This window comes from Lissotriton helveticus, chromosome 11 (assembly GCF_964261635.1).
Source record: "Lissotriton helveticus chromosome 11, aLisHel1.1, whole genome shotgun sequence".
Classification (NCBI taxonomy): Eukaryota; Metazoa; Chordata; class Amphibia; order Caudata; family Salamandridae; genus Lissotriton; species Lissotriton helveticus.
Genome location: NC_136072.1, coordinates 985,082,264 through 985,154,352, shown reverse-complemented (window position 1 = coordinate 985,154,352; position 72,089 = coordinate 985,082,264).

The following is a 72,089-nucleotide window of genomic DNA, read 5'->3' as shown; positions in this document are numbered from 1 at the left end:
GAGAAAAATGTGTAATCTCGGGAGGCAGGATGGATAAAGCGCCAACCATCGAATAGCCCCATCTCCTCCACCAACTGCTGCGATGAAGCAGAAAACAGCCCAGTATCTGTCCTATGAGCCCCAGAGCTATCCAGTATCTTGTCCCACACCAAGTTAAAGTCCCCCAGAAGGAACAGATGCCCTTCAACAAAGCCGCCCACCTTCTGCAACATGCTCTGTAGGAATTTGTTTTGGCCAGCATTAGGGAGATACACCACCACAAAGGTACAGAGGCGCCCCTGAACGAGCCCCTTCACCATCAGCCAGCGGCCATCCTTATCGCTGCGCACGTCAACAGGCTGGAAGTGCAGCGCAGCGCGGAACAGGAGCGCAACCCCCCTGTGTTTTGTGGACGCAGAAGATCTGTATATAAGGGGATACGCCCTATGCTTGAGACGCAGCTCGTCCTTGCGCGCTAAGTGGGTCTCCTGGAGCCCCACCACATCCAACTGGTGATCAGTCACATATTTCCATACTTTCTGTCGCTTTTGCGGTGAATTCAGGCCCTTAAAATTCCAAGTCCCTATACTAACAGGCATATTGGAGTAACAGAGCAGAACGCACTACAGTCTCCCCAGGAATCCCCCAACCCACATGCAATAACCCATCAGACAAACGCATCGCGAACAGGCACCCCAAACCTCTCCCCCGGCCACCATTCACCTGGCAAGTGGCCGTCAGTGACCGCGGCATCAGACCTACCCACAGCACACACTCCACACTCACCCCCATCCATCCCAGCCACACAAACCAAAGAGCACCCATGTCGCCACCCTCGAACCCCCAAGCAGCCCCCCCAAGCCCCTCCACCCCCGAACCCTCCCCCCAAACAAAAGAACAATAGGAAAGAGCCCAAGGCAATACAACCCAGCGAACTTATCAAGAAGCAAAAACCCAAAACATTAAAGATAAGGATAATACTCATCAGGTCCAGTAGTCCAAAGTTCGTGAAAGTTCTTCCAGACTGGAGGGGGGGTAGGGGAACCAACTTGATGTCCCCCACGGCCACGGTCCGGGGTGTCTCCTCTAAAAATACAACCATACCCCAGGACCGAGGAGCCGACGCCCCTCCAGCGCCGAACTGCCTTTAGAACCGGTGTCATGCTGCTCCGGAGCTTATTTGGGAATCTGCCAGAGTAGCCGAAGCCACCGAAGCCACCGCGGCACCCCTTTCCTGCAAGCTGGTATGGTCATCCGGTCGCCGCCGGTCCGGGGATGCGCCAATCCTGTGCCACGATGAAGAGCGATGGCGCCTCCGCGACGGGGATGTGTTCGCTCCCTGGGAAGGCGCAACGTCGTTCAAACCCAAAAGGTCCTTTGCCACCTGGAGAGATCGAATCCGTGCCAGCCGATTCTGCCAGCGGAAGATGATCCTGAATGGGTGACCCCAGGAGTAGGCGATGTTGCGTTCCCGCAGGAAGGAAGTCACTGGACGGAACTCCCTTCTCTTCTGCAGCGTAGAGGCTGCCAGGTCCTGATAAAGCTGAGGGTGGTGGTCCCTGAATCGCAGTGAGGTGATGGCCCTGGCCTTGCGGAGGATGCGCTCTTTCACCTGGAAATCATGTACGCAGACGAGGATGTCCGGGGGGGGGCCTCCTCCTCGCCTGGGCAACCCCACTCGATGTACTCTGTCCATTCTAATTTCCCGCACATCCTCTTTGTCCAGAATCTGCAAAAACAACTCCTGTACGTAGCCACACAAGTCGCCCGCCTCACCATCCCACGGCACTGCTCGAATGCGGATGTTGTTTCTTCGGGACCGGTTTTCCAAGTCCTCCGTGTGGGCCTGCAAGTCCAAATTCTGTTCCGTGAGACGGATGATATCTTGCTGCAGCTGGTGTACATCATTGGCCACACTCAAATCATGGTCCTCCAAGGTCGCCACCCTTTCGCCAAGTCCATCCACATCTCTCCGCACTTCCCGGAGGTCAGACGCCAACTGCGCACGGAGCTCAGAAATATCTTCCTTGATGGAGGCAAAAAGCTCAGACATAAAGGCCTTCGTTACAGGGGCTTCATCGTCCGAGTGCTTTGACGAGCCACTGGCCCCTGGGGATGCTGGCTGCTGTGAGGATCTAGATGCCCCATCTTTCCCTGGACGCCCCTTGTGTAGCGCATTGGACATTGTGGCGGGCAGCCCCCAGCCCGGATGATCCTCCCTCCTCAAACACTCAAGGCAGGATGCTATGGTATAGGGGACCACTGGGGCCGCAGGTATGGCAACTGTCCCCGCCGATCCTCCCCTCTCTGTCCAGGATGCCCTCACAGCCGCCCCGTTCGCCAAGGCACCAGGCGGCAGACCTTTAGCGAGTATTCCACAGTCAAGGGTCAAGGGGCACCCGACCCCCGATGGCTGTACCCCGGAAGGTAGAGCGTGGAAAGGCAAGGTAGCTTCCTTCAATCCAGGCGCAAGTGATAGCCAGACAAAATGGCCCGCGATGTCCTCTGCCTGGGTGCGCTCCCAGGGTAGTCGGTGCAGGGCTCCAGTGACAGCAGCCTACTCCATCTCCGACCCTAAGTCGAGGTCCGTGCTCCCAGTGCCCCTTCCTCGCACCCTCCAGACCGCAGTCCGTGCTGCGAGGCGTCCCGGTCCGCTCACGCGGCCCACAGGGCCGTACAGGCTTCCACGCGCGTCACGCTTCCCACCGGCCGGGGCAGGTAGCACCCCGAAGATCCATAAGCTGAGGCCGGGCGGCCAAGTCGCCGTAGCTATCCCCAGGCCGCGTCCTCAATGCGGGCCGTCAGCGCTCCGCGCAGTCCACCGGCCGGGCCCTTCCCGCCGGCCCAGGCTCCACTCGCCTCCTCCCGTGTCCAATGCGGTCCCGCTAGTTGAGCCAACTCACCCCCGCAGCCGTCGTGAGCGCCGCCACCGCCAGCACTCAGGCGCCTCTGGCCGTCCCCCGGGCGGGCGCTGCGGCGTTTCTGTGCTCCGTCGCCTCTGGGCCTCCTCTCACACCTCAGGCCAGTATCTCCCCCAGAGCCCACTGGCGACCAGGTCCGGCCCACCACCGGCAAGGAGCGCTCCTCCTCTGTCGGCCGGCGCAGGGGAAAATCGTGGGCGAGTCGCGGGCGGGTCCTTCCTCCTCCACAGCGGGCGCCGCGACCTACCTAGCCGGCCTCCGATCTACGCGAGGCCGGGGCTTCGTAGGCCTCAAAGCGCTGCTGCTCCTGCGGCCGCCACAAACGCCGCTCAGCCCCGCCGATGGCACCGGACCGCTCCGCTAGACCTCGGCAACCTCTGCCAACCTTTTGGAGCCAGGCAGCTCCCCCAGCACCGTGCTATTAGAAGCTGTGTGGAATCGGCGCCGGAGAGGCTCGGAAAGGCGACCTACTTCGACGCCATCTTGGCCACGCCCCCATCCAACGTTATTTTAACCATACCAGGTGTACCTACGAATAAACCCTTTAGGTTTACCTCAAGGTATTTTTAGATTTTCCAAGCTTTATTCAGTTAAGCTTTATCAAGAACTCCGTCTCAGTGAGGTTGCGTCTGCTCTAGTGGTAGCATCCCAGTAGGGTTTGATGACCTAGCCAATGATGAAGAAGCGTGCCACAAAATGTGGGTGAGGTTTCCTTATCAAATGAGAATGGCGTTATAGCATTGCCTAGGGTTAGGTAAAATGACAAAATAGATCATTTTCCATATCTCCACTGCATCTTCAGTGTTCATGTTATAGTTGGGAGGGTGTACGGCAGTGCTTAATTTGAGCCAGTCGTTTCTGGTGCTTGGCACTAGCACTTAATTGTCAACAACAGCATTTATGACAGTCTTTCACATGGTGGTGCTGTCTGTTTAAATTTGAGATGAGGACAACAACAGTTTATTCATTCAATATACATTAAAAATAACTAATACCTGCCGCCCAAGCCAATCTTATTACTTTGGGTCTTGGAATATGCTGAATCGTCACACTTGTAGGAGTGTGATGGTTAGTCATTGTGTTTGTGGTATCATTGGTAGCACTGGCAGAGGCAATGGAAGGCGCAAGCTGCAGTGGCCTCCTGAAGAGGGCATTGGCACTTATATTTTTACAAATTAAGCACTGTATAACAGTGGTTATAATTCTTTATCTCTATTTGTGTAATGGATACTAAATGAAAAGTAACATGTTGCCTATCGCATGCTGCCATTCCCAACAGCTCAATAGGGATTTTCCCTTGAAAGTACTGGTTAAAAGCAATTTTTTTTTTAAAATATTTTTTATTGCAGATCTTCATGTACAGATATACATCGGTCATTAGCTGTACCATCACCATATGTAACGGCTAGTTCGTATTATTCCGATTACACAGCCATTGAGCCCACAACCCTGAGGTCGGGCGGCAAATATCAATTCCGTTACGTGCATATATATCGTGCATTGCTAACCATGACCAGTTAATGAAACGGTCTGTATCTGCTTTTCTTTTATAACCTGTATCCCAACCAACCCCAAATAACTGCCCCTGAGGTCCACCAGCAAGCCCTCAATCTCAGGGCTTATAAAAGTTTTAACGAACCTTGAAAGTTCCCCCCTCCCCTCCTCTCCTCCCCCCCTTCCGCCATCAGTGCATCGTATTAGAACAGACAGTATGAAGCAGGAGTCTAGCAGTCAGCAGTTGGAGAAACATGTAGTGTACCTGTTGTGCTACGGGGGTATAATCGGACCGCTGTCTTCGACGTCCATGTCACTATGCGTGTCGTGGTCGCGTAGAGCCTGTACCAAAGCCTCCCATGCCTGTGCAGATTCTAGTGCCTTCTCATTATGCTGTCGCCGCGCTAGCTGGTATCTCAAGGTACTTTCCCCCACAGCCCATTTAAGGAACTCGCTGCGCCATCTAGCACCCATTGGACCCACTCGTGCCTTCCAGTGCCGCGTGATTTCCCGTTTCGCTAGGAGTAATCCCATGTCTATAAATTTGCTGGTGATTTTCGTTTTAGGGGTGTGCGGGAACCAATGAAGGATCCCCACCGCCGTGTCGTACTGCAGTGTTCGGTCCGTCACCTCATTAAGAGTATCTCCCACCATTCTCCAGTAAGAGGTCAGGCCAGGGCAGAACCACAGCATGTGGCCCAGTTCCGCACCTCTTTCCTGACATCTAGAGCAGGCCGCGGCATCTGAAGCAAAATATTTCAGTATTTTACCTGGGGTCAGATACGCCCGGTGTAGGATGTAGAAATGGACCAATTGTAACCGCGCATTGCGGGTGCTCTTCCAAACCCGGCGCATCAGCTGAGCCCATGTGGTCTCCGGTATCTCCTTCTCTATGTCCGCCTCCCATTTGGCCCTGAGCGCCTCCAGCGGAGGTAGCTTCTCATTAATCATCCTAGAATATAGGCATGTCACCGCCTTGACCGTTCCCGCGGTCATCATGACATATTGGCATGCCGCTGAAGTCTGCGGTTCCTCAAGTCCCCTCTTCCAGTGCACCTGTATTGCCCTCGTGATCGCCGCGTGTAGCAAAAAGTCCCCACTGGGTATGTTGAAACGGTCCGAGATTGCCTGGAAAGGCAGCAATGCCCCATCCTCGTACAGATCGCCTATGATTTGTATCCCTGCTTCCTCCCAATTTTGCAATTGGAACCAAGCCCCACCGTGTGGCAATGCTGTGAGCATTCCCAGCGGTATCTCAGGGGCATAGGGGTGTTGTACTCCTGCTTTACGCTGTGTGCGGTTCCAACACAACCGTATTGTACGCTCCTCTTGTGTGAGGTCGCGCAGGGCCAGTCTCTGTTGCATTGCGATATAGGAGAGTACGTGTCTAGGTATTCCCAATCCTCGCCCTTCCTCAGGTCCCCGAAATTCCCGTGCTATCTCCTGTGTATAGACCTGCAGTTGGACTGCCAGGTAGTACACTTCAAAGTCAGGTACAGCCAGCCCCCCCTCCGCCTTAGGTCTCATCAGAGTCGTAAGCGCCACTCTGCGGCGGCCCGCTCCCCATAGGAAAGACACGATCAGTGATTTCAAGTTCCGGAATACAGCGGAAGGGATCCAAATCGGAAGCGTCCTGAAATAGTACAGGAGCCTGGGGAGCACCACCATCTTAAGTAGCGCAATCCGTCCCGCCACCGACAGTGGGAGGGTGGCCCAAAAGGACATGCTGCCCTTCAGCGCTCTGACACTACGGGAGATATTCCCTTTCAGGACATCAGTTGGGTTGTGATAGATGTAGACCCCCAGGTATTTCAAGCAATTGAGTTCCCACCTAATCACTCTGGGTGTGGTGGGTTGGGGTTCCCCCTTACGGACTGGGAATAGGCACGTTTTGGACCAGTTCACCCTAAGGCCAGATATTTCCCCAAAGGTAGTCAATATGGCATCAGCACCGGCCAGGGCCCCATCAGCATCCTCAAGGAAGAGTAACAAGTCATCGGCGTATAGGGAAATAAATTGTTGTCCCGTTAGGGTCCTCAGCCCTCTATAGTGGGCCCCTGTGCGGATTGACAGCGCGAGGGGCTCAACCGCCAGCACAAAGAGCAATGGTGACAGCGAGCAACCCTGTCTCGTCCCTCTCTCGACCGGATAGTGTGGGGAGATTAGCGCTTCCGACCTCACTCTCGCCTTCGCTGAAGCGTATAGTACTGCAGTCCATCGCAGATAGCCCTCCCCTACCCCATAACAACTGAGCGCCTTACGGAGGTACTCCCATTCTAGACTATCAAACGCTTTCTCCAGGTCGATTGATAATATCATGGGGTTAGGGACCTCCTCGTGGTCCTCCTCTAACAGGCGAACTAGGCGGCGTATATTCATGGTGGTGTTACGTTTGGGTATGAAACCCGCTTGATCCTTATGCACTAGAGTGCCCGTGTGTTCCAGTAGTCTGGACGCCATGACACTACTCAAGATTTTATAATCTACTGTGAGCATCGATAACGGTCTGTACGATGCCGGGTCACCGCTCTACCCACCCGGTTTAAGCAGGGGGACCACCAACGCCTCGCGCATCATGCTCAGGAGATACCCCAGCCGTTTCGCCTCTTTATACACTACCAGTAGTCGTGGGGCCAACGAGTCTATAAAAGCAGTGTAGAATTCAACGGGTAGTCCATCTAGCCCTGGGGTTTTGTTGCGCGCCATGTATTTTATGGCCCTACGGATTTCCCCTACTTCTATGTCTTTGCCCAGGTTCTGCGCCTGTTCAGGTCCTAGTTTCGGGAGGGGTAGCTCTTCTAAAAACTCATCTATGGGGGTGGTATCCACAATCAGCCTGCTCTGATAGAGAATTTCATAATAAGAAGTGAAACTGTGGAGAATTTCAGGTTGGGTATAGACCTCCACACCCTCAGCGTTGCGCATGGAGACTGTGGGGGAGCTGCACCGCATGGGGTTGGCAAGCCAAGCCAGCAACGCTCCTGACTTATCCCCCTCCACAAGAGACCGCATTATATAAGCCTTATGGTCGAAACTACGCAGTCTCTCTACTTCCGCCGCCACCGCTTCCTTCGCCGCAGCGGTCTGCTGTTGCAGCTCCGGGCGACCGGGCCACAAAACCTCCAGTTCGCGGAGTTTACGATCCGCTCTATCGAGGTCATCTAGCAGTACCCTGCGCACCCCCACCTTCTTAGCTATGCAAAATCCTCTTACTACTACCTTAAAGGCGTCCCATTCTGTTGCCCTCTCTCCTGTCGTGCCTTCATTTTCAGTGAAATAGTTAGTGATCCTTTCCCCCAGTTCCCTGCGGAAATTTGGGTCGTCTAGCATTTCGGGGCGCAGTCTCCAAGTTGGAACACAGGAAACGCCTGGGAACCACCCGAGGTCGGTCAGTAGTGGGTTGTGGTCAGAGATCGTCCTCGCCAGATATTCGGTTCTCGCTACCGCGGGTGCCATTTCCGCGGAGCACAAGATCACATCCAACCTCACGTGTAATTCATGCATGCCCGAGAAATTAGAGTAATCTCGGGTGTGCGGGTGGTGGGCTCGCCAGATGTCTGTCAATCCCCATTTTGTTTGCCATTCCAGTCTACCCTTAGCTATACAACATGTTGGGGAATCTGCTAGTGGAGGATGCAACCTATCTAAGGCTATATCCACCGCCGAGTTGAAATCACCTCCCATCAGTAGTGGTCCCACTAGATAGTGGGCCAGGGAACCCGACAATGTCGCGAGGAAGGCCAATTGGTCCACATTGGGTGCGTAAATACTGCAGATATTTACGTCCCTACCTCCCAGTTTACCCGCTATGGCCACAAACCACCCTTCTGGATCAATCGTGTGTTTCATCACCTGGAGAGAGACTCCAGCTCTTATCCATATTAGCGCGCCTCTAGCATAAGCCGAGTATGTAGTGTTGTATAGTTGTCCCCTCCATCTACGCTGCAATGCCAACCCCTCTGCTTTTGTGAGGTGTGTTTCTTGTAATAACGCTATTTGCACTCCCCTGCGCACTAAGTAAGCATGCACCTTGTATCGCCTTGTCATAGTATGAGGCCCGCGCACATTCCAGGTAATACATTTTAAATTTGACAGTTCAACCATTGTCCCACAATGCTCTGCTTCGTCTCCTCCGCCCGAGTTGTATTCGGGCCAAACACAGTAGTTGCCCTGCACCGATGGCGTACCCTCCCCCCAACAAAATAACATTCCCAATTCCCCCCTCCTTCCCCCCCCCCAGAACAGGACTCAAAGACCACAATCTAGTTCCCATCCAAACTATCCCCAAAGAAAAGTAGAATATTCTGTCGGTAGTCACCGCAGGCTTGCCTTAAGGGCAATGAGGGGGTCGAGCACCGGCAGGAAGCCGCCTTCTGCTCAAGCTCCCTATATGCGATCGAGCCCAATTAACACAGGGCTAATTTAGGGCATACCCCTCAACTCGTCTGTCGGTAGGCTATCAATCTCCCCCCTGTTAAACACTGTCCTCACTCCCAATGTCCGTTCCTTTGTGGAATCAGCTCACCCGGTGTTATCCCTGCCCGTCCAGCAGACCTTCCGCCGTCTCCGGGGTGATCGTTGGCAGGGGTACACTGTCAGTCTCAGAGTCCTCCGTGTCCGTACGGCCTTCCCCTCCGCCAGGCTCCGTGTCCTCCGTGATGTGCACCTCCTGTGAGCTCGACATACTGGACACCACTTCCAAAACCACCTCTCGCTCCGCTGTTGTCTCTAGGGCCGAAGGCCACCCAAGCCTACCACGACCATTCCGGATCCTCCTAGATCTCCGCCACAGTCCCTCCTCTGGCACTGTTGGAAAAGGTGAACCAGGGCCATCTTTACCGGCTCTATACAGTTCCAGCCAGCTGCATGCTTCGTCAGGGGTGTCAAAAAATGTAGTCGCATCGTCCAGTATTATTCAGAGCCTCGCCGGGAACAGTAAGGAGTACTGTATGCTCTCGCTTCTCAGCTCTCGCTTTACCGCTAGGAATGAAGCTCTCTTACGTTGGGTTTCATAGGTATAATCCGGGAAGATGTTGACCCTACTGTTCTCCACTTGGAAAGGGCCGTTCAGCCAGGCATTGTTAATTAATAAGTCTCTGTCCCGGTAGTGTAACAAACGTGCAACCACCGGGCGTGGGGGGCGGCCCTGCTGCGGCGGCCTGTATGGAACTCTATGCGCCTGCTCCAGGGTATAGAATGTGGATAATCCCTCAGGCGCCACCGCCGTCCGGAGCCATTCTTCCAAATAGCCAACCATGTCCCCACCTTCAATTTTTTCTGGCATCCCCACTATGCGGATGTTGTTCCGTCTATTGCGTCCTTCAGCGTCCTCTGCTCTCTTCTCCAGTGCGTCAATCATGCCCAAGACATCTTTCATGGCGGCGGACAGAGATTTTTGTGCTGGCTCCAGAGTGCCAATCGAGCACTCCACTTCCTTAACCCTGTCCGAGAGCTTACCATGGTCGGCCCTGAGTAGTCCCAAGCTAGTCGCAACTTGTGCTATGGCCTGTTGGAGCGCCGACCTTGTGTCCGTTATCGCCGTCAGACTCTTGTCTAATTGGTGCTGAAGGTGCGGGTCCCGTGGGGACTCTGGGTCCAGTTGGTCTCCTTTGTCCGGCAACTCCGCGTCAGATGTAGCCTGAGCATTGCCGTTGGCTCCCTTCGGTTTCCCCATGGTATCAGTGGTGGTGAATGCTGATCCAGGCCAGCGATGGGCAATCCAGAGAACAGCGACCAAGTCTTGAGAAGCCCCACTTCAGTTCGTCAAGAGCCTCACCTCGGGCAGCACTCCCCTCGACCCCTCCCCAAGCAGATCTCGGTAAAGCGGCGCAGGGGGGCTCCGCTCCCAGGTCACACCACTCGCGCCTCAGAGACGGCAGGCCAGGATAATACCAACCGAAGCCACTCCGCCTCCAGCCACCTCTGGCCTTCACAGCTCATTCACCGGATCCCCCGGGGGTCGCAGACCGACTAGCGGCGGAAAACCTCTGTGGAGCGTTCCAAAGGCGGACTGCGCCGCCGGGAGTCCAGGCGCAGGGTGTCCTCAGCCCTTCATGGGCCAGATTCAGGCTGTCTCTCCGATCCGTTCAGTTGCCAACCCACTGGTTCGGGCCCAAAAGTCAAGCAGCACGTTCACAGTGGCCCCAACGCACCTCCCGGGTCACATCGTTAATGGGGCCGCCGGCAAATGCAACACTCAAAGGAAAAAGAGGCACATTCTTTGTATCCAATGCTGTGTACAGTTTTCAAACTCAAGCTCCTGTTCATGGAAAGGCTGCCAGCAAATGCTCATGTGCTGTTACGGGCTAGGTTCGTAGCCGGGGTCCCAGCGCCAACTCCGCCACTCGGGCACCTCAGTAAACGTCCCCCCAGGGGACCACAAAAAGAGTCCTCCGGTCTCCGACCGTCCCGCAACGCCAGGCGGGGCAGGACAACTCAACCAGCTCTCAGGTCGGCCAAAGCCGGGGTCCCCAGGGGCTCAGCGGGGCTCCGGTCAGCCCCCCCGCCTCTGTCTCAGCAGCGCGATGACCAGCGCTCCAAGGGCCGGGCCGAGCAGAATCCCCGACCGGTGCCGTGCGGCCGGTGTGCTCCGGAGCCGCCGCGCGGGAAAGCCGCGGACGTTGTCGGCCCATCCGGCCGTTGATAACTCCCGCGCCCCACAATGAGGAGGGGGTGGGGGGATATACCCCAGTCCTCAACGTCACAAGTCCGCAGGGCGCCTCCGATCAGTCAGCGCGTAGCGGGCGCCATTCTGTCTCCGGTGTTAAGCGAGCCGTCGAAGATCGCTCAGCTCCGCTCGTCGCACCCAGGCTCCGCCGGGAACCGCCGATGCCGACTCGCAGATCAGTGCCCCTTCCCACACAGTAGCTCGTGGGTTGGGGAGCCTCTAGTGCCCGGTTTGCAGGATAAAAGGCAGCTCGATTACTGGTTAAAAGCAATATAATAAAAAAGGCTACTAAGGAATTGAAAACCTTTTGGATGAATGTTCATGTGCCTTCATTTGTTTTCAATGGATTATCTTCCGGCTTCTAGGCATTGTACTGGGGCAGCAGAGCTGTAGTTGGATCTTCACATTCAGGTTCGAATGAAAGAGGTGGAAGCAGCAAAGGGGAACTGACAAGATAGATGTGGCTAAGGCAAACTGGAATTAAGAATTCAATGTTTCAGAAGAGCAGAATCGCTAATACTCCTTCCTGGTGTGCATAATCAAAGTAAAGGAAACATTTGCTAGGAAAACACAGGCAGCACAGCAGCCACTATTGGTTGTAATCCAGGGCAATATTATTCACTCACAAAGTAATTGTGTAATGAATGAAGCATTCTCCAGGTTAACATGGGTGTCTACTTTTGTTAAAAGGTTAGGGGTCTATTTACAAACTGCATTTTGTAGCACATTTAATAGCCTCTCCTTTTTTTCTGTACGGGGATTTGTGCCTGAGTGCTAAGTCTCCACACACGTACACATAAGTTGTAATGTGCGGGGACTAGGGGAGTAACTGGAAAATGTGGAATACTTACTGTAAAATGGAATATATTTAAGTAGCAATGAGGAGGGGTTAAGGAAGTGGTTAGGGAGGGACTAACAACCACCCACAAAAGAGTACAACAGTTGCTGTTGGCAGACTGCACTTCTAATGTTGCTACCAAAAAGCCAAAAAGGACCATAACAGTTGTAAATGTCCTCAAACTTGTACCTGGTGTAAGGCCAGCACCACACATGACTAACCACAGGCACTGCAACACCCTACCATAGAAAGTAATGGAGGCTAAGATTTAAAATAGTACCCCATGGGAAATAGTGTTAAAATTAATTAATTTGGGGAGGAGCTACGCAAGCGTCCGTGATGGCCGCGTGAGCACAGAGCTCCCCGGACCCTCGCCACTCTTCGCATTTTATCCTGACGAAATCCTGAATTTTTGGACGGCTTAGTGCAAATGAACCTTAGCTGATGCCATAACTCTCTTCAAATTTTGATTTGGACTTTGGGAACCGAAACTACGTCGTTTTGAACTTTTGAGGCCCACCCGTCGGTGAGCCGGGGTCTTGGTGGATTGTAACGCCGGGACGGAGTTGAACAACATTGGCGGAGGGGTTTTCTCCCAGTAGCCCTACCTCAACTTTCAGTTTCGCTTTCGATTTCTGGCATTGTCAAACTGCGGGGCAGTTCCCATCCGTGTCCAGCCGGCTCAGTTGAAGTGTGCCTCTGCCCCTTATGCAGTCGGATTGGGCCGTGACCCTGCCTCGGCCACGCAAGCCTGTTTTTGTGGACTGTTGTTGCTTTGCCCACTAGCGGCCATTTTTACCAGGTACCACGGGTCCCTCCGGGGCGCATTTTCCGGCATGGCTGCTAGGATCGATGCAGAGAAACGGAAGACTAAGACGCCTCTCCGAGGGGGCCCGGTCCAATCCAATGTTATGGACCGGTACACCCTAACTAAAGGATCTCCTGGTGGCGCTAGCCAACCCCCGGGGGACCCCAAGGACGATTCCACCGCCTCTGCGGATCTCTCTCTTCAGGACATCATGGGCGCCATTGCCAGTATGAAGGAGACCATAGGTCTACAGCATGAGGCTCTTGCCAGTAAAATCGACACTGCGGCAATCGATGTCACCCTGATCAGAGCCGACCTAGCTAAAACCAACGAGAAAGTGAAGTCGTTGGACCTGAAGACTTCTAGCCTCACGGCCGATGTGTCTGAGCTTCAGACCGAGACTGGCACTCTGAAATCGGCTAATGATCTTCTGTCTCAACGGTTGGAGGATTTTGAAAGCAGGGCAAGGCGCAATAACATTCGCGTCATAGGTGTTCCGGAGACTTCCAGGGATCTCCCGACGGATCTCCTGGTTGAGGATCTTGTCCTGAACCATCTTGCCCCTTCTGGACTGAGCAAGTTTTTTGCAGTGGAGCGCGCCCATCGAGTTCCGGGTGGTAAGCCTAAACTGGGCGCCCCTCCGAGGCCTATCATCGCAAAGCTTTTTCACTTCAGAGACCGTGATGCTATCCTACAGGCTTCGAGGGTGAGCGGCCCGGTGAAATTCGAGAACTCTACAGTCAACTTTTACCCGGACTTTACTCAGCTCGTCCAGAGGCAAAGGATGGGTTTTCAGGGGGTAAAGCGACGTCTGCGAGACCTGGGCCTGAAATACGCAATGATTTTCCCTACTAGGCTTCGTGTGGAGTATGAGGAACGGACACTTTTCTTTGATCGACCGGAACCTGTGAGTGACTGGCAGGACTCTCTGCCTGCCCGGAGCGATCGCATTGAGCACCCTGGTGGTGCCGAGGGTGGTGAGCCTCGCTAAAACTGATGACTCGGCCCCTATTTCCCTATACGTGACATTGGTCAGCTGGATTCTGAGCTTTTTCTATGTATGTTTTTTGTTGCTGTTCTTTCTAGGGTGGCGGGGGAGATGGGCCTCTTTCCTCCTCTGGGGTCTTTCTGTAGATTGGGATTGTTAGGGTGACAGGCACACTGCATGTTGGGGTGGCTATTTAGTCTTCTGCAGGGGTGCAGGGAGGGGGAGTTGGTTGGGGGGTGGGAAGGGGTGTTTGTAAGTTTGTTTTTCTTTCTCAAGGCAACGTATTGGTTTCTTTCAAGCTTCGAATGTTCTGCTCTTTGTGGGGTGACTCCTGCATTATCTGTTGGGATGGGGGTAGTGGGTTGAGGCTAATGTCTTGGAATGTTAATGGATTGGGCGACCGCATAAAACGGGGTGTGGTGCTGCAATATCTGCGTCGCTTGTCTCCTGACGTGGTACTTTTGCAGGAGACGCATTTGGTGGGAAATATGTGTCATGCAATGAATAGGTGGGGTTATGGACTGGTTGTACACTCCGGGTTTACCTCTGGTTCTAGAGGGGTGGGTATTTTGATTCGGTCTTCTCTCCCTTTCGAGATTGACGATGTAATCCTCGACGGCAGAGGGCGCTACGCCGCCCTCACCGGTAGGTTGGAGGGTAGGTCCCTTACTTTGCCTACTGTGTACGTTCCACCAGGTCTCCAGACTTCTACCTTCTCACATATTGGTCGTCTGTTACTGGAGCTCCCTGAAGGTATCCTCCTCATGGGTGGGGACTTTAATGCGGTACTTTCTGGCACTTTGGATCGTCACCCCCCCAGGGATATTCCCAACCCTCAGTCATGGCTACGTGGGTTCCTGGACACTTTTGGTCTGGTGGACTGCTGGAGACTGATGCACCCGACTCAGAGTCAGTACACCTTTCACTCTGGGGCCCATGGGAGTCTTTCCAGACTTGATTACATTCTCATGGCCGCTGTCCAATCCTCTTCTGTTAGGGAAATTAGACACTTGGCTCGGGGCATTTCCGATCACTCCCCATTGTGGTTCTGTATGGATACTGGGGCGAATGTTGGGGGACGGGTTGCCCCTATCAACCCTTGGCACTTGCGTAATCCCAAAACCCGTCACAGTTTGGTAAAGTCCCTGGACCACTATTTCCTGGAGAATGAGGGGTCTGTTTCTTCCTCTGTTTCACTATGGGAGGCCTTTAAGACTGTTATCCGTGGGCAGGCCCTATCCTTAATTGCGGAAAGCAAGAAAGTTAGGAATCAGGAGGTGGTGAGTCTTGAGGATGAAATATTGGATATGGAGGCTGACCTAGAGTCTGGTGTCACCCAGGATAGACTCCACGCCCTTGCTCTGAAGCAACTAGATTATAAATCTCTTGTTACTGATGCTGCCAAGTCGATGTATAGGGAGCAGCAGGGTAAACTGTATGATGTCGGGGAAAAGGCGGGTAAACTGATTGCATGGCTTGACAAGAGGGAGAGAGCGAGGCGTGTGGTTCCTGTGATTTAGACTTTAGATGGTGTGAGTGTGACTGACCCGAGTGAGATAGTGGAGTGTTTTGCGGATTATTTTCGTGGTGTATACTCCCCGGTGTCCGAAAGGGATGAAGACGACTCCCATTCATTGTTGCACAACATCGCGTTGCCTTGCCTTTCTTAGGAAGATCGGAAGTGTATGGATGCCCCGCTGTCCGTGGATGAGATTGCGAGCGCGATTCGTTCTCTCCGTTCAGGCAAGGCTATGGGCCCGAACGGCTTGCCTATCGAGCTGTACAAACTGCGACCTGATAGAGTCGCTCCATATCTCCGTGATATGTTTCTGGAGTCACGTGACCTGGGAACTCTCCCTTGTGACCAGCGTCTGGCAACGATCGTAGTCATTCCCAAGGAGGGTAAACCTCGGGACCTTTGCGCATCATACAGGCCCATCTCCCTGTTGAACGCGGAGCCTAAGGTTCGTGCTAAGGTTCTCGCTAATCGTTTGCTTTCTGTTATCTGTGACCTGATCCATCCGGATCAATCCGGTTATATACCGCATTGTAACACTGCTCTCAATCTGAGGCGGCTGCATGGTGTTCTCGCGAGAGCAGGGTCTCTTTCGGAGCCGGCCATCTTGGCCTCCTTGGACGCCACGATGGCCTTTGATACGATTGCATGGCCTTATCTTTGGACCGCCCTTGCAAAATTTGGTTTTGGTTCGGAATTTGTCAGGTGGGTGCAGCTTTTATACAAGGAACCGTTGGCGCAGGTCGTTGTCAACGGTCATGTGTCCGCGCCCTTCGTTCTCGGGAGGGGTACCAGACAGGGGTGCCCGCTGTCCCCCCTTCTCTTTGCTCTGGCTTTAGAACCGCTTGCGGCCTGGCTCCGATGGGAGCCGTCGATAAAGGGCATCCGGTGGGCCCCCGATTTCGAAGACCGAGTTTCGTTGTATGAAGACGATATTCTTCTGTCTCTTACCTCTCCTCGTAAGTCTCTTAACATCCTGTTTGATGTCCTTTCTTCGTTTGGCAAGAATTCCGGATTGATTATAAATTGGTAGAAATCCAGTGTATACGCCATCTCGGGTGGCCATCCCTCGTTGCCAAGTAGATTTCCCATTAAAATTTCTCGTTCCGGTTTCAGGTACTTAGGAATTTTTATATCGCTGGATCCGGCTGCCCGCTATGAACATAATCTCCTTCCTCCTCTCCGTCGGCTGAGACTAGACGTGGCCTGGTGGCGTAGACTGCCGTTGTCGCCACTCGGCCGCGTCGCACTTTTTAAAATTATGTCTCTGCCTCGCTTTCTGTATGCACTCCAGAATTCGTTCGACGTCATTCCAGCGAGCTATTTTCAGGAGGTGGAGGGCTTACAGAGACGGCTCGTTTGGGACGGCCGTGCGCGAATTGCTCTCGTAAAACTGACTCTCCCCTGGTATGATGGGGGCATAGCGCTCCCGGATATCAGGCGGTATTATTGGGCCTCCTAGCTGTCTGCCATCAATCACGCATTGTATGCCCCCAGTCCGAATCCGGCTTTCGAAATGGACAGGCATCAATTGCCAGGCGTTGACTACAATAGGGCAATCTACTCTCGGGCAGCAGGGAGTGATTTGACTGGACTGACTAGGATTGCGGTGCGTGTGTGGAAGGATGCGAGTGCGGCCATGGGATGGTCCGATCGATTGACACGAGCTACCCCTTTGTATGCGTCCGAAAGACTGGGAAGCCTCTGGACATCCAAAGGTTTTGAGAAGTGGGACATGATAGGTATAAGCAGAGTGGGTGACCTCTGGGTGAAGGGCGCGGTTAAGTCCTTCAGAACGAGTATGAGTTGAGTGATAGGGAGTTTTTCCGGTATGCACAGATCCGCCATGCCCTGACGTCGGTCTTCTCCGCCGGCACTGATGTTCCCGAGTCCTCCCCGCTTGAGGACCGTATACTCGATGGTCACCTGCCCGATAGTATGATATCGCTAATATATAAGAAATTGATCAACGTTCGGGCTGATCTTCTTGTGCGTCTCAGGGTGGCCTGGACTGGGGACGGGCTGGAGTTGGATGACGAAGACTGGCAGTCGGCAGTGTCTTCCCATAAGGAGGTCGCCATTCCCGCCCGTCTCCGTCTCGTCCAACTTAAAATTCTTCATCGGGTGTATGTTACTGGTCCTCGATTGGTTGCCATGGGCTTTTCCTCGGATGGGTTGTGTAAAAGCGAGTGTGGTTTGAGTGCCACTTTCCTTCATATCCTTTGGGAGTGCAGGGATGTGGCTGCATATTGGACCCGTGTGCATGCAGTGATGGAGTGTGTTACCGGGGTTGCTCTGCTGCCTGAGGCTCGGCGATGTTTGTTGAATGTGTGGGAGCCTAATGATTACAGCGTCGCTAAGACCCGGTGGCCGGCACTCGGGAACATGATTGCGAAGAGAGACATTGCCCAGCGGTGGGGTTCCCGACGGGCCCCCACCGTGTCAGTATGGAAGGAGAGTATGGACTGGTGTATGTTTCGCGAAAAGACCGTGTATTTGGCTAGGGGCACGCCTAAGGCGTGGAATAGAATCTGGAGTCATTGGAATGCTTATCGAGGAAACATTTGCACACCCCCACTGGATGACATTCTGGATATTTCTCCGTCCCCCTGATCCGACATTCCTGGATGAATCTATTCCTCTTCTGATTCTCCAACCTCCCCACTGACCCTACCCCCCCGGCGGTTTCCGTCGATCTCCTGGTCGTTTATCCTTATTATGGGTCCCCCCCCGTTGGAGCAGGTTTCGTTTACAATGGTTTCCGCCTTGAGCTTTGTTTGTTTGTTTGTTTTCTTTTGTATTTGTCCAAAAAACAAAATCTTGATATCCTTAGTTCATCCTGTGGTTCAGAGCCTTTAATCCTGTGTGTAGCCAGGCCTCTGGGCCATCGACCGATACTTTCTGCTGTTCTAACATGTTTATGATACTCTAGCGGTCGGCCCCTGTGGTTGTAGGCCCATACTTGTAACCGTACTTGCATTGTACAATAAAGTTTTTCAAAAAAAATAAATTTATTAATTTATTCTACTTTATAAAAAAATCGACATTTATTTCAATGTTAGAAAATATGAAAACATTGTTTTTAAAATATTTAATAACACTGTTAATTTAAACATAAATGTAACTTAAAATGTACATTATTTTAACTTAATTCTATAAATAACTTTAAGTAACATTTACTTCATGATAAATTAATATAAACATTTTACTTTAGGTGGGTATTTTTAAAATGAATATTGAAAAAGTGTAAATTATTGCAATATATTTAAACTAAAACAATAGTTAATAAAAACATATCTCAATAGTTCTGTAGCTTTTCTATTTTGTGTTACATGTAAAATGAATATATATAACATTAATTTACTGTACTATGTAACAGAAACATTATTTTACATTATTTAACAAAATTCAACAAACTTTTTAAAAATGTCCCTATAATTTACCCAATAGAGAACTATGCCCCAAGGCCGAGACCATGCCCACCTCTGCCTATGGGTGAAAAGTCAGTAGTAGTAACTTTACACTTGTAAATTAGACACTATCCCTCAAATCTACAGTTTGCACTTGAAAATGGTGAATAGCTAAAAGTAGTAAAGTTACTACAAAGTGTAAAAGTAAATTTACAAGTTTAGATTTACTCAGTAGTAAAATTTGCTTTGTGAACAGGCCCCTTAGTGTTACTTTGAATATGTATATTGCACATTCATTCCGCTTGAGAGTTTTGTTATCTGTTGCTTCTGTTTTGTAGGTTTGCAGTGTCCCAATTCCATGTTAGTCCATGTTTTTGTCCCCTTTGAGTACATTCACATGTCTTACTGTTTCCTTTTATTTTAAACTGCTATGTAAGTATGTAACTACTAATTTGACATATGTTCAGAGCGTGTTGATCATTTTAACCAACATAGTGCATGTGTGCTACATTTTACAGTTCTGTTAACAAAACAATAATATACTCCAGTTTATTCTATGTAGAATTATGAGTAACATGTTTTTATATCCACAATATTTGGAAGTAGATCACCGGGTGAATCTGTTTTTTAAACCATCCCTACTGGACCCATAGGAAAAAAAAGTGGGTGGTTGTACTTTACCATGGGCAGGGCTTGACTGGACTGGAAACCACAGCAGCCCTTACCAAAAATGTTCAATCCAACCTTGCACCTGCTTTTTTTTGTTTCTCTGTCTCTCGCTTTATGTCTCTTGCTCTCCTCCTCTATCTTTCTCGTTACCTCTTTATGTACCTGCTGTGTCTGCTGTAAAAATAAACCACAGTGGTGTCCCTAGATGTGATTTTCTGGGGGGCACAGTTAAAACTGGCATGGGGGCACCTGCAACAGGCAGTCATGAAGATTGTGCACACACCCCCGAATGGTCTAAATGCTGAGACCAACTCTGATTGATTGATAAGTAGCCAATTGGACTTGCTGAAGCTACCTGTTGTTTAAGCAAATCTGTCTGCCTTACAATGATTACAAATTGGTCTGTGATTTTAGACCATTCTGATTAGCTGTTTGACAGTGATCTGTGATGTATAGGTAAGACAAAGACAGACAACTTTTCCTGTTTGAGTATTTAAAGTCTGCCTGCAGAGCAGATTTTGGTAGCTATCCCAAACAGAAAATGCTCCTCAATGAACTCAATGTTTTAAACTGAGAGATAAAAACCTCAGCCCTCAACAGACCATGATAATAGCAGTACAGCCACAAAAGACCTGATTTAAGTGAGGGTTTGGTTTAAATTCTAGGTATCGTATCTGTTTGGTTGTTTGAAATGCAGCACTTCCTTTTCTCTGTAACATTTGGATAAGTGAGGCTTAGATTCAGCAGGTGTTTAGCTTTGTACAAATGTACATCCAAATTATGAAAAGAATGTTCACTGAAATCTTGATGCCACATGCTGTGCTGATGAATGGAAAAACCGAAACCCAATGAGTTAAACTTGTGCATTGAGATAAAATTGGAGTATAAGCATGTTCCCCCATCGTTGTGTAAGTGTTTTTTGCATCAAATAGTGTAGCTGTGTCAGTGTTAAGTGTCATGTATTTCTTCAATCAGCAAGGATAATCAGCATTACACTAGGAGTTCCACCCAGTGTATGATCACATATAGATCTCACTACACAAAAATGTCCACGGGTCTAGAGAAAAACAACAAATCTACCTCAAAGATACACTAATCAAAAACCTAAAAGATTCTGTGCATATGTGAAAACGAAGAATCTCCTCGGGAATAAAGATACCCATCAGTCACCACTCGGTGCCGCCCTTAGTCATCATCTGGGCCTCCTCTTGGCACTTCCATTGTGAAACATAAATGGTGAACTGAGGGATCTGATTGTTATGTCCCACACCAAATTATGAGTCACTGGATAGCCCCTAGATGTCAACTAGCAAAGATTTGTTATGGGAGAGAAATTAATATTGCAGTTATAGAAGCCCAGCAACCAGGAGCATACAATTAGATCAGCAATTTGTCATCATCCATATGGCATTGTTTTCGTGAACAAAATATTTGATTGATTTATTTATTGGGAAAGTCTGTAGAAAGCCTTTCGTCTTCCACCTCTTTTGTAATAATTTATGTTTACCCATTCTGCCTACTCGGTTTTGCAAAGGTGAGATAATGTACCTACCACAGAGCACCTTTTAATTTTTTTGTGTGCGTAGATTTGTTTTTTCTAAATGTGTTTGATGCTTTTTTCTTTAAGCTTCAGTTGTATGTCAAAATCTCAAGCTCAAAAATATCGACAGCTATATTATAAATATATTGGTAAACATGGATTTGCTATTTTTAACTCCTCTATCTAGTGTGTGTGTGCGTGTGTGTATTGAGTTGATATTCTGGTTCTACACCTCAAATTTATATGGGATTTATATTGATAATTTCCCTTCCACTTCTTCTCGTGCAAGGTAATGCAGGCCGCCTCTTGACTTATTGAAGTATGTATTTGCCAATTTATCCGTGCTCACCTAAAACGAATGTCGACAGCCCAAGCATCTTAATTAACTTTGAAAACTACAGCGAAACCTTAGCGAAACCGTAGCCATTATTTTTTTGCTGAATCCTCTTTTTCTTTCTGACGCCCGAGTTTACCCTTGACGGAAGATATGTATATTTCAAGATGTTGCAACCAAAGCACGTCTATCGTTAAACTTGTAGGAAGCCTAATCACAGTTTGGAGTAAAGGGTGCGATGAACCAGCAGTGTCATCTCATCTTCGGAGGTCCAATCTCCGATCGAAAACCATGTATTGCATTACAATAGCAGTCTCCAGCTCCGTAATTAAAACTATGAAAAAGATATTGGACCCGATTCACAAAGGTACACTGAGAAAAAAGTCTAACTTTACAACTTTTGGTATTCACAGAAGACATTTACGAGCAGTAAAGTTAGACTTTTATATCAGTTAAATGTAAGTTTTGGTCTTAAGTTTAACTTTTTGGTCATAGTTAAATTTAAGACCCAAACTTAAGCTTAAACTGAGACAAAAGTCTACCTCGTAAATGCCCTTTGTGAATACCAAAAGTTGTAAAGTTAGACTTTCATCTCAGTTTACCTTTGTGAATCAGGCCCATTATCTCGTCACCACAGCTAAAAAATATAAAGTCCCTACTTTCCAGATCAGTTAGAAGAAAAGGGTGGCCACAGTAAACAAAATGAGAGAAACCTCTAGAGTTGCTGCTTATTTAGTGGCTAATTCAGTTATGGGTGAAAAGGCGAGGCTCAAATAGACATAAACCACTGCTTTTTTGTCTCATTACATTATTAGCGCTTTTAATAGAATGTCAACGTCTTTCTCTCTGTACTTGGATACGGTCAATACAGCAATTAAGTACAATGACAGACACTGGATTCAGGCCAACATTGCCGTGATAAGTCCTGAAGCAAAAGGGCAAATACTTTAAGACACTGTGGGCCTGATTTGTATCGTGGCAGATGGGATACTCCATCACAAACCTGCCATATTATAAGTTCGTTGCTATTTGTCTAACTGTATAAAACCTTTTGCGTGACATTGTACCTACACCGTTAAGTTCCATAATTATATACTTAACGACAAAAAATTGAAAGTAGCTTCACAAGTAACACCTTTGAAGTTTTTCATAACTACCAGGAAAGTTGAAACATGCAGCAAATGACTGACAGAAAACTTAGGATGCTTCCCATTCAGTTGAAAAAATTAGAAACCTAATTAAAGCTTTTGCAAAGACAAAGGCACAGTAATAATTTATGGGTTGTCAATAAGAACGCCAAGCATCACAGCACACAATTTGACATTGTAATGTGTTTGAAATATGATTCTTGATCTTAGAGGTCACCTCCTGGCTTCATTTCCACCATACTCATAATAAGGAGTTCCTTTGCACTGTCTGGCGTCTCAGTTTCTCTTTAGCTTGCTTTATCTACAATGCAGTACGTGACTGGATCAACATATGCAGCGGACATTTACTGGATGTAATATTCATCCCTCAAGGTCTTACCAGGATAACAAGACTCATCCATTCCAACATCAGTTTCACAGTCAAAACAAAAACATCAACAGGGATGGCACAAAACAGAACGTTTTGCTACATACATGTAAACACTAGACCACAAAGATTGGGTTCACACCTGAAAAGAACACACCCAACAAACAACTAATTGAAATAGCCTAGTTCCTCAGCTGGATTTTCCAATGGCCTGGATGGACAGATACCAGTTTAAAACGTCCAAAGAGAGCAAATACAAGAAAAGGCCCACATGTATTACCAAACAAATTAAGAAACTGAAGATATGGCTTAGAATACTATAATAAAAATAGGGAAAGTCCATCAAGAAATATAAGACTCTCCTTTTTGGTTACAACAGAGATTAAAAAACAGAAATTGTATCTGCAAAGAGAGTATATTATTTGTCATGCATACGCAATGACGAATGATCCTCAAAAGAATGACAAAGGATTCTTGTGGAATTCGGAAATCCAGGACACTCCTTATCCTTTTTAAAAAAAATAATTCTTTATTGATAAATTTTCTTTTTTCTCCCCTTGCTGGTTTTAAATAAAAATCCATATAAAGCAATAAAATCTATTGCATATACATACCCGACCAACCCCCCCCCCCCCCAAGCTTGAGCATATACATATGAAAAACCAGTAATTGAAGAAAATAAAACATGGTAAATGATAAATAACATTTTTGTGCCTGAGTGATAACAATGAACATAAAGTGCGTTTTCTCTCACTACAATTGCAAACAAAATAAGTTATATAATTGAATAATTATCAGACTGGATTCTGTATCCAATGTGTTAGTGGGTCCCATATTTTTAACCCAGTATTTTGACTTTTCTACCTTTTTTTTCGTATATAGCTTTTTCCAAATTATATGTTGCCAGGAGTCTGGCTCGCCATTGTTCAAAAGCTGGAGGATTATGGTCTAGCCAGGCTGTAGCCAAACACAATCTGAATACAGCCGTAGCAATAAATATAAGCCCTTGAATTTCATTTGGCCGCTTGTCTCCATCTAGACCAAGTATTAGTTCTGCCGTCGTGATTTCAATTTGTATTTTAAAGATGTTAGATAAAAAAGTGGAGATTTTCCTACGGATTGTACCCAATGTGACACATGTTGCAAATATGTGTACGATGTCTGCCTCATACTGATTACATCGAGGGCATTCTGTACCTCTGCCTGACCCCCATTTGGCAATTTTGTTCGGGGTATAGTATAACTGGAAGAAAGTTTTATAGTATTGGGCTTGAAGGTTGGCAGACATTAAGCATAGTTGGGATGCCTTAAGTGATTTCTCACAGGTATCCTCCACCACATCTAGTTTTTCCTTCCAGTTTGTTATAAATTTAGCGATATCATCTGGTAGGGCAGATAACAAGTTATTGTATATACAGCCAATTTTTACCCTGGCGGTAAGAATTATTGTATCGATCAGATGAATTTTCCCAAATTTCGCAGGGCCTCCCCCTTTCTTCATTAAGAAATCTCTAATTTGTAAGAATTTAAAAAAATCTGATTGGTTTAATCGAAATTCTGATTTAAGTTCCGTAAATGTTTTGAATCCTATATTGGAATAGAGATTACCACACCGAGTAATCCCTGCCCTGTGCCACCTTTTCATGCATGCGTCGTTAAATGTTTCTGGGAAGTTGGTATTTCCCACTAGACACTCCTTATCCACCATACCCCACTCAAAGACTATCACAGGGGGAGCTGGCATGAGCAAGTCCTCATGCCAGCTCCCTCTCTTACAATTCTCCTGTCCAGCTTGCCTGCAGCCTGCTACCCTTTGCTGCCTGTCTATCTGCTGCCCTCTGTTTGTGCCTCCTCTGCACATTTCTTGTTGTTTTGCCTTTTCGCCACTTTTTTCTGTCCTCGGTTTTTCCTTTTTACTGCTTGTTTTCTGTTCTCTGTGTTGCCTTTCTGCTCGTTTTTCTGCCCTCTGTTTTGCCCTCTTCTGCTCTGTGTTTCTTTTTCTGCTAGTTTTTCTGCCCTCTGTTTTGCCCTCTTCTGCTCTGTGTTGCTTTTTCTGCTAGTTTTTTTGCCCTCTTCTGCTCTGTTTATCCTTTTCTGCTCGTTTTTCTGCCTCCTCTTCTGCCTTTTTTGCTAGTTTTTCTGCTCTGTTTTGTCTTTTCTGCTTGTTTCTACCCTTTCCTTGTCATTTACCTCCTTGCCATTTTCCTCCTCCCACGCAGCCGCGGCCCTTGGAGGGAGTTCCTTGGGGCAGAAGGGCAGGGCGGGGGAGGGGCAGGGTGGGGGGTGCTAAACATCGGAATATGGATAATGTGAGGTAAGTAAACAATTTAATAAATAAAACGAATTTCGTAGCGCGCCCTACATCTCAAAATGCGATGCAGGGTGGGCTACGAAATTCGTTTTATTTATTAAATTGTTTACTTACCTCACATTATCCATATTCCGGTGTTTAACACCACCCACCCCACCTTTCTGCCCCACGGAATCCCTCCACGGGCCACGGCTGCTCCCACCTCCCAGGCCTTGCCCTCCCCCCAGGAACTACTAAATGGAGAATGCAGCACGTCCCCAGGTACTTGTACCAGCTCCCTCTGCGACAGTTCTCATGTCCAGCTTGCCCACAATTCACTACCCTCCACTGCCTGTCTACCTGCTACCCTCTGTTTGTGCCTCTTCTCCTTTTTTCTTGATGTTTTGCCTTTTCTGCTAGTTTTTCTGCCCTTTGTCATTACTTTATCTGCTTGTTTTTCTGCCCTCTGTTTTGCCTATTCTGCTGGTTTTTCCTCTCTCCGTTTTGCCTTTACTGCTCAGTTTTTTGCTCCCTCCGCCCTCTTCTGCTCTGTTTTTCCTACGCAATGCAGAATGATCCTTTAATGAATTTGAAATGGATTCTTGTGGAACTGTGCAATCCAGAACACTCCTCCTCCACCATACCCCACTCAAAGACTTTTGCAGGGGGAGTTGGCATGAGCAGGTCCTCATTCCAGCTCCCCTTCTGACAGTTCTCCTGTCCAGTTTGCCTACAGTCCACTATCCTCTGCTTGTGCCTCCTCTGTTCATTTCTTGTTGTCTTGCCTTTTCGGCTTGTTTTTCTGCCTTCTGTTTTGCCTTTTCTGCTAAATTTTCTGCCCTCCATTTTGCCTTTTCTGCCTTGCCCTCTTCTGCTTTTTCGCCATTTCTGCTTGTTTTTCTGCCCCTGTGTTGCTTTTTTCTGCTAGTTTTTCTGAACTTTGTTTGGCCTTGTCTACTCATTTTTCTGTCCTCTGTTCTGCCCTCTTCTGCTCTGTTTTTCCTTTTCTGCTCATCTTTCTGTCCTCTGTTTTGCCTGTCGTGCTTGTTTGTTTTTCTGCTCTCTGTTTTACCTTTTTCTGCTTGTTTCTTCTCTCTGCCCACCCTTTCCTCAAGACCTGACTTTTCGACAAAAACCTCACACTCTAGCGTCCAGATACCCCAGGGATGACAGTGCCCCACTCAACAAACATTGATTGATTGATTCTGTGACCCGGTTTCAAAGAGCTTGTATAAAAAAAAAAATTTATATCTACTCAGGAGTGAAACCTCCCTGGGCCAGGAACGACAGACTTGCATTGGATAACAATCAGCATCATCTTATTTCCTTCAAAAAACTGTACTCCAACACTGGACACAGAAATCTTATCCAAGCAGCTTAATCGGATCTCTAGCAGATCCAGCTCTAGCTAAAATCTTCAAAACTAAACCAGAAGTGAATTCATCATCATCACAAGCTTGTAAACAACTCCCTAAATACAGGATCTTCCCCTCAGGAACTACAAGTTTTCTACATCTGCCCAATCTAAAAGTGAAACTCAGTCCATCAAGCACAGTTAACCATAACCCAATTTCCAATGGTTCATGTTAGACATGGCATCCGTGATAAGGTTCTTCCCTCCTGTTTTGCTGACTTCGTTTTGGTGGCTTTAGGACTCTGCGCACTTTACCACTGCTAATCAGTGCTAACGTGCTTGTGCTCGCTCCTTAGAACATGGTAGAATTAACTGACACCCAATTGTCCTACTTAATTTACTTGTAAGTCCCTAATAATGTTGGACTACCTGTGTCCAAGACCTGTAAATTAAATGTTACTAGTGGGCTAGTAGCACCGATTGAGCCACCCACTTAAGTAGCTCTTTAAGCATGTCTCAGGCTTGCTACAGAAGCCTATGGGTGAAGTTTTTAAACAGCCATTTTGATCTTGAAAAATAAACTTTTTGCAAGTCCCAAACCTTCATTCTTAATACATTATGTCACCCCATGGTTAGGCCTGAACAGCTCGAGGCCGGGGTGCCATGTATTTAAAATGTTGGACATGTACCTTTAAGTTTTACATGTCCTGGTATTGGAAAGCTCCTAAATGTGTTTTTCACTACTGCAAGGCCGATCCCTCCCTTAGGATAACATTGGAATTATCTTATTACATTTATTAAGCTGTAACTTCCCATTGGGAGCAGGTAGACAGTTCAAGTTTGGTGTCTAAAGAATTGTAAATGAAAGTAAAGTTAGATTTTTTATCACAAGTTTATGGTACTGTGTTCAGTGGGCCTAAGTGGGTCCCTGTAACCAGCACACACTCCACCCAAGCCAGTGTTAACTTGTGACTTTGTCCCAGTCCGGCGCAACCGGATAACCATAGTTGGTGCTTTCTGCTTTTTGTTGTTATTTTCACTGGAATCTTCTAAATTGTCTTTACTACAGTTTTACTGATTGGACTTTGTCATGTTGTCTTGATTTACTTATTAAAATGCACTTTATTTTCCTAAATGGATGTGGATATTTGCCTGTTAAGTTTTCCTTTTTCTTACTGTTTGAAGTGCTGCATAAATACTTTACTCATTGCCTCTAACATAAGCATGCGTGATCTGGGCCAAGCTACCAGAGGGTTGAGAAGAGATTAATTTGGGGTTTGCTTGTGACTTTACCCTGACAAGGATTATGGTTGTTGCTTGAGAAGGGGTTCACCCCTCTTTACCAATAACCCACTTTCTTACAGTCCATTTCTGGGACAGCTGTTACAAAGAATATTTTTTTCCCAACTCTCCACTTTTTTTTAAAGAGAATAATCTACCCTCGGACCACCAGATAAGGTTCATTCTAGGCAGACCAGGCAGAGGCAGAGATATCACACTGATACCCATCTGGCATGATCTGAAACTAATGGTGCCCAAAAATGCACTGCTATGTAGACTTGAAGAGAAGTGCATATAGGTATACAGGCTACACTGGATCTGATCCTGTCTCAAAGATAGTCAAAGCTCAATCATTTCTCTACTCCTGTTCTTATTTTGACCTCACCCTCTTACACAACTTAATCAATACTTTCAATCGCATGTGTTACCACTATGGTAATGATAGTTAAAGCATGGTAAAATTGGACAACCACTGGATGTTACTACACCTGGACACCACAAGCGCCTCTCTGCCATCAGCGAATGGCTGTTGATCAAACATCTTAAGCTGACCACTCAAAAACTGAGATCATAACTTGTGGACAATGGCTGGCTTTTAGTCCACTGCAATATTCTCTAGAGAAAGGGAAGCTCCAGCAGCAACATCAAGGGAAGGAAGAAACTGTGAAGTTTTTTATGGACTCTATTCTATCCCCGATCTCACATGTTAATGAAGTTCCAAGCAGCAATTTGTACACAATGCAGACTCTAAGACACATCCATGCCCAATTGAAGTACCAGTAAACATTACAGGCCATAATCACCCTTGTTATTTCACTTGTAACTATAGAAATGGATGTACCTAGATGCCCCCTGCTTTCTTCTCTAGAAATTGCAAAGGATCAAAAATTCCACAGCAAGACCACTATTCAACCTCTGCCCAAGGAAACAAATGCACCCAGTACTCCAAACACTACACTTGTTACCGTCAGCCAGACCTGCTGCTTTCAAGACACTCTGTATTGTTTTCAGAGCCTTCTATGGGGGAGGCTAGCAATATCTACAGATGAATCCCCGGCTATACACCCACAATTGGCCACTTTGTTCAAGATTTGCACCCTGACTCATTTTTGCCTTCTTACAAGAAAAATCTACTGGTGGAACATCCATCTCAGTGCTGTCCTGTGAATTCTAATAAAAATCCTCTAATATGACTGGCTACTATGTTAGCTGCCATAGAATATTACTTGTATTATAATTATCACACCAGATAAAGACAATCACCTAATGACAGCCAGCTAGAGAACCAAATAAAGTGTTACATGATCTGTCATATTAAGTGAGCATGCTGGAGGACTCTAGTGCATCTAAACCAAGAGGTGAAAACATTTGGCCCATAACACTAACATCTCAAGGAACATGAAGATAGTCCATTCCTCTAGGGCCCACTTCCAATATAGTGAGTTAAAAATTACCATCTTATGCTTTTGCATGCATATGTGGATGAATGTAAAACAGACCAACCTGTAGGATCTCGCTCCTCTCGCTATCCTTTTTACATGTCTCTACTTCTGTTAGGATCCTTCGATCCTGCAATCAGGTGGCGCTTCTTGAAGGCCTTTTGTGAGACTGCTTCTGTCCTGAAAACTTGTTTGGAACCTGTGCTACACGCTAATGGTCATTTACAGTCATTAGAAGCCCTCTTGGAAATCAAATCCTCTACAGATTTCATTCCAGGGTTTACTTATCAACTACCAATGCATTATGCTACATGTATGCTTTACCTGAGCATGAGAGCTGTAGAGGAGCCTTTGGTGTATCTGATTTTACTTGGAACTTTGTCTTACTGTTTTCAACATGGCTATATGCTCCCTTGCATGATTTTCTGCCATGTTCACAAACAAGATACCATTTATGCTCCACTCCAGATTTTCATTCTGTCCACTGGTTACTTCCTGGAACTTCTGTGCACTCCATCAGGCAGAGAGCTGGAGGATGGACTTTAACTGCTGTCATCTGCACTGTGCTGTATCTAGTTCACACCTGTTCTGAGTTCCAATCACCCTGTGTGAATGTGAGCTGGAGGAGGTATTTAGGACTAGCTTCTGCATTCAGAATTCATGCTTCAACTTCTGATAATGGGAGTTTTTGCTTTGTTCTCCAGTTGCCTGCACTGCTGAATCCTTAAAATCCTGAGAGAGGTTTTGATTCCTCCTACTGCTTTTTGCTGTGTCCTGCTTTCTAATGGCTGCCCTGTGCAGCATTGTGCGTTATGTGTTTTCCTTACCTCACAGTCCCACCTTTCTTTCTGCCTATCATTTTTAACCTACACCGATTTCTGTGTTTTCCTTGTTGGGCTTCTGACCATGTATTCACTGAGTTAGCAGTGGTTCCCTTTGTTTCCTTGTTCCGATTTACTGTTCTGACCTTGTTCTGAATTCCTGTGTTTATTCTATGCATCAGCAGGGCATTACTTGTTCCCATGCCTCTTGGGTACTTTCTTGAATTCCTTGGCCAGAGTCCTAGTTCCAGCTTCAATCAACCAGAAGGGCATTACTTGTCCCAATACCTTGTTGGTACATCCTGCTCTTGATTCTTTATTCCTGTTTTTGATTTCCAAAGCCCTCTTCAAAAATCCATGCCTTGGCTTTAACTTTGTCTTCTTGCTACTTGTCTGTCCTATATTGTGGTTATTTATCCCACTCTGGTATTCTGTTCCAATTCAAATTTGGTTCACTGTATGTTGCTATCCTTATCCATCTATAGTGTGGCTAGGTCTCTGTTCATTCAGGTAAGAGACAGACTTCTGTTGTTACGCCCAGGTCCTTTGGAGGTTTACCCGTCTCAGTGTTGTTGTTATTCTCGGTCCACCTTGCACTGAGAACAACAGTTTCTATTACAGCAAGCCCAACTATGATTTTGGTGTAGGACGGTTGTTAAGATCAATCTACTCCAAAGGGAGTTTCCTAGGCTACTAAGAAACCTCTTGTAATATATGTAGGGAGTTGGGTCTGTATATATTACACCAAAAAGAGGTTTAGTTTGCACAGTGAGTCTCCAAAGGTATGTCAGTGGTTAAAGTAGATAATACCTTACTCTCAAATTTAGTGGTAGTTGGGCTGAGCAGTTAGGCTTATCAAAGGGCTGAGTGAATGCTTTTGGTGTTCATACTCATACATGGCAGGAACGCACACTCAATTACTGACTCCAGGCCAATGTTTGTAGAAAAATATTACTTCAGTTACTTTTATTTCTTGGAACCAAGAAGAACTCAGCTACAGGTTAGTAAACTTTTCTGGGAGGTAATACTTTCAACAAGTAGTAGAAATGCTTTATAGTCTTTGAAAATACTGTTGTACTTGTCGATTAGAAACAGTAACACTAGGTACTTGAAAAAGGGTAGACAGTCAGATACAACAGATAGAATGCAATGCAGTCCTAAGGAAGGAAGGTATCAGCATGCATGCATCAGCAGGTAAGTACACAACTTACTTTTCCAGTCTTCAGATGTTTAGACCAACACTCGGCAGGGGTCAATTAAGGCAGGTACCGCACCACAAGCGGCACTGGGGTGGTCGGGTGCAGAATTTGCTGAGCCCAATGCTAGTCAACGAAGGCTGGGGGCACCCGAAGAGATGTATGGTTCAGTATCTACGCCACCACCGTTGATACTGGCAATGATGGTCTCTCTCACAGTCAGCTAAGGGCAATGGGAGTGAATGAGATTCAGTAGACCGCCAACACTGGTACCATCGCAGTCATCGTCAGTGGATCACTGTAGCTCGAAGGGAGGCACCAGCAGCCCAGTAGTTGCGGTCGTGGTGATGAAGATGCACAGGGTATGGAGGAATTTGGCCGATGTCGGGCCATCTTAGAGACGCTGCAGTAGAGCAGGCATGGCAGGAGGGGGCCGACAGGGCCACTTGAAGGATGTTACAGGCTCTTGGGAACAGGGCTGTGAACAGCTTTGATTGTTGACCCGAGAGGATTGTTCTGGGTTGTTGAAGCCATACAGCTGCAGAGCTTTCTTCTGCCAGGGCAGAGTCACGTCAACACCAGTGTCGGTCATCTTCGCTGAAGTATTAGGGTTCTTTTGCAGTAATGAGTCATGTTGACACAAGTGTCGATACTCAGCTACTGCGGTTTGTGTTCTGGTGGCCACTGGGGACTCGAGCCTCAAGCCCAAAGGGAGGTTCTTGGGAATTGATTGAAGGTTGGAAGGTCTCCTGGGTTTTGTGGAGGCCTTGGAGTGTTTGTGGAAGGGCAACGGGTCCAGTTGTTGAACCGGCTACTGGTGGCAGGGTTTTTGTTTGACAGCGGTCTTCTTCCGTCTACTGCTTTGGTCCGTCAAGTCTTAGAAACAAGGGGCCAGATGTACGATCCACCAATTTGCGAGTCGCAAATTGCATCGCATTTACGACTTGCAATTTGCGACTCGCAAATAAAGATGCACAACAGTGTCTCAGACACTGTTTGCAAATCGCAAGGGGGTCGAAAATTGCATGCCTCGTGCATATTAATGAGGCTCTCGCAATTTGCGACCCTATTGAGAATGGCTGGCACTCCCAGGGATGGTGGCCTGCTGGGGTCAGCAGACCACCATGTCTGGGACTGCTTTTAAATGAAGCAGTTTTTTTTAAATGCCTCCCGTTTTCCTTAAATGAAAATGGAATGCATTTAAAAAATAAAAATGAAACTTTTAAGTTACATTTTTTAAGGGCAGGCAGTGGTCCCTGGGACCACTGCCTGCCCTTAAAAAATATTTTGAGAGCCACTCACAAACGGGATGGGGTCCCCTGGGGACCCCTTCCCATTTGCAAGTGGTTTACCCTCCTTCTGTGAAGGGTGGTAAACTGCGACTGTTTTGCAACCGCAATTGCGGACGCAAAACAGTCATACATACCTTCAGGAGTCGCTATTAGGAAGGGATGCCCTTGGAACGCCCTTTCCTAATAGTGAGTAACTAATCCTATTTTGCGAGTCACAAATTGATTTGCAACTCGCAAAATAGGATTAGTACATGGGCCACGCGTTTTTTGCAGTCGCAAACTGGTCAAAAATCCATTTGCCCCCTTTAAAAATTTTTTGTGCATCTGGCTTAAGGTTCAGAGGAGCACTTAAATACTGAATTTAAGGTCATTACTGAGGTTGGGGGGCAGTAGCCAATGACTACTGTCCCATAGGTTGAATACACCCTTTGGGTGCCCCCGCGTTTTGGGGAGAGGAGCACATCCCTGTTCCTATTGGGCCTAAATCTCCAATTCAAGATGGAGAATTTCTAAGAGAGGGCTTCATCTCAGCTTCTGGCAATCTTAGTGGTGTGCCATGCTAAGGTAGACACTCCTACTCTGCTTACTAATTTTCCCACCTGTCCTGCCGGCAAAAGTGGGGCTTGGACAAGGGAGCGAGCATCTCCACTAGTTGGAGCTGCTTAAATCAGCACATCACAAGGTGAGGCTCTCCGCCAAGTGTTGCTGTTCCGGCCGGTGGGGTGAAACACCTCCACCCAGAGAAGGCTTTGTTTATTACCTCCGAGAGAACAAATGCTCTCACCCCATGAGGTCAGAACCCTGTCTGGTGGTGGCTGGCTGGCAGGGACCAGTCAGCCAGTACACTAGAAGTTGGTCGTTTTTCAGGGGCCATCTCTAAGATGCCCTCTGATTGTGTTTGATAATAAATCCATCACTGGTATCAGTGTGGGTTTATTATGCTGAGAAGTTTGATAGCAAACTTCTCAGTCTACAGTAAAGCCATCATAGAGCTGTGAAGTTCGTGTTGACAAACTCCCAGCTCATGTACTCAAAATGGCTTCACTGCACTTACAATGTCTGTGAATGGCAGAGACACTATAGGGGCATATTGCTCATGCAACTATGCCCTCACCTGGGGTGTGGTGCTCCCTGCCTTAGGGCTGTGAGGCCGGCTAGAGGGGTGACATACCCATGCCACAGGTAGCATTGGTGGGCATGGCACACAGGGATGTGTGCCATGTCGACTCTTCCATTTGGTCTGCACCAAAACACGCAGCCTGCAATGGCAGTGTGTTGGTGTTAAGGTGAGAGGGCTCTGAGGGAGCCATATACATGCTGAAGCCCTCAGAGGCCTTCTCTGGTCACAAGGCCCTTTGGTACCAGGGGTAACTTTTACAAGAGACTTACATTGGGCTCACAGGTGTGCCAATTGTGGATAGTTTGGGAGAGAAAACAGATGATGGGGTCTGGTTAGTAGGGTCCCAGCACACACTCAGTCAAGTTAGCATCAGGTGTCTGGCAAAAAGTTAGGGGGTAATCATGCAAAAAGGGACACTTTCCTACTATATACCAGTATTTCCCTTACTTTGATCACATAGTGTTCTTGTTCTCCCCTGTCCTCTAGGTCTGAGGAAAACATTTAAACTTTGAGTAACCTTGCCCTGTTACTTTGCCTGTTACCCTCTAGAATCATCCACTTTTGCCTTCTCTCCCTGACAACTCCTTCCTAAACTGACAAAACATATTGGCTGGTAACCCATCTGAGACATTTTTTCCACACATGCCTTATGCAATTTGAGAAATAAAAACTGAAGAAAGGTTGCTTATAACAACAGTACTGTGCTACCCATTTGAAAATGCTTTTCAACGCACTAGCAAAAGCCACACAATTGATGGACGTAATGCAGAACAAATCAAAACATTCACCCCCAGTCAAGAGATCTGGGTTAAATCCATCATTCTTTTGATCACCATGCCATCGCAATTCCGACCAGGCCATATGCAAATCAGTCTCGACCCTGTGCCTCATGGGAACAGTCCAACCCAAACTGCCAACCCAGGTCCTCCCTGAACCAGAAACAAGCATCCTAGGACTGGTTTCGGGGATTCACCCCTCATCAGCCAGGAGCCACAATAGAGCAGTGATTCCTAACCTGCAGTCCAGGGACCCCTTGGTGTCCACAACTGCTTTAGAATATTAAATACTATTAACTGATTAATAAAGTGTGCATAAATAAGGAAGCAAAATGTAAAATTGAAAATTTTAAAACATTCTGCAAATGTGAAGGAATTTGAAATTGGAGACTAAAAATTAAGGGGCCTATTAGGATGGCGGACGGACTTGCGTCTGCCCGCCACCCCAGAGGTGGAGGGACCGTACGCGAGGGCTGCGGCTTTCCCTCCATGCCAATTAGGATGTGACCGCCACCCTGGCGGTCACATCCTGTATCTTTAACATTGCGGCGGGTGCTGCTTCAAGCAGCACCCGCCGCAATGTTAAAAATGCATGCATTGCATTTGCATGCACAAAGCGGCAGGCACCGCGCGGTGCCTGCCGCTTTGTGCATGCAAATGCAGGGGGGTACCATAGGTACCCCCCATGTGCACCCCCACCCCTCCTTCACCCTGGGGGGCCCCCAGAAGCAAAGGTCCACATGCCTTTCCACGGCGGAAAAACCGCCGCGGAAAAGCATGCTTACACACGCTTCCTAATTTGGCTGGCGGTGTCTTGCAGACACTGCCACCAAATAGCGGTCTACACCCCGCGGATCAGTGGCGGACGGACCTGCTGTCCGCCGCTGATACCACCGCCATCCTAACCTGGCGGGTGGTGTTGTCAGGGACCGCGGCGGTGAATCCGCATCCTCCGGGCCGGCGGTGGCCTCCACCGGCCCGGAGGATGCGGATTCACCGCCATCATAATTGACCCCTATGTTTGTATCCTCAGATTGATTCACAAGATCAGTGCATGTGCATCCAACAGAATATAGTATGGATGATGAGTGGCCTCCATTTAAGTTTACCAAAGTTCCATCCTTCCCATTGAAATTCAAATTTTAATTTTGTTTTAAATTTGTGAATTAAATAAAAGATTTCATCAAGCTGTAAACCTCGAGAAATTTTCTCCCTGGTCCATAACCTTGCTACTTCTAACCGCACTAGCACTAGTCTTGTCCCATCTCAGATCCTCTGCTCTTCACTCAATGATTATTTTATTGATAAGATCGCCAACATAAAGGCCAATATTCCTACGGTGCATCAATCTGGTGCCTCCTGCTCCCTCCCTCTGCCCTCCTCCTCTCTGGATCATTTTCCACCCATTTCCATGGACCGTTTCCTTAATCTGCTTACAAAAGTCAAGTCTGGTTCCCCGGCGGACTGTGCTCCTGCACGGATCCTCAAAACTCTTTTCACCAGCTGTCCTGCCCCTCCTCTTGCCCTTCTTAACGCTTCCTTGGCTCTGGGTTCTGTTCCTTCCTCCTTCAAATCCGCCATAGTTTTTCCTATTCTTAAAAAACCTGGTTTAGACCCCTCTCTTCTTTCTAATTTTAGGCCTATCTCTCTTCTCCCTTATCTGGGTAAGATCCTTGAAAGCTATGTTACATCCTGTCTGTCCACCTATATCGAGGAGAACCACCTCTTGGCCTCCCATCAGGCGGGTTTCCGCTCAGGTCATTCCACGGAGACAGTGGTCATCGCGGTCCTGGACGAACTCAAGGGGAAAGCTGACATCAATCTTCCCCAAGCCCTGGTCCTCCTCGATTTGTCCGCTGCGTTTGACACGGTCGATCATTCCATCCTTCTCGACCGTGTCAGCGCAGCGGGCATTCGGGGCGCAGCCTTTTCTTGGCTTGCGTCCTTTCTTCAGGGCAGGTCCCAAGCGGTTCACCTCTCAGGTTTCTCCGCTCCTCCTCGCTTGGTTACCTGTGGAGTCCCCCAAGGTTCTTCCCTCTCCCCTCTTCTTTTCAATCTTTATATTTACCCTCTTATCATTTCTCTTCTCGAGCTGGGGGTCTCTGTGTACAACTACGCGGATGACCTCCAGCTCGTCTTTGATCTCTCTTTCCCCTCTGACTCTCTCCCTAAGTTTTGCTCTACCTTAGTCTTTATTTCTGAATGGATGAGCATCAACCTCTTGAAGTTCAATCCGGACAAGACGGAGCTTGTCCTCACGGGTGGTCCCTTAAATCCTTGGTCCACGGTTCACTGGCCCCCTTCTTTTGGTTCCCCCCCCTCACCGGTTTCCTCTGTTCGGACCCTGGGCATCAAGGTCAGCCATGACCTGTCTATGCATGCCCATATCAGCTCCGTTGTATCCTCTTGTTTTCTGTCCCTTCGCCTCATTCGGAAGATTTCCCGGTACTTCTCTGCGGACGCCCTCAAATCCATAGTCATGGCTCTTATCAATTCCCGCCTTGACTATGGGAACGGCCTGTACGTGGGTATACCCGCTTATGAAACCCGCCGTCTTCAGGCCATCCAAAATCAGGCAGCCCGCCTCATTCTTCGTCTTCCCAAATCTTCCCACATTACCCCTGCACTCAAGTCCCTTCATTGGCTCCCTGTGCACCTTAGATCTTTTTTCAAATTGGCCTGTCTGGCTTTTCGGGCTCACACCCACTCAGCTCCCCTCTTTATCAGATCTCTCATCACTCCTCACGCCCCTAGCCGCACTCTCCGCTCCTCCTCTCTCTCCCTTTTGCATGTCCCCCGCTTCCGTAAATCCAGAACGGGGGACACCCGATTTTCGGTTCTGGCCCCCCGGTTCTGGAATAGTCTTCCTCTTTTCATTCGTTCCATTCCCATTTATACCCATTTCCGTAAAGCTCTCAAAACATTCCTGTTCTCCCAGGCATTCCCCTGCTAGCTCCCTTGGATCCCCTCGTTGAGTCTGGCCAAGTCCCCAGCGCCAGGAAGCCGCTTGGCCGCAGTGCGCTTAATTAAGTTCTTTTTTTCATTTCATTTCATTTCATTTCTGTATATTTAGTGTATTTTTTTGTGGTTTAGTTAATAGTAAATGCTTAGGCAGGTGTCCCTGGCTTCCAGTAATGACTCAGAAGTGGGTCCCCGGATTCCAATCATAATTAAATGAGGTCCCGGGCTTCCAGTAATGATTACGTGAACCACTACCCTAGAGTGCACTAGGAAGAGCTATATCAATACTGCTATTAATAATACTACTAAATCATCACTTTTTGCCACTTAAGAGCTAACCATTGAACATTTTTAATTTTTGATACTACTCCAATTTCAAACCCGACTTTTAAGTCTGGTCTGACAGAGCAGCTGTTGTAGATCACCTGAAAAAGAGCTTTAGGAAACAGTGCTGAGGCTCTACTCACATGTTGATTTTCCTCTCTACAAGATTTTTTTGGACAGAAGGTGTGCTTCACAAAGGAAGAGTGCCATTATTGCTCTTTTTGCCTTGTATGAAAGCTTATGCTCAATACAATAAGCATGACGTGGTTATGTTGACAAGCCAGTGGTAAAGGCTATAGACTTGTTTGGTTCATAAGGAAATGGTAAATGACCTGCCATAAGCCCAATCCTTTTTAGTATGAAAGTTACAACAATATCATTAGGCCTGGCATATATATTCTGAAAAGCATATATAGAATTTAAGAGGCAATGAAGATTGAAATGTTATTACACTGTTTTCAAGCATTTAAACGTGGTTTGTATTATATGGAAGCTCACAGGTTACTGAAGTAGGCAAGGGTGTGGGTGTTGGTTACCCTCTTGCAATCCCTGTGTTTATTAAAGAATGTGTCTGTTTTCTAGGTCTGGCTTCGCATCGCTGCTCTCTGCAAATCTTTATTAAAAGCAATACTATGAGGGGGGCCTTGTCTACACTAACATGTTGATCTTCTTCTTTTCAAGCATTTGATTGGAAAAAAAATCTGTCATCCGAATTAGTGCCAATTGCTCATTACTGATAGGAACATTGTTAATGATGTCAGAAGGGGCTTTACATGATCAACTCCTACAACATAACATACGAAGGAGATTTGCATTGTGAACTCTCTGACCTGTGCAATAGGAAGACGATTTACATTGTGAACTCTGACAAATACGATGGTAATCGGTTTTACATTATGTACTCATTAGAAGTGGATCTCTATTTTGCACTCTTTAACAAATGAAATAGGAGTGAGTATTATATTGTGAACTATTTCACATATGCTATAGCAATTTGTTTTACGTTGTGAAGACTTCGTGCCTTATTTAGAGTTTGGCGGACAAGTTCTCCATCAGAACGAGACGGATATCTCACCAGCTGTACTACTATAATGCACTTCCAATACGGAGGATGGGACATCCACCACATCTGTGATAAAGTATCCCATCTGCCAAATTCTAAATAAGGACCTTAATGTTCATGTCATTGTAAACGTTGGTACCATATCCAAAAAGCCTTTGTTGCAAATCACACATCAAGTCAAGGTTTTTATGGGTCCCTGCCTTTTTTTTCTTTTAAGCAAGTGAGTTCCTAGTACCTACGTATGACCAGCCCATATGAGTGTTTTCTTTAAAAAAGTTAAAGCAGGCCTCATGCATCATGGTGAACCCTTGGAACGTAAAGAAAGTAAAAGAGTGTATATATAGGAAGTGCCTCACATAAGCAGCTACTAAGGAGCTTTTGGCAGGTTCTCATCAACTTGCTCACCCTCTCTTCATTATCACTTTCCTACAAAAGGGAACGGACCCAACACTCAAAATATGTGTGGAAAAATATTGAATCTGTGTGTAACCTAAGAACTACTAATTGGTTGTGGTACACATCTAAAAATACTTAGACCCCCCTGAATTTTGTTTTGCACAGTATATGATATAATTACCATGCGGCTACCAGGTGGGAGCCTACCAGCAGATCACTGGCAGGAACACAGAGATCATTTTAAATCATATACACCTCTGAGTATAATACGCATACTTTTTGCATTCAATCAATGGCTGAATGCAACAAGTATGCTAATCATGCACAGAGGTGTATATGATGGTTGTGAAATGGGTGGGACTTTCCTGTTTCTGTTCCGATACTACGAATACCGCTGGTGATAGTGTTGACAGCGAGTTCTTTCCCTTTTCGCCTCAATGATAACCACAGGTTGTTAAACTCTAAACTGTGATTTTTTATTTATAGGTGACTGAGTGTGGGTCCCTAAATTTACCTCTGTGTTACTGCCTGTGGTCTGCTTGTAGGCTCCCACCTGGTAGCCACATGGTAATGGTAAGTATCAGGAAAGTTCCAATGATGAGAGAGTGAGGAAGTTGGAGAAAGCTTGCCAATTGTTCTTTGGTGGCTGCCTACATGAGGCAATTCCTATATATAAACTTTTTTCTTTCCTTACGTTTGTAGGATTCACCACGATGCATGAGACCTGCTTTAACCTTTTTAAAGAAAACACAAATATGGGCTGGTTCATCCGTAGGCACTAGAACCTACCCCGCTCAAAAGAAAAAAAGTGTGGGACCCATAAAAATCTTGACTTGATTACTTTTTTGTAAATGGAATTTATGTTGAGCTCCCTTGATGCCTGTTTTTCCCTCTAAGGCTCCTCTTTGTTGAATAGTTGTATACTTTGGACTTGCTTAAAATGTGTAGTGGGTCATTCTAGGCTGATTCCACATAGTCCTGTTTAGCTTCATGTTAAAGCCAATAGTAATTTATATTATTAAATATGGCCTTGCATTTTGCATTGTGAACAACTTGACAAAACCTGAAGGCAGAACTTTGTTAATTGTGCAATCCTTTATGCTGCAATTGGCCTATTTAGGGCCACAGCTTCTTTTTAGGATTTGGCCCTGCTGGTGTGCTAATTGTCACATGGTACCTTGCAGATTACCGGAATAACTAGATGATGACATTTTTTTACTGTCTGTGATATGTTTTTTAGCATACGTGATTTGCATCCTGCTTATTCTGCAAGGCATCTTTTGAAGCGCTTCCAGTTCGTAATTCCACTCGAAGGACCGTGCTTGTCATTTTGTATCAGTAGTCATTTTATATCATTAAATGTAGTGAAAAAGGCAGTAGGACTCTCATTCCACATTGTGAACAAGCTGACAAAACTTGTAGGCTTAACCGTATCGATTGTGAAAGCCTTATATGCTGCAATAAGCCTATCTGGTGACATATTTTGTTTTTAGGGTTAGGGTCTGTTGGTGTGCAAATTGTGACTTGTTACCTTACTGATGAGGGGAACAGACTATATGTTGAGGGTGTGTTAATGTCGGGCATATTTCTTTAGAGTATATGATTTGCACTCTGATTAGTCAATGAGGCCCCTTTAAAGGTGTTACAATTTGTAACTCTACCTGAAATCTTGTAGATTTTTGCAATTCTGTGCAGGATATTGAGTTGCATTTGTGTCAAACATATCTTTAATTCTTAAAGGAAAAGCATTGGTTCAGCATTTATTTATGATGTGTTATTTTTGTGCGCTGCTGTGTTCTGAGGACAGCACTTCCCTGAATCAGCCATGAGTGCTCTACCTTCCTCTACTGAGAGTAACATTTTATATTGTGACCTCCTTGCCAACCTTAGTGAGGTGGAAGTTTACTTTGTTTAACACTAATAGATCTTTTAACACTTATCTTTCGTTCAGTAGATGCTACAGAGGCCTCATTTTCATTGTGTACATTTGTAATTTTGTTTTTCGCTATGAGTGATTTAAGCACTTTTTATTTAAAATTTTTTAATTTTCTGGCTGATAACCCTGACTCTCTCATCAAACTGTCTTGCCTCAGTCGCATGTTGGGTGACTAATAACTCTTTTGGAAATAAATACTGATAATATGGAAGTCCTGTTCCCAGGGCCGTTTCTGCTGTTTTGCCGCCCTAGGCGAGAATTGAAAAATGCTGCCCACTGCCATTTATCTGTTTCAATGCCCATTGTTTAAATCCTTACAAAACATAAGTAGTATAGTTTAAAAAGGCATCATCCCTGAACAAAGAGCAGCAGTACACATTTTATGAACTAAAATAAGGAAAAGAGCTGATAAGGATCACATTAAAAGTTTTCCAATCCAGTCATCAACCAGGTATTGCAGACCCTCCACGAATGGTGCACTTGCACACCCGGGAAAAACAATGCTGTTCAAAGAATGACGAACAAAAGAAAGTAGCGCCTCACTGGCAAACTATGTAAAGTGGCACATATGTCTTTGACTGAGAATAAAACCAATCTGGTCACTTTGCGATCACTCTGTATTTTGCACCTATTTATCTCTTGGCCCTGAGGCTGCACTTTGGAACCGAAAAATATAAGAAAAAGAGGATATTTCCAACAAAAGTGTTTCTTCCATCTTTGGATCCATTTCACAGGGGAACGAATGAAGAAAAGTAGAGGAAACAAAGGATAAGAGACGTTTATTGAAGCTAGGATGGGGTCTTTTTTGCTTTTAAGAGGTGGGTCTGTGAAAGATTTGGAGAGAGAAATGTAATGAACTGCATCTGAAGTGTGGTAAACACACCCGCTACATTAACTGCATGACCTGAGATGTCCCCAGGGCCTGTGGAAGAATGGGCTGCAATGTAGAGGGAACTTTCAATGTCCCAGCAGTGCAATTAAAGGAACCAAGACTCTGTTCAACTGAGGGTATTTCTTTGTCAAGGGCACATATAGTATTTATTGGATAGTTTGATATTGCAGAACTGGGCTTACCTTGTGCCCTAGGTGTCGGTAACTAGCACTTCCCTATTGTGAGCCCAGCCTTGTCTTGGCGCAGTAGGGTCCACTTTTGGCGTAGTTTTAACCCAGGCACTTGCCTCCGTTTGTCACGCGCATGTCGCACGCCTGCGTAGCCTGGCTCACTAAACTGTGCTTACCGGTCATTGGCGCCTTCCTCCTGGGCTCGTGCTGACAGCTAGAGGCTGTAGTCCCTGAAGCGGCCCCTTTTGAGAAGCAAGTACAGCAGGAACAGGTTGAAGCATGGTTTTCAGCAAGTGAGGAGCTGCGAGAGAGAGACAGAAAGGAACGGAATAAGAAGAAGAAAGGAGGGGGCAGCTGACAGCGGCAGAGCAGGAAAAGTGGTCACTTCAACCACTGATCTTACCTTAATACACCTGCTGAGCACCTAGGGACTCCCACGCGCAACAGAAGCAGGCTGCAGGGTAGGCCAACCAGTCCTTGCCTTGACGTTCCTGACTCCGCCCCTCTCAAGCTCCAGACGGCAGCACTCCGGGTCTACTGCGCGCCCGCGGCAAGGCAAATGCAAAGATTCAAATGTGAGAAAAAAAACAATGAAGTATGTTACCTCTAGGATAAGCCCTAAACAGCCCATAGGGCAGGGTGTGTTGTATTTAAAACGTTGGATACGTAATTTTAAGTTTTACATATCCTGGTAGTGAAATACTCTCAAATGTGTTTTTTTACTTTTGCACGCCTACCTCTCCCATTGGATAGCTTTGTATTCCCTTATTAGATTTAATAAGTGATAACCTTTGATTGTAGAAAGTAGAAAAGTCATGTTTGGTGTCTGTGTAATTGTAATTTTAAACCCTCTTTGATGGTAAAATTGGATTTGAAGTCACAATTCTGAAAATGCCCCTTTTCGAAAGTAGGCATTTTCTTGTCCTAACGATTTGGTGCCTGCAGCATGTCCCTCGATCACATTGCTAGGTGTAGTTGGCCTTTTTGTATTTCTCCCAGAGAGTGTCAAGATAAAGGTCTGAGTGTTGGCAGGATGGGCCATCTCTGGCAGAATGGGGCGGAACTTTCATCTTCCACACTTTGCACTTCAAAGGCACTGGCTCAACTCACACACAAAGGACTTTGCACTAGCCTATTGTGCCCCAGACAGACTGGGGCCAGAAGTAAGAGACAGGAAATTCCAGACACATCTGTATCAGGATATTCCAGAAGTTTTTCCACTTCAAAGGGTCAACAGGTATAAAAGGGGGTCATCAGACCCACTCTGCAGTACACTCCTGGACCTGTGAATACTACAGAAGAAATACAGCCTGCTGCCCTGGTGCTTGAGACCTGCCCTGCTTGCTGAGAATGAACACTGGACCTGCTCCCTTTACCGAATTGACTCCAAGGATCAGCTGACTGACCTCCTGTTCAGAACTACAGGGACACAACAAGCTCCAGAGGACCCTCTGCAACTGTGCAGCAGACCTGCTGCAACTGACTTGCTTGGACTTCCAACTGGACTGACTTGAGCCTTGCTGGCCTTTTCTGGAGTGAGTTCCTGATCCCCATGAGGTGCCCCTCATGTCCTGGACCCTTGGTGTGGCATCAGGTGAGCTCTTCTTTGAAGAAAAGAAGAAATCCTGAAAATTTGGGATATTTATGACTGCGAATGGGCCTGTTTGTGGCAAGATCTTGCCGCCCCACCGATCACCAATGCAAAGTTCTGGTGAACCCGACTCTTTCCGCTACAGCGATTGCCAGTGACCCATTAGTGTAGCTAGGCGGCAGGCGCAAGAAAGAGCGGGGGTGGTGGTGCTGGTGGTCACTGCGTCTGCCACCCACAGCGGCTGCATGTAAGAGCAGGGGAGACCACTTCCTCCCCACACCCCCCCTAGCTACGCTATTGCAGCGACAACCGGTAGTGCGAGATCTTCACTTAGTGGAACTAACCTTGTCCCTGTATCTGGTCCACGCTTTATCGCGGTCAGTCTGAACATGTGAATTTCAGCCGGTCTTGCACGACCAGTTAACCGCAAGTGCCATTTTGTACTTTTAGGCACAATCCTTACCTTAAGTCCTTGAAATTGCATATTTCCAGTTTTACTGGTTGAATATTTGTTGTTTCTGATGTCAATTTATTAAATTGTATTATATTTTTCTAATTTGGTGTGAGATTTTTCCTGTGTTGTGTTTTCACTTTATTTCTGTTTATGTGTTGCGCACATACTTTACGCATTGCCTTTACATTGCCTGACTGCTTTTGTACCAAGCTACAGGTTAATTTAGTGATTTTTGCGGTTCATCCAGAGAAGTATTGTGGCTGTTGCTTGAGCAGAGTTTCAACTGCCTCAACCAACCAAACAATTTCTCACAACAAGAGGTAAAGAACATGTCCCGTGTGAGTGCAGGGTAAGTAATGTGCCTGTGTGGGTGCAGCACATTCATACTAGACCTATTTGCATTGTCATTGCTTGTTCCTTTAGCTACCCTACAGTTTTAAAGTATGAAAGCCTCTTGTTCTGATTTTTTTATCTGGAATCTTTTAAATGGATTTCAGAGGAGTAGAAAACTCATAATGAAACTAATAAAATACATGGCACACTGCTTCCTTACTACCATGTAATTTACATAATTACCCCTTTGCGCCGCTCTGACTAGCTTTCCTGTTTTTCAGTCTCTGATGTTAAAAAGCAATATTCCTGCTTGCGGATGCCACGATTTACACAATGAGGTTTTTTTCTTCATTAAACAAGACTAAATCTAAACACAAGAAACCTATAAGCATCATTTGACATTAGATAATAGCCTATATTAACATGGTCAAAATATTTTACCAATTTAGCAATCGGTCGCATATCTAAACAATGTAATATAGCAGCTTAGCATTAATGTAAAGCTGCAGTCTAAAACATTTGCTTCAAGAAAATTATTCGCTCTACTGGTAACGTTGGATACAAACAAAATATGCATGAGGTTCTTTGAGCAAATCCCAAACAATTGACAGTCTCCCGACATGAACTGGAAGTTTTCCAATGACTTCCCTAATTCACATACGGGTAACAAACAACATCTCATGCACAGGAATCTGTCGAATGATCAGAAATCATCGACTGAAAGGGTTGAGGATTGGTACATTCATATAAAGATATAATCATATGATTGTCTGTCCAGTGAAAATTCATCAATTTTTGAAAATGTTAGATTAAATATTATGGAGGTGTTGTGCCTTTGATCTTAAATGCTTGACATCTCTGGTTGGAAAGAAAGTTCTATGGGAACAGCCGAGAATCAGACACCCAGAGACCTGATCATTTCTTTCTTGTTCTGTTGAGTGTGACAGGCACAGGGGATGTCTTCTTCATGTGAGGAATATGGGAGGTCTGCCTGAATGTCATAATTCACCGTCTACCCATAGCATTTATGACAGATGGCCAAATGGAAAAACATAACGCAGTGGACCGGGCCAAACACAAAAAACGGGTGGAATTACAACTCAGAGAATAGTAATAATAATGATAATAATAATAATAATAAGTATAAATACCCTCTCCACGCTGAAGAGGATGAAGAGGATGATAATAATAATAACCATCTGCACCTTGACGATGATGAAGTTGATAATAATAATAATAATAACTATCCGCACCTTGATGATGATGATGATGAAAATGATAATAATAATAATAATAATAATAACAATAATAATAATAACCATCCGCACCATGATGATGATGATAAAGATGATAATCGTTATAATAACCATCCGCACCATGATGATGATGATAATAATAACCATCTGCACAATGATGATGATGATAATGATAACAACATTCGCTATTGATTTTTAGACCAAAGGTCCATTGAAAAGATTACATATGATATCATCTACCATCACCATGAACCTGTCTGTTTCATCGCATGTAATATAAAGACTACAAGTAAAGTTGTAGCTCTGCATTTGAAAGCTGCAAAAGTGGAATTATTACAAAGCTCAAGCGGAAGGTCATTCCAGGGCTTAGATAGTCCCATCACTCAGAAACCTCTGCTACCAAAGCGTGTGGGCTGTCCCTCATCCTACAGCACATGCAGCTGGTCTACTACTATGGCCACTAGCTCTGAGTCTGTGACGACTCAAGGAAGAAACCCCACTTGTCAAGAAGATCTCATTCTTCCAGGTGATTCAAAAGCCAACCTGCTAGAAGTTTCTCCATGCCTACAGAATCTGAGCTGCAGGATAAAGAACAGCATTCAGTGCTACTGCATCTCAATCTCCTGCAACATTTTTCAGATCTGCTTGGTTATCTTGGCTAGCATTGACATGACGTGACTCTTTTCTAACTAATAGGTCTCAATCAGTAGGGTTCCCTCCATTCCACTTCAATGGGATATAATTGCACTAAAGGGTCTGTCAAGGCCCTGGTGGGGTGTTCCTTATTAATAGGTCTTTCTCAGGGTCCATTCCACTTCAATGGGATATAATTGCACTAGAGGGTCTGTCAAGGCCCTGGTGGGGTGTTCCTTAATAATAGGTCTTTCTCAGGGTCCCTCTCATGTTTATTTAAATGATAGCAACTCTGAGGGCCTGATTACAAGTTGGGCGGTTAAATCCGACCTGTGGGTAAAACCCCCGTTTATGCATGAGTCTGAATTATGAGTTTAAAGGTATTTAATGCAACCTATAATTATTGCACGCAATAAATAACTCAACCTTCATTTAATTTTGGCAGGTCAAACCAATTTTACACTACAACACTGCTAAAATGAAAACCAAGTATGGATGCAGTGAGTTAGAATAGGTAAAACAAATACAATATTGCGTTAGGATGCATGTCAGCCTAAAGCAACAAAATTATAACAGTATATATTATGGGGAGCCTGGCCCCCAGTAGTCACAGAACATAAGAAGAAGGGTGCTTGCTTAAGGAAAATATTTGAAAAACTACAATATACTATGATTGTAATCTACGGAATTAATTTTCCACTTATGTTATCGTTTTTACAGGGGGAATTTTTGTCAAGATATGTGAATAGTCATGTTTTTAAAGGATAAGGAGCCACTGACACTGGTAAATAAATTAAGAGACTTTACAAATGACTTTGGGCCATATGTAGGTCCCATAGGAATGAATGGGAAGCCATTCACTATTACCAATTCGGTAAATACTGAATTGGTAATGGGGGAACATATTCAAGGGTGGCAGGGTGTCACATTGACACCCTGTTGCACCCCTGAATCGTGTATGTGTGCACATGTGGCACACATACATGCCCTAAAGGTATGTATGTGTGCCACATGGCACTTTTAAAAAAGCACAAAATTGCTTTTTAAAGGTTTGCGATATTTACCACCAACTTGTAGTTGGAGGTAAATAACAAATCCTTAACTCAAAAATGCACTCACTTGAGTGCTCCCTACATAGGATTTAAGGATTCGGTAATTTAAGGATTCGGTATTTTAAGGATTCGGTAATTTACCGATTCCTTAAATTACCGAATCGGTAAATTACCGAATCCTTAAATCCAGCCCCCTACATTAGAAAAAGTTGAATACCGGTCACGGGAAATTTACCGATTTTCGGCCGTTACCAACCGGTATTAAGCTACCTACATATGGCCCCTTATGAGTTGAGGGTATCCTCAATTGACTTTTCTGAATGTTGATGTCCAGGTGTGCTTAAACTAAGTTGGGCAACAGCCTGAACAAAACTGGGTCAAATTTAGTGAGATCTGCATTGGGTGGTGGGAGGAAATGTTCATGTCGGGGTTGCACTTCTCCCACAAATGATTATTGATTAAAGATGCTGCGAGTGATGTACTTCAAAGCATATTGTACCCAAAACAATCCGAAAAGGATGGGCCTAATACATAACTTTAAAAGGGCTTGGGTATTCTCCCCTGAGGAATTTGATTTGTTTCCAATCGTCACAATCCCTAGATCCATGTTTAGGGGCTGTTAGTAATCCTAAAGCATTGACGCCACTTCAACTATTTATTAGGTGGGGTTCTGCAGGGCTACAAAAACATATCTTTAAGTTAACTTGTGTCACCCGTGGTGTGAAAACAAACCTTGTAGAGCTGAACCAAAGACTCAGTTTACGAAACAACATGTATTCCAATTCTTTTATAGCACTACTTATATCAATGTAGGATGCCAGAGCACTGTATATCAAACACATATTATACAGAGACACTGAATCATACAAGTGTGGGGTTAGGATGTGGCCCACTGGCCATAGCTGTCGATTTTGGAGCTGGGGAACCAGGCTCGGGCGTCGGCTCAACATCCTGTGATTTTGGGCAAATCACTTAATCTCTCCATGCCTACCAAAAATGAATGTGTCCTTGTGTAACATAACAGGTGCTCATGTAAAGTGCTCCAATACCTTCGGGTTGAGTTGGCGCTATATAAACTGGCAAAAAAAGTGTGTAAATAAGTGCATAGGATATGTTACATCAGAGAATTCAGACAACAAGTTGGGCAGCAAGGTCGTCCTTTGGGGGCACTCAGGGGTCTCAGCTGTGACGTCTAGCTTGCTCCATGCTACTCTTGGCACTTCCTTTGTGACCCCTGGCCTCAAAGGAGGCAAAAGGATTTGCCCCCTCTGAGGCCATGGGTTGCAAAGAAGTACCAGGAGTATCAGAAGCAAGCCAGAGGTCACAGTTGTGACCCCTGATTGCTCCCAAATGACGTCCATGGTTGGCAGTATATTTTAAGAGTGCTTGAACCGAAGAAACACAAACTCAGTATTTACAATGTAACACAGTGCAGTGGCTGTTCATTATATCGGGGCTAGGGGCCATGCCCTCATCCTTTTTCTGCCGCTAGTTGTGCTTTTTATTCTACAATTAAGGGTCAAAATGTTTTTCTGCCAGTAAACTGCCTCAGGATGTCTGCTGTGAAGACATTGACTTCAGGCAGCGTTCACAACTCGCAGGTCAGGTTTATGGCAGGCCCAAATCATGCACTCTGAGCAGGCACCAGCAATCCTAGATTTGCCGGGCTGATGAACTCACAGCCTTGAGGCTTCTGACATCACCAGCTTGGCAAAGCCATTGCATACCTTGCTAAAAGACCTCCCCTGCTCATAAAGTTAGCCCTGGGAGCTGTGGGCTTTAGCTCTGCAGACGCCAGGGATACACATCAATCACAGTTCAGTAAGCCTTACTGTTAATCCCACCCTACCCTGACCTGTGACCAACCAAACAAGGGCGGGTTAAAGTTAAAAGAAAGAAGCTGCGCCATGCTTCCTTGCACCTGCGGTAAGGGAAATGAAAACATATATATTTCGAGAATACAGTGCTCAAAATGCAGGCACCTGTTTCATCTCACAGCAAGCCATAAAAGCGAGTAGCAGTGTTTAACTGTGTTCGTGCCCTCCTGTCAGATATTAATTGGCTGGAATCCCAAAGTGCATGATAGCTCCGTTCGACCTTAAGGGGCTATAAACTGTAGCAGTAAGGGCCAGATGCATCAAAGTGTTTTGCCCATTCTGTGTCTACGGGAAAATGTGTTGATGGATATGGCCCTTAGGGGCATATTATCAAGGACGGGCAAGACATTATCGCCGCTTTTATCGGCAGGAAACTGATGATAAAGCGGCGATAATGGGCTTGATAATATGCTCTATGGAATTCCTATCGAATCCCATGTTAGATGGGAAGACATCTAACATGGGCTTCGATAGGAATTCCATAGAGCATATTATCAAGCCCATTATCGCCGCTTTATCTGCAGTTTCCTGCCGATAAAAGCGGAGATAATGTATCGCCCGCCCTTGATAATATGCCCCTTAGTGTCCTAACAGAAGCCAAATTGACATCACATGTAAAATCCTTGAAAGGTGTAAGTTGTTAGTAATTAATATGTCGTCAAAGGCAACCTTTTACAGGAACTGCTCCAGAGCACATAGTGCGAGTTACAGGTGGAAAGCATGAAATCAGTCTGTAAACACCTTAGCCTTCCACCTATCTAAGCCCAATAACCTGAATGTCCTAATAAAACATAGATTTCTCTACACTGCATAATAGCACAAAGATTTATCTACACTGCTATGAAGCACAATTAGCGTAGGAGAAAGCGCTACTCAAACTGTGATTAATCATGCAAAAAACAATGAGTCACAGCAGATGCACCTAGATTTGCTTTTCAGCACTCATTTTCACACGAAGAAGAACTTAGTGTACAGCTGTGGCTTCATATGGTGACAGGATGTTGCATCTGCTAGGCTGTAAATGTGACCCCTTATTGTATTGTAGTGTTGTGCTTAAATCCCAGACAGAAAATCCTGTCTGACAGCAGACACGTGATGTGTTCTGCTTATTTGTTCAATTTTAAATGTAGTGCTGGGTGTCAATATGGCAGATACAGCATGAGGCAGGCTCCAGGGAAGCCCGGGCTGCTGACCACTGCGGAATAGAAAGAGGAGGACAAGGTGATGGGAGGGTGAGCACAGTCTGAACTAAACAGCGAGGAGATGCCTTGGGAGGATTCCAGTTCATATCCATCAATGGTATGCAAACAAAACGTAGGGTCAAATGTCTTTTTTATTTGGGGGTTAGACTACGTACACCTGAAGTGGCACCACAGCTGACATCAATCAACAATATGTGTAAAGAACTGACCCAAACGAGAAAAGTGTCAAAAATATGTGCATCATTACGATGTTAAGGTTAGGGTGCATGCAAACCACTGAAGGCCTTACTTGCACATTCATTAAGACATTGCAATGTCGGTAACTGAGCTTCAAAGGCATCTTGGATGATCAGGAACTCCTGTTTTAAACCAAGGACCACTATTTAATTTGCATTTTTTTTTAAAAAGAATGAGCACCAGGATTTAAATTGGGTGTTGCTGCAGGCCGACACTGCTCTCTGTGAGCAACAATACTAGCCTCTTTTATGACCCTTTGTCAGACATAGCTTCTATCTCAATTCCACTGCAACGTACGGTGGTCCCCATATGAGCTATTGATGAAGCAATGTGTAAATATCAGTGGGTATTATAATATGCCATATATTTCAGTGATGGATTTACCCTGAGGTGTACCATGTTTGGTTTAAGTAGCTTGTCCTATGCCGATTTATTTGGAGTCTAACATTTGTAATAAAGTAACAACGTACCAGAATTGAATGTAAATACAACTGGACAGTTCTTATTAATTTTGGAAATGTTTCTAAATGTGGGCACCTCAATTCTAAACCAACCAGCGGGTCACCTACCTGCCACTGAATGGTTATGCAGGAGGTTGCAGGGGAGTGCTGGCATTGGCCTCTCTGGATCAAATCAGCCGCAATGGGAGGTAAAATGTGGGGGAAGCCAGAGGCTCTCTTTGCATGTAGGTGAGGTGGATGGCTCCTGTGATTTGCTGAGGTTTTTTTGAGAGGTCTGTCTGTTGTGTTGGCCAAAATATTACTGCCCGTATTGGCATAAAGAGTGCATGTCACTCACATTTAGCAGCGTTGGGAACTAAGCCATTTATGCAGAGATATGAAAGGGCTGCACGAAAGTGTGCATCTTGTGTAAGCCTGATTGCTCTCCCTAATGTTCAGCTTCATGAAAAAGATCTGAAATGCCGAACATTTGTAAAAGTAGTTACGAGACGAGTTACATGTTTTATAAACATGTGGTAAATCATAAGGTTGAGATGAGCACTGCCACTTTGAACATAGCTAACATGGACAGGAAGCACTGAAGAGCCCTGCCAAGTACAGTAGAGAAGCAGTTTAAGTCAATGGGTGCTTCACTGTGCTTTTATGAGTTCACTGGCTGACTGCTTCAGTGAAAGTTGTACATCTGTAACCGGATGCAATGTGTTTTTTAAAAGTAAGTTTACATATGATAGCTGTATGCTATCATATGTGTTACGTACTTCCTCAGCCTACTTGCCAGTTTTGCTTTCTATGATCAAAAATGTGCCACAGCCACTGATTTTCATGATGGTGACAAACGAAATTACGTCGCACAAACTTTTGTCTGATTATGACATAACAGTAAAACCTAGTGAACACTCCCCCTTCACCTGTTACCTCTTACACTTCTCTAAGCCAACATTAATTTGGCCCGCCACCCCAAAAATGCATATGTGCTGGTGTGAAATTGAATAGAAAAGGATATTGTTTTCTCATATCCTCTCCAAAGCTTGAATCAATATCTTGATTCAAGAGCCAACTCAAATCCTTGTTCCTTACCCGTTCCCTAGGTTAGGGGTAACTAGGATCAGCAAGCATCCCCAGAACTATGTGGTAACTCTGAATCCTGTTACTAAGAAGTCCTGCTGTCCGAACTTTTCCTCCTTCCAAATTGTCTTTCGTTGATCGCTTTTACTTGTTACGTGTCATGTTGTTCACTTTTTTCATTCCCTTTACTGTAAAGCGCTCTGCTACCTTCGGGTCTTGTTAGCGCTATAGAAAACGTCTAAATAATAAATCTTAGATTTTTGGGGTGAGAGGCTTTTACAACCGTTTCAGTGAGACTGAAGTCACAGAAGTGTATTTTAGGAAGACTTAAAAGATCTTCTGCAGTACTTTAAAATAACATCCGAGATATGGTGTCACATAGATTAATCTTTTGGGCATTGGTTAAACACAATTCCCTATAGTGGAACACTATGTGCCCCCTGAGGGACTGTTGTGCTTGCTCGCTTCACTCACACCTGCAAATTCATGATTTAGTCTCATGCCCACCACTTTTGAAAGTTCACCAGGCACCACGGACACTGTGGTTGGCTTTAACAATGATAATTCATTTCTACACAAACAAACACTTTTAGCAGAGAAAGACTGGGGAAAAAACATAAGGTTCTAAAACTATACCTTGCAGTTTGCATTCAGCTGCTTGTTGACAGTTCATAGCTCACTGTGCTTTATTAGAAGGATTGATACTTATAAGCTTCAAGTAACAACATGATCTTTGTGACATGTGCTTTGCATTAGGCCCATTAACTCTCTGCGCTACTTTATGATGAGTCCAAACTTCCACTAGACAAAACTCCGATCTCCCCAACATGTACATTTATCACCAGTTATCCTGACATTTTTTCAAGCAAGTTCTTTTAATCCTCCAAATAATTTCAAGATTCAGCGCCCCCCAGCTCTGCGTCTGGTGCAGTGACAGCGTCCCACCTCTCTAAACCCAACCCTGACTCACAGTCATTGTGGCTCTGGTGCTGCTCTGAGGCACTAGCCCTCAGTGTGTTCCGGAACAGAGCCCAGGACACAGACTCTCTTAATGGTGTCGAGACCCGACCGCCCAGATTTATGACAAGTTTTGTCCTTAACAGGCAAATGCAAAGAAAATGCTGATTACCTGGTTGCCTCAGAACCTCAGATTTGGGGTTGGGCAAAAATAAAGTGTGACTGGCATTTGCAGACACCCTCGTGCCTCCTGCCCCAAGCATTCTGCTTTTAGCTGGTCCTCAAGCTTTATGCGATATATCATGGAAATTGGACATACAAAATTACTGAACACTGCCCTTAACCAAAATGTTACTAAAATGTGGCAGTTTTCCATATTTCTTCTGTCTCTGTGTGTGTTGTGTGTGTGTTTTTTCCCTCTTGTGCTTTCATTATGCATTTAGACTAAGGGCCTGATTCGGAATTCTCCAAACTGGTTACTCGTCACAAACCTAACCGCTATCCCGTTCTCCCAGCGGCGGCTCCTACATTATGGTGGAGGAGTGTCGCCACGCCTGCTGCGAGTGCAGCAGGCACACACATTTATAAAATGGTAAGAAATACCATTTTATTAATGTGTCCAAGGCTCACGCTGTACAGCGCGATGGCAGGGGGCGGGGCTGATCTGTGCGATTGAACTAGTAATGCAGTCCCCTGCCACTGTGCAGGTTAGAGTGTCCGGCTGCCTACACCCGACCAATCTGACCTGCGCACTTCAGAGCCTGCAATTCCAAGGCTGAGAAACAGCAGAGGGATTGCAGCCGCAGACCCCAAGCCTCAAAATGAGCATTGGTTCAGCCTGCCCCGGCCACTGCAGCTCCAGGATTGGCTGGTTTCACGTTGTACTAGGGCGGAAGTCCTTCCCTTTCCGCCCGAGTCAGCTGATGAGTGCGTCAGGAGGAAGAAGACCGCATGCAGAGCCTAGGCAGCGAGGACACAGAAAAGAGCGGCAGGCGGCAGGTAAGCGTCGGGCGGCAGGTATATTCTTTGTATTTTGTTTTTATATATATTGTTGTCTATTCCCCACCTGTCTTCCCCCCACCCACAGCTACACCACTCCGCCCCACACCAGCCGCTACTACGTCATCCATATTAAAAGTGCCATTGGATATAATGCACTTGTAACACAGCAGACGGCATATCTGTCACCTTTGTCACGAGCAACACCCCCCACCCCTCGCCGAATTCTAAGAACTCGAGTCTCTTCATCTCAGTGCTCTATCCTCTTGCTTCCTGTACAGCTATGATGCACTGGGGACAGTGAAGGAGGAGAGTGGCAGCCATTTTCTCGTCTGCTTTCCCCATTTTCTCCTCCCTCCTACTTATTGAAACTGCACACACTCATCTTGAAAGAGTAAACGCAAGAAAGACGGCACATTGCAAACCTTTTTAGAAAACTGACTGCATGCCACACACGCAGGCTCCACAAGCCCCATCTGTTAAAGGGATACAACAAACTAATCATTAATGTTTTTTCTTAATATTTTTAGGTGGTCGAATATTTTTTTTTTAATAACAGTGAGAATCAATAGTGGCTTGCATGCACATGGCTCTCTGCTCGTCTGCCTTCTTGCATGAAATCTGAATTCCGGAGTGCAGGAACATTTCTCTCGGCAGTCCAATGTGAGCTGCCAGGTTTATAGACCGTGAACGTATCTGATAATTGCACTATTTGCATTTCTCCACTTGAAACTCCACAACACCGGTTTTAAAGAGAACTGCTCAAGATTGTAGGAGAGCAAAACACCCACCATAATAGATCACAAACACATTGATAGTAGGTTGCAGTGTAGATTGGACTTAAAAGGAAATATCCATAAATGTTTAACTTTCATTCTGTACATTGATTATTATGAAAATGTATTCCACTTAATGAACATATGTCATGTAATGTTGAGCTAATCATTCTCCATTGAAGATAGGTGTCATGATCATTGGAATGTATCAACATCAGGTCCATTAATTGTTAACATGACCTTTCTTTTTAGTACAGGAAGAAAGAAGAAGGGAATACTGAACCACTCACACACACCAGGGGCTGACATTTCTTTCCACTACCAGCTGCAGACTTAAGGCAGTGATGCCTTGTGTCATGCTCTACACAGACCAGCCAAGCCCAAACTAAACATGTTGATTGAAAGTGGGCAGTGGACATACATACACCTAATGGCGAAGAGGAATGGGACTGCGTACTCAGAAATGCCCCGAGAATCTCCTGGAATGCCCGCTTCAAACATATCCATTTATATTACATACACAAAGAATACATGACTCCTAGCAGAGTTAACAAATATTACAAGCGGGCGTGTACTGTATGCCAAGATATGGGGAGGAGGGGTGGATTATTTGCATACGGTTTGGCAATGCCCTGGACTGATTAATTATTTAAGTGAGTAAGTGCAACTTGTTAATGGGGCAACTGAAAAGGGATATAACATCAACGCCTGAGACCTTTTTACTGGGAATGTACCTAAGTGCAGAAACGCAACTAGCAGATTTGATTTAACGTTGGTGTTAGCCAAAAGGCAAGTCATCATGAAATGGAAAACACCAGTAGGGCCAAAAATGTGTACTTGGAAACAGGATGTGGCAAAATAGGCTTATTGAGAGAGCCTGATATTATATTGGGAAGTCAAACAGGGAAGGGGAACATAGAGACAACTGAGGCCTGGGAGGCAATATTGAGCATGTTTAGAGAATCTGAGGGTGATCAGCATGACCCGGCATGACCCTCACTGTATTACCCCGTTGTAGGCCTTAACTTACACTTTAGTATTTACTAAACACTTTTTTCGATTCAGAAAAACATTTCTGAATCCTAAAAGCTGTCTAGTGACTCATTCCGAATAGCAATTAGAAAAGGGTGTCTCTTCCTAAATATGATACAGCATGGGATGCTCGGACCTTCAAAACTGACCTCAAATCTCTTCTCTTCCAAAGACACTTCCAGAACTAATACACCCCTCTTCTTTCTTTATTGTACATTTCTAATCTATGCCTGAACAATCGTCATCCTAGTGCATTTTTGCTTAGTGTGTTTTTGAGTGACTGCCATCTATTGCTTTATTTTACCTCTTGTTGTTGCTCGTTTGTTTCTGTAACGTACGTTTTGTAATACTCTCCTCATCTAACGTACTTGGTTCTATTGTGAAGCGCTCTGACACCTTTGGGTAAAGTCTGCGCTATATAAAAATGCAGTAAATAAATTTTTCACAAAATAAATGAATCATTGATTTGCTAACGCAAATACCGTCTCAAAGTATTGGAATTATACTGACACCTCAATGGAGGTGATAAAAGATTTGCATAGGGGAGCTCTTCCCTGTGGACAGCTTCCCCTTTGGGAATTGTGTCAAGTGGCCTTGAGGGGAACAGAAGTGGCCCAAGGCATTGCTTCCTGCTCCTATCAATGTCTTCCTAAACAGGATACAGCGCAGATACCATTAGGGAATACAGGCTGCGTAAAAAAAATGATTCCCAATTGGGATGGTGGTATGTTGCTTCATGCAGGCCTGTGTTTGGAGCGGGTCACAGGGGGCACAAATAGTGACCACCATAACTAATAATAATTTATAATTCATAGGTGCTAGACCTGTCATCCTTGGTGTGGTTTCCCCTGTCTTGTTGCCTCTACCTTCTGTATTTTTGACTGTGTGCTGGACTTTTTTTCTGGTTTAAATACTCTGGGCACTTTACCGCTGCTAATCAGTGCTAAAGTTTAAGCGCTCCCTGTGTGACTTATGATTGTACCTACCTGTGGAATCAACATCTTGTTCAGACTGACAGGGGCCTGTTTGTGCATTCATTCTAGACAGTCACACAAAGGGAGCTGAGGTGTGCCCTGCATATCCTGATGGCCCCTCACCAGGCGGATGGGCCTTCGTGAGCTAACGTGGTGGGAGGAGCTGTCACCTGCAACTGACTAGGACTGTACCTGGCCTCTCACAATGCTGTCTAACACCCCCCTGAAGTGTGTCTGGAGCCAAGACCAGGCAGAACAAGATTGTGTGCACTACAAATACAGGGGCATATTACCAACAATTATCGATATTTATCGCTAACGATGCTTCGCAACAAATTTTTTAACGCTAAGCATCGCCGGAAATTATCGCAGAGATAACTTGCTATTAGCAAGGTTTATCTAAGAAGTGATAAAAATCCTCGCGCTAACTGCCAAATGAGAGATTATCGCTGGAAAACCAACGATAATCTCTCGAAGTTTGGCGTTAGCTTGATGATAGGGGCTCACAAACTTAGCCATGATATCCACCTTCCATAGGATATCATGGCTAAATCAGGAAAATACCAGGTGTAATCAAAGCAGTGCTAACCGCGGTTAGCACTGCTTTTTTTATCACTAACAGGGTTAGCGAAATCCTTGATAATAGGAGAAATGTCACTTAACAACATTTCTCCTATTATTTTTCTCTGGAACGCCCACTTTGCATCTCATTAGAGATGCAAGGGGAAGCGTAGAGATGCTAACATGCTAATTTGCGTGTTAGCACCCTGTTGCAGATAGGGAGATAATTTTATCTCCGCTTTTTTGGCTTTTAAAGCCAAAAAAGCAGAGATAAATCCCTTGATAATATGCCCCACATTTCTTTGAGGTATCCCTACTTCAAAGTCCTAAGTATGGAACCTAAAACCCCAGATTTTTAGAACACTTCTGGATCAAGAGGACCCTGCCAAGAAGAAATGCTGAAGAACTGTCAGAACGAGTACTGCCCCTTTGCTCTGTGTTGATTTGCTGGGTTGACCTAAAGTTGCTGCTTCTGTCTGTGGGCAGTGGAAAGGGCTTCCCTTTTACTCTGCTGTATCCTGCTTGAAAAGATTCCCCAATGGCTTGAATTCTAATAATAATACCAGCATTTGTAAAGTAAGCAGCTACCTCAGGCGAGGTGTCCCAGTGCTGGGGGCCGTCAGGAATATTAAGCGAGCTATTTCCTAGAGTTACATGGTGCTGGGCTAACGTGCCACCGACGCCGGGGATCGAACTGTAATCCCACGTGTCAGCCTCCCTGGCCATTGCACCACACCTCTTCCCAATTAGAGTTCCAAGGACATAGAAACATCACCTGCAGCATCCTTGAACTCCGCTGCTGGTAGTTCTGACCTGCTTTGTGATGCCAAATTCAGTTCTAGGTCCTTGGATGTTGTTCCTGCTCCAAAGACCTGCTTAAAACCATCAAAATCTCATCACCCTTTTAGTGCCTGTTTTTTTCTGCATGTCTCCCATACAGGAGAAATTCCCACGCACCACCACCATGCGGCCGAATAAACGGGTGCAGCCCGAGTTCAGCACACTGTGTCTCTGAGGTCCAAGACTCCACGCAACTGACTCTGACGCAGGCCCTGCTATGCAGCTGAAAGAATTGCTGCATTGTGAGTCTCTGGCTAAAGAAACCAATGCAGCACCTTTTTGCTGCAGCAACATCCAGCTCCAGCACGCCCGGATTTCCACGCATCGCATCTGTGCACCAAGTTTTTCCATCGCATCACCCGCACACAAGAACCGTCTTGGATTTGACGTGTCGCTTCCCCCTACAGTCCGGATTCGATGCCACGTACAGCAGAACCGACGCATTGCCTCCCTGTGGACTCAGGAATCGATGCATCATTGTGTTTTCCGACGCTTTCCTACTCTGTGGCTGTTTTGCTTTGTGGATTTTGATGCATTTGAGGTACAGTGTGTAAAATCACAGTACCTCAACCTTTTAAAAGCCATATTTTGAGTGTGTATGTTGGATTTTTGTCATTTTGGTGTATGTTGGAGTTTTGCCTTTTTGGTCTTGTTTGGTTTAGATAAAAATACTTTATTTTTTCTAAACTGGTGTGGTGTCCATTTGTAGTGTTTTTACTGTGTTACTGTGTGTTATGTACAAATACTTTACACTTTGCCTCTGAGATAAGCCTGACTGCTCGTGCCAAGCCTCGAAGGGCGTGAGCAGGGCTTATCTGGGTGTGTAACTCCCTTATCATGACTAGAAGTTAGGGTTCCTCCTTGGACAGGATGCAAGACACTGCCAATTAGAGACCTCCATTTCTAACAATAGGTCCCATCATAAAATTAAAGACTGTTTGCAAAACGTCAGTGCACAATTTGTGACTACTTTTTGCAACCAGTTATTTAGTACATCTTGCACTAGAATTCTAATTCATGTTTCAGGATTCAAGAAACCGCGATTGTTGTCATGAGCAAATCACTTTCGGGGTCCTTTAAGGTTTAGTAGGATCCAGCTAAGTTAATGGAGGCACTGGGCTAGGTGCCATGTTTGATTACTTCCACACTATTGTTTCTTTTACCTAAATAACAAACTAACAAAATACAGGTGATGCCAAAGGTAATTCAACTTGAAACGTAATTATTTGGGAAAAACAGATACCGTCAATTATCTGTCTCCAACATACATATTTTACTGATTCAATCCAATGTTACATTTCTATGTTCATCTTATGGCAAATTTTTCTAAATAAGGAAAAAATTTTAAATAAAAACCGAACACATAAATGATATATAGTCTTTATGTATTAATCCATAAAGAATCGTTTTGAAATCTTCAGTATTTCGATCATACACATCAAAAAGGAACACACAATATATATTCTTATATCAATTAATTTTCAACAGAACATACACAAAAAATAAGTCAAATTCAACAATCGTTAACCCTTGCTCCATGGGTTATGTCTGAAGCCCAAAAGTTAGTAACACAAGGAAGTTTTGGTAATTTCTTTTTGCAACCTTAATTCCTTTTTCGAACACCAAAATTATATGTAGGAGCCAGTAAAGCACCACTAAACGTTTTTTGTGGCTTCCAAAGTCACTCTGAGCTCCTAAGGAATATATCCATTCTTGCTTTTAAGTCAAACAAAAGGTGTCGAAATCAATGACAAACTGTCGACGCTTTTCGGCCTGTCAAGCAGTTTCAGGCCTCATCAGGACAATGGGCAAACAAAACACGACATATTTTACCGCATACACAACTGATGGAAGTCCCAGCCTAGTTTCAAGATCGTATGTACAACTATATGTTATACCGAAGGTAATATACGGCCATTATCCATTTAGGCGGTATAAACTTATATCCAAAATGCGTGACCTATCCGAATCACATGGTCCACCGACGGATCACTTATCAAGGAACGCGTCAACAGATCACGCCAAATCCAGCTCTCCAACAGTAACACAAAGTTTTACCGGAAGGGACGTCCTAAAGCTACCTAAGTGGCATGTTCCTCACTGAGGGGAACCACTTTGGCAAAAAACATTAACCCCTTCGATGCTTGTGACGGAACCGTTCCGTCATCAGTCACGGCTGAGCTGTGCTGATGACGGAACGGTTCCGTCACGACCACACCCTGTTCTGGAATGTCCAGCACAGGGGCGGAATCGGCGCCGCACGGAAGCGGTTAAAACAGCAGGTCCGCCTATGTGGAGGGGGTGGGGCGAAAGTGTGCCAGCCGGAATGTCCGACGACTGAAGTTCCACAGTGATGGTGTCCAGCGGATTCACTTCCAGCACTGGGATGTATACTTGGGGTTTGATCTTCCAATGCAAGCCGAATTGTTGATGTGTAAAAAATATGTGTCATTGTCCTTTCTGTATCACTATCCTACTGCTGCTGACTAATATGCAAATGTATGGAGCCTGTTTATACAATAAAAAGATTAAAAAAAAAAAAACAGCAGGTCCGCCATGATGGCACAGTAGACTGGTCAGTATTATTTTTATTTTCCAACGATAGGCCCCCGAAATGAGGCTTTTTTTTGGGGGGGGGGGGTAAATACAGGAATTTCACTGACGTACTGGAGTTTTCCCCTACCATGATAGCAGTAGTTTTGTATATTTCCTCCCATGTAACACTAAAGACTACATGGCGGAGTTGAACACTGAAAAATGGCTGACTGTCAGCCAGCAGTTTCCCAGTTGTGAAATTGTTCCTGGTGGTGCAGCCGTCATATGTTCTGTCAGCAGGAAAGTCAACATGACCCTAACCTTTAAAAGAGGTGGGATGAAAAGGCTTAACAGACCAGACATTTGACCGTTTTTTGCTGGGTATCCCGTTACCACCAGTGATCAACGCGCACCTACATTTTCTCCATATCCTTCACATTTTAAACACGCACTCTAATGTAAACAAGGTGAAAATTGTGTGCAACATAAATACATTGTGCTGTGTAGTATTGTCTAAATTATTTCTACACACCTTCCCATCACAACTTGGTTTCGGTAATATGACTTTTAAATCTAGTCCATCCTCGTAATGTTTATAGCCAGCACCTCAAAGCTGAGGTGCTCTTGCTATAATATAAAATGTTCTCTCAAAAGTACTATGCTTCTTCTTGTAGCAAATTCTGTGCTAAATCGTGCACCTTAAGTAATGTATACGTTCTGTTTGTGTACATTTTCTTGTTGCTAAGGCAGAATCATGTCAATGTGTAATGGAAAGAATTGCGAAAGTGTGAATCTGATCGGACAAGATCGGTGGATACAATGCAACTCATTGGTTCCACTCGGATAGAAAGCAAAGATAATTGTATTAGTTTTTAAAACTCCCCAGGAGCTTATTCACAAGCCCCTTGCACTGCCGGTACTTCACTTTTTCCCATTTAAAAGTGACGGACCAGCAGCACAGGGGCTTGCAAATAAGCCCCTGCGGGTGAAGAAGTTGCATTTAGTTTTTTGTGCCGCTGAAATGGGTCGCCCTACTGACTGACTGAAAACTTCGGGGCATATTTAGTAAGGCATTGCGCCACAGGAGCATCACTTTTAACAATTTTCTGTGGCACAGTGCCCTGCTCCATATGTACAAAGTGGGGTTAAGCCAGATTTGTTGGTTTAACACTGCTTTGTAAATATGGTACCCTTTAATGGATCTATCTGTGTTAAAGGGGCGTGCAATTCGTGTTGCTTGGAGCACTCCACCGCGGCACCCATTGATTTTTGACGTTGCCCCAGATTTACAAAGATCTGTAAATCTGAAGCAGCGCCAAACACTAACGCCATGCAAGAGCAGGCGTTAGAATGGCAAAATGAGGAAAAATACTTTCATTTCCCCTTGTTTTTGCTTTTCCTATGTATCCTGCATTCTGCAGCATGCATATAAAGAGCAAAACGCCAAGAATGATTGCTTATGTGACAGAAAGAGTCCCTTCCTGCGCAAAAACAAGCATTCTGCAGCACACATAGAAGTAACAAATCACCATTATTGATTGTGTATGTGCAGGGAGGGACACCCTCCTGCACATAAACAATCATTCCCTGCAAAGCAGGCACTTGCACTATGGTGCAAGGGTGCCTGCGTTGATGCTAGACAGCTATTTTTAGTGCAGCACTAGGGAAAACACAAGGGTGCGCTGTACTGTTGTAAATATGGAGCATCCCTGCATTTTGGAAGTGTCAGAGCGCAGCGCTTCCAAATGTGGCGTAGTTCCGTGCTCTCACATTTCCTTGTACATATGCCTCTTCCACTGTGGACTTGGAGAGGTATGTGACCATTTGTGCAGATTGTCTATGGTTAACAAAACAAATTCATACTTCTGGGTCACCATTTACATTTCTCACGCATCTCCGGACCCTATAATATTTTAGTGCAGGAAGAGACATGATAAGCATAAACTTTGATTTGTGAGAGGTGGATGGTGGCAGTCTGGTTGTAGCTTTTAAGGAAATAGCCTCTGCTGTTTAAGCTTCACTTCCATTAAAAGCTTTTCGTATTTTAACGCTTGCATGGTCGCACAAATAGCATATTCCATTATTTAGCTGCAGGGTCATATACAATTCTGTGCAATTATGGTTCCATATTTTTCTAGGTCTGTCAGCTGGGCAGAGTAACCATCACTTCTCATTTATTTTGGCCACGCCCCAGCTAATATGCAGTGGCGGCTAGCAGGGAACGGGGGTGGCGAGGCGGGGTGGGGAAAGTGGTGACAAAAAAATATATATATAAAAAACACGTACCTCTTCACTGTCGCTGTCTCTCCTCCGTCTCTGCTTCTCTTCCTGGCAACCCCTAGAAGAAATAGGCACAAAGGCTTCCAATGGCTTCCAATCACAATACTGCAATGCAGCATTGTGATTGGTCTGAGCACTGTGGTACTGCGCTGTGGTTCTGCACTCACACGGGGACAGGGAGCCTGTGAATGTTCACCACCAGGCTGTGCATTACAGCCTGTTGGGGAACAAGCAGAGTGTGCATGCCTGTTTAGCCGACCCAAGACGGCTGGCTAAATCGTCATGCGCACTTAGAGAGTTCCACCACTCCTCCCCTGTGACCCCAACACCGTCCTAACCTAGCGCAGCAGCTTCGAAAAATATAATGAGGATAACTATTTTATTATCATTTTGTTTTTCCTTTTTTTCACTGCTATGAGAGCAGTGGGGCGACGCTCTTCTGCCTTAGCAAAGAAGCCACTCCTGCTAATATGACAACAAGAAGCAGAGCTTCCACACAGGTGCCCTCCTCTTCGGACATAGTTAATCTTTTTGGATGCATAGGAGATGAAGATCACTGAAAGTGATTTTCAAGTGAGACACTCTGGGTGGTATAATGTCAAGGGTGGCGCAATGTTGTCTCTTACACCATGTACGAGGTGAAGGACAGTATGAGCAATGTGTGGAAAATCCTTGTGGGCCACTTGTACTGCACACCACGAGGAAGGGCAAAAAATCCAGAGTGTGGACCCTGATGATGTTAAAAACAAACAAGCATTGGCAAAGCCAAAAGGTCTTGCCTAGCAGATGAGAGCTATGGTAATTCTCTGTGTTTAGCCATGTTGTACAGCTGTGCTCCTGGCGTGCAGCATGGGCTATAAGAAGAATTTCCAAAACCAAAAGGTCTTGTCTATGAGAGCGATTGGCTTTGCCAATGTTTTTTAGCCTTGTTAACATGCCAGTGCTGGCCGCATCACAATACAGTTTATTTTAACATTAGCCTCACTGCACCTGGTTTCAAACATTGACCAACACAAAACCTCTCATAGACAAGACCTATAGGCTATGCCAATGCTTTTTTAAAAAACATTCTTCATAACAGTCATGCTACTGTATAGCATGGCTAAAAATTGAAAAAACAAAACACAGCATGGCCCCTGGGTTTACAACGAGAGATAAAAATTAGGACCATAAAGTGTGCTGGAGATTCCATTTTACAGGACGATTTCCCTCACCCACCCGTAGGATGCATGCTTCATCATTGGGAATCTTACCAAGTTGCAAACCTGGTTGCAATGCAAGCTACAACCCCCTTTCTGAGAGGCAAGAGCTGAGGGAAATTGTCAATGTTTGCAAGAGAGGTCTACTAAAACCAATGGTTGAACAGGGTGTAGTGAGGAAATAAAGGAAAAAATAAAGCGTGTGAGATAAAACTAACTCTAGGGTAGGCCAAAATGTTTTACCGGGGTATCCGTAGGTTAGAGCTAAAAACAAGTGCTATGAAAGGAGGGAATTCAACCTTTCATAGATGGGTGAGAGTCATCATGTTTCTGCCTTATACCCTCCACAGAGGTGTAGCGATTTTCATCAGAACCAGAAAAATTTTTGAAAAATGAAAGAAAAAGGGTTGGTTGTTGTGCGCGTGTCGCAACAAACTTGTCAACCTTCAACATGATATACTCCACCAGTGGTTGGAGTCAATCTTCACTCAGATAGGTGTCCACTGGTAATTGTGTCAATACATTATTTTACGGCTATGTTCGTATGACAGACTGACTTATATTATGAAAATATATACATACACCATAAACATTTTCTTGTCCGTTAGAGCCTCTTAGAGACACACATACAATGTGCTTTCTTTTTTGCAATGACTTATGGTACACCATTCGTTTGAACTATATACAAAGCAACAAACACCCAAACCTTGCCTCCAATTTGGAATATCCATCATTCCCTTCACCTGTCTTTTAGGATATCATGGGGTATTTATCTCCACATAGATTACATTTTCTTCTATTTTAGTAACATCGTGTTGCCACATTCCAGACAATGATCTGATTGTGAATAGAGATTTACGAGTGCACAGCACTTGCACATTCACAAACGTCATAACCCTTATGCATGTTACTCCTGTAGAAATGTGTCAAAAGCTACGTGAAAATCAGCAGGTCCACTGACCTTCATATTGCCTCTATTTTGTATACTATTTTTAGCCAACAATGGAGGCATGTCAAATCCTAGCCGAGATTTCGGCACCATGTCTCTGTCATCCCACTGCCTGGACGGTGATGTACAAATTGCAGGGTCCACCACCCGTTGTTATTTTTTACACTCGGCATACCATTGGCAGGCTGTAGAGGTGCGTGAGGTCAATGCCGTGACTCCGGTAGTTAAGCCACCAGATCATGTACTTTGTTCCTGTCTTCCCGAGGCGCGACTAAGAGCCCACGGCAAATTCCTCAAGAAGGTAAGTGTTTGGTATGTCGTGTGTATTGGCTTTGGTGTTTTTTACTAGTCACTATGGTTAAACATTAGAACAGGAGGTATTATCCGATTCAGGATGTTAATGGCGACTTTGCGAAGCGGCCGTTTAACTCATTGGCTTCTAATCATTTTTTCTTAATGATACTAATCTAGAACGTAGATGCTCCCTTGAGCTGGTGCCAAGGTAGAGGCGGTATGAATTACCTGACAAAGTGGGTAAGCAATAAACATATACAATCTTCACATGAATAGTGGAATGAGATTTGTTGGATCTCAAGATTATCTTATAGAATGGAGCATATGAATGACATAAATGATGTTTGTCTCGCAAGTTTTTTTAGCAGGTAAAACATTACCAGTGGACACCTATCTGAGTGAAGATTCACTCCGACCACTGGTGGCGTATTTCATGTTGAAGGTTGACAAGTGTGTTGCGACGTTAGCATAACAACTGACCCCCTTGGTCTTTCATTTTTCACAATTTATTCTGGTCCTGATGAACCCTGTCACACCTCTATGGAGGATATAAGTCAGAAACATGTTGACCATCACCCATCTATGAAAGGTTGAATCCCCTCCTGTTATGTTATGTTAATAGGAACTTTGAAAGCGCTTGTTCACCAGCAGGTTTTTTGGCGATGGAAGAGTTATTTTCCAAAAGAAGATACAGGTAAGGATGGTCCAGGTCTAGCTGGAAGCTTGGGTGAAGAGCCGATCTTCAACATCTTCCTAAAGTGAAAGAGGTCTGACTTGAGTCTCAATGGGGGCAGAAGAGCGTTCCAGAATTTGGGTCCGAGTATTGAGCAGCGTGAGCCTCCTGTTCTTTTGCTTCTAAATTCTGGGACCTCTAAGTAGTTCATGTGCATAGATCTTAAAGTATGGTGGGGGATGTACTTATGGATTTCTGATGAGTTGTACTTGGGGCCAGTCCCGTGCAAGGCTTTAAAAAGAATACAACCGGCTTTAAACTTGGAGTGATGGTCCACTGGAAGCCAGTGCAATTCTTTTAGCAGCGGCTTGATGTGACATCGTCTGCCTTGTTGATATATAATTCTGAAGACCTAGGTATATAGAGTTAGCCTAATCAATTTTTGACAGAATCAATGAGATGACAATTTGGATGCATGCCTCTGCTGAAAAATCTCCTGATTTTCCTCAGTTTCCGTACTTGAGTCTCAATGGGGGCAGAAGAGCGTTCCAGAATTTGGGTTTGTATATTGAGAAGCGTGAGCCTCCTGTTCTTTTGCGTCTAAATTCTGGGACCTCTAAATAGTTCATGTGCATAGATCTTAGAGTACAGTGGGGGATGTACTTATGGATTTCTGATGAGTTGTACTTAGGGCCAGTCCCGTGCATAGCTTTAAAAAGAATACAACCAGCTTTCAACTTGGAGTGTTGGTCCACTGGAAGCCAGTACAATTCTTTTAGAAGTGGCTTGATGTGACATCGTCTGCCTTGTTGATATATAATTCTGAAGACCTAGGTATAGAGAGTTAGCATAATCAATTCTAGACAGAATCAATGAGACGACAATTTGGATACATGCATTTGCTGAAAAATCTCCTGATTTTCCTCAGTTTCCGCAATTGGAAGAAGCAAGCAGAGGTGACTGCTCCAATCTACATGTTCATGTTTAGGTCTGAGTCAATGTGTATGCCTAGGCTTTTTATCGAGTTTTTTAGTGCAGGAGGTGGGCCTAACTCGGTGGGCCAGTGGGCGGGGGACCAATGCTGAAGTTTATTGTTGGGGATAATGATTTCTGTTTTTTCTGCATTGAGGTTTAGTTGATTTTTGTTCATCCATTTCATAATGAACAGCATGGATTTTTTGAGAAATTCCTGAGAATCTGCAGATTCATTGATGGTGAAGACTAACTGCATATCGTCAGTATAGTTCTAGATTTGCGCTCCCATCTGTGTAACGCGACAATAAGAGGGCAGATGTATAGATTGAAAAGATGCACTTGATTTTAGCTCTAACCTACGGATGTCCCAATAAAACTTGTTGGCCTACCTTAGAGTTAGTTTTATCTCACGCACCTATTTTCCTTTCTTTCTTCACCAGATCCTGCTCACCCTTTGGTTTTAGGAGACCTCTCCTAAAAACATTGAAAACATCCCTGGGCTCCTCCCTCTCAGATAGGGGGTTGTAGCCCACACTGCAACCAGATTTACAATGTGAGGAGGTTTCCCAATGATGGACCATGTCACCTAGGGTTGGGTGAGAGGAATCTTCCTGTAAAAGGGATATCCCAGTACACTTTATTGTCCTACTTCTCTTCTCTTCTTGTAAATCTAGCAGCCTTTCTGGGTTTTGTTATTTTGCTTTTGGGAAGTTGATCCCTGCAGGTCTTTAAACCTCCTCAGGCTCTCTTCTGTGTGTTATTATAAACATTGAAATAGCCAATAGCTCCCGTCTCATAGGTGAGATCCATGGCTTTGCTAATGCTTGCCCTGCGGTTTGCCAATTAGCTTGTAGTGGCATCTAGCTTGGCTTTCTCATCAGCTCTTCTCTTCCCCAGTTGGTGTTATTTAACCAGATGTATAAAAATGCTAGAAATCACCTGTATAAAATTGCTTGCTGCTCTGAAGGCTTCACAGACTCACTGCTTTAGCCACAGCAGCAACAGCAAAGACCACCCCTTTCTCAATATCTTCTCCTAGCCCTTTTGCAAAAGTCTAAAAGCAGATTTTGCGTACTTTTCACTCAATGACACTTAATATGGTGGTTTTCTAAAATATCCCATAAGCATATTTTATAGTTTCATAGTAAGGTTTTTTGGCAGGCAGCTTCCATGAGTCTGGGCAGCTCTTATTCACCTATAGCCAAACTGTGATTTGTGGTGTCAATAGGGGATGTATGACATTACAACGCATGCTTTTACAACGCATGCCTTTACAACGCTGTTTTTACAACGCATGCCTTTACAACGCATAGTGTTTTGGGGCGCTGGATAGTGAATAGTTTAATTTACTATTCCAACTCCAGTCCCCGTGGATAGTAGGGAAGGTGTTGGATAGTAAATTAAACCTATTCCCTATCCTAGAGCGCCCCCCCCAGCGCAATGCGTTGTAATGGTTTGCGTTGTAAAAGTTGCGTCGTAAAGGCACTGCGTGGTAAAAGTTGCGTTGTAAAGGATGTTTCCCGTCAATAGGATTGGACTCCTGGAAGATGAGCCTTTGTGAGTTTATGTGAAGCGCTGTGTCCTGATCTACAGAGCATCAGAACACGTGCACATTGACTCAGATAAGCTCACACTCACTTTCACTTTAACTGAAATGCTATTTTTTTTATTACACAGAAAAAGTGAATGTTTGTCAACAATAGAAAATCACAATAAATGCATGATCTCATTTCTAAAACAAGCAACTAATCATGGTTTAAATGAAATCATTCAGATCCTAAAATTAGACCGCAATTACAGGCTAAATCTAAAAGCGTTGTTTGTTTGCCAATAAAGCCATAATCAGTCATTAAAAACAGTATTGCAATATGTCATTCTTCTTATGTTGGCTTTGGCAAATGTCTCCTTTAGGTATTTCCTCCTTACCCCTTAAGGGGATGGACATATACAAATTAAGTGCTCTATTGAGTCATTGTTGTTGCCATGCAAACTACAGCATTTGGACATTGAAAGCGGAGGAGTCCAAGCACCCTCAGATTGGAATATTGGGACATGAACTAGAAGGAACCTCAAGAACTGTTTTTACAAGCAGGCTCCAGCAATGACGTCAAATAATACTTTAGGGGTTTACAAAAGGTGTCCAAGATGTGGCCTCCGTGTTTGGAGGTCCGTAGAAGATCATTTCAACTTACTGTTGTTGCTCCGGCTTATCTTTATTTGTTCTTTGGGTTTTAATCGAGCGATGTTTATCAGGTTATTGAATGATGAAGACAGTACTCGGCGATTATTTCATCAACCCTTTCAATGCCTAGATACGAAAAAGAACCTCAGATTGATTTAGTTCTGTGAATATCAGCCTTTGAATAGAATTTTCATTGGCTATTGAGCAGTCACAGAGGAAGTTTAAGAGGCAACCTGCTGAAGTGTACATAAAGGAAGCGAAAACTTGAGACGGAACTTACTGTGGGATGTAACAGAACATAAATTTAATTGTGCTCTAATTCCATTCGTAAATATTGTATTTAAATTTAAATTTTTTTGATTATTAAAGATAAGGGAGGCATATAAAAGAATGAGACTAAGATTTACCTTTACCACATTCATTAATAGGTCAGTATCCCGCCCTCCCTAGATATTGGCAATTATTTTAATCGTCAGGCAGCACAATGTTTGCTTTCTGCCTCTTGTTTATGATCAGCCAATGCACGTTTATTGCCCTTAGTCAAGCCAAGACAGCCATAATTGCTTACATAATTGATGGGCCCACCATTGATTTTCCATTTGAAATTAGTTTTTTTGTTTATGTTGGCTTTCCAGATAAATTAATCTTTAGGTCATTTGCCGTGTTGTACTCTTGAAGTTTTTGGAGTTGTGATGGCGTTTAGCGAAAATGACAGTCTCGTCTGCATATGCTAAATATGAAATTTACTCCAGTGCAGGTTTGGGTGCAAGGCCCTCAGGGTTGTCACGATGGACAGACAGATCACCCATGTACAGGGAGAAAAGCAAAGGTGCTAAGATGCAGCTGTGCCAGAGGTCGTTGGAAGGACTCAGCCTGGGAGAGGAGGTATTCTCCAAAAATGTTACTTGCGGACACTTTTTATCATGAGACTAAAAAATGCAATAAAGAATCGTTAAGACTCCATTTCCTTAGTTTCTTCTAATGTTTGCTGGGATTTACGTTGTCAAATACTGTTGAGTGAACAATAAAACAGTCAGAGAGATGTTTTCTTCTCATTTAATTTACTATTAATTTCAGTGTTAATATGTTGCCAAAGATAGAGCAGCCCAGCCTACAACTGGTTTGGTTAAAAGGTACAAGATTGGAGTCTGTAGCCAAACCAAAGATTTTATTCAGCAATCATTTGCCTGAACGCTCTGCAGGAAGGTGGTATTAGGCTGTCTGCAGAGATCTGAATATAATTTTAAGATGTTAAGTGAAATCCTGTTTGGACCTGCTGCTCTAGATGATTTACCCCTTTTGATTATAAGACAAATTTTGTTCTTCGTCATCTTCAAATCCTGGTGTGTGTCAGTTGTAAGAGGAACCTTTCCACCACTACTGGACCTGTAGAATTCATCGATGTATATATGCCATGTGTTACATGGTACGTGAAAATCAGAGAAACCTTATATGAGCCGTATCGGGGCCTAATATCCTTCAGAATGTTTTGGTGTCTTTTGACCTGGTAGCTAAAACAGCCATGCTCACGGTGTTTCTTTACACTCTGGGGCCCATTAGGATCACGGGCGGATCCCCACCACCCGCATGGCGGTGGCAATCCACCCGTGCTCCGACCCCGCCCGCTACCCATTTCCCCCCACCATATTACTATCGCGGCGGACAGAAAGACCGTCTGCCGCTTTTCTGCCCGGTCAACTCGTTAACCAGGTGGAAAAGGGTTTAATATGGTGGCGGTGTCTGTTAGGCACCGCCAGCCATATTACCATGGGTGCGGTAACATGCCTTTCCGTGGCGGCATTGCCGCCATGGAAAGGCATGCGGGAATAGACTACGGGGGCCCGTTGCGGTCCCCCAGGGACTCTGGGGGGTGGGGGTGCACACGAGGGGTACCTATGGTACCCCCCTGCAGTTCCATGCACAACATGGCAGCACTGTGCATGGAAGTGCACAACATGCCTTCCTGGCATTGTGGCGGGAGTGCTGTGTGCACCCCCCGCCACAATGACAGGAATGCAGGATGCGCCCGCCACTGTGGCAGGCGCATCATAATTGCCCCCACGGGACCCCCACACTTATGGCAGGCGGTCCCGTTTCCAGATAGGATGGCGGGCAGAATTCTCTTATTTTCATTGTGTACAGTAGTACCAATTTATTTGTCGCTTTTCTTTTTTTTTTTAAATTCTTAAAATTGATTTGCTATACAAACAATAGGAAAACAGCATGTCACCATCACTTTCATGGTAAATATCTTGGTGCACAGACAGAATATTGAGTTTTAAATATCGACATACATTAATATCAAGTTGGAAATATCGTGATGCAGAAATATTGACAGCAAGAATATCGTGGTCAAGGATATCGACTTGGAGGTAAGAAATATAGTTTTTTTAAATATCGAAGTCATTAATATCGTTTGCAAAAATATAGTTGTTTAAAATATCGCTGTTTTATTTAGTGTTATGTATTTTAGTATGTATTTTAAAACTATATTATTTTGTATAAATATTGCTTTCATTTTTTAATATGTGTTAACATTTTTAGTAGTTATTCATTTTATTTTAATTAGATTTTGTGTTTTTTAGTTCTGTAGCAGGTTGAGGGTTTATAGGGGAACACGGTGGGAAGTAATTTAATTATAATAAATGTATTATTAGTTTTTATCTATTAGTATTTATTTAATTTACATTGTAAAGTGTTAATGGTGGGTAT